Here is a 72,089-nt window from a genome sequence, read left to right as displayed (position 1 = left end):
CCCCCGCCCCAGACAGGATTAACACTAAAAGATGTAATCAGTTAAACTAACAGACTTTAATATCATTAAACATGGATCTCTCCACTAACCTTAGCAGTTACGTCACTTCGAAGAAGGAAGTAATAAAAACAAAATTCTTGCAAATAAAATAAAATTATGGAAGCTGTCCCTTTGAGGTCCGGATGCAGAAGAAAGTGTTTGGTCTTTTTAAAAAGAGCTCTTATTGATAAACAATTATTAATATTAAATAAAATTTATAAAGCCAGCCCTATCAGGTTGTCTGCACATAGTAGGTACTCAATGAGTATTTAATCTCCCTTTCTTCTTCCCATCCTTGGAATTTTGGCAGGAGATAGACTTCCCAGTGGCTAAGAAAATTATGCTCAAACTTCGCTTCTGGTTCATGTAATCTCCACTCACTCAGACAAAAACACACACACACACACAAAAAACAACCAAACAAATAAAACGCACACACAAAACCCCCCAAAAAACCCTCACAAAATTTATCCAGGGAACTTTATAGCTTATTAAAACTTAATGGAAATAGCTAGACAAAATAAAAAGTATGGTGATTACATACATATAAATCCGAAACACATTAAATTGTTTCGAACTTTTCAGTGGCTGTAATAGGTAACCATTGCCATTTGATTTCGTTTACCAATTTCTACAGTAAAAACGAAAATTGTGGGCTCCCGCTCACTTCTCGAGTTTCTGCTAGAGCAGCCTTCACCCACGCACTGATCTATCTCGACCTCATGTTTTTCATAGCGCAAATTTTATCAGACGCTATTCAGCTATCCACTTTTAAGACTTGTGCGCGCGCTCTCTCTGTCTTTTTAATTTTAAAAAATAAAATGAGAAAATAGAGAAGGAGGTTGTAGCACTCAGGGGTGGAGGAAACCCACCTGCCCACTTCCCTCTCCCCGGTCTCGGACTCGCTGGAGGAGAGAGTCGCCGGGAGCGGCTTTGCGGATCTCGCCGGGTCACCTGGTCCAAGCATATTTTCTTTGCGGCCCATTCGCAGGAGTAAACAGTCACGTCGTAGTGAGTTTCTTGGCAGCTTTGCACTGCTCTTCAAACAGCAGAGAATTATCGCACGTTCGTCTCCGCTTACAAGGCTCCTGCCTCAAACTGTCAAGTATTAAAAAAGAGTTTCGAGCAGCCCTTTTGCCCTTTCTCCTTCTAAATGACGAGGCCGGTCACGGCGGGTGACTTTGGCGTCTGCCGCAGGTCTCAGCCCCTTGGAGCCGGGCTGCCCCGTCTGCTGAGCGGGAGAACAGGGGCACCTAATTAGTCCGTGGCTCCCGCTAAGGTGAGCGCGTGGGCGCAATGCGCGCTTCGCGCTGCCCCCAAGTTCAACCCAACGCGCCTGAGGAAAACTTGGGGCTCCAAAGTCCCCTCTTTAGACAAGCGCCCGGAGGGGATCTTTGGAGAGACCTAGGGGCGCGGTCGTGGCTTCGGGACCAGGACTTTACTGTTTTGAGATCTATTTATCTCGTTCTAGAAAAATACCCCATACGTGAACCCATACGAATACCTCCCCGCTCTCCCCTCCAGTGGTCTGCAAGCCCCGGGTGCGACCGTGAATCCTGAGTCCCGCACCGGGTTCCCGCTCGCGCAGAGCCCAAGGCGGGCCGCTGAGGTCACAATAAGTTCAGAGCCACGGATCCGGGTCAGATTTGGAAAAAAAAAAAAAAAGTATATTCCAAGTCCGGCCCGGAGCTGCTGTCTGGGGCTCAGCCCGGCTCCCCCTCAAAATCCTTCGCAGAGTGCAGAAGTTGGTGATTACTTCGTGCAAACTGGACGTCGCGCCTGAAGGGCCGGCGGAGCCACCGGCTTGCCTTCGGGGGCTTCCTGGCATCAGTGGGACTAGGACGTGTCATTATTGTTGCAAACGGAGACGTGAATGGAACCCCCATCCTCCACCACCCCCGCGGCCCGGAATAACTCCAGGGCTCTCTGGTTTGGATGTCTAGGGGTCGGAAGGGCCACGGTTCCCAGGACCCCTGGGGTCCCGATCGGGCCTCGCACCGAGGGGCGCGGGGCAGCGGGGACGGCTTCGCGCGCTGAGCCGGGGCCACCGAGCAGCGGCGGCCCAGGGCAGCCCACGCGGGTTCCGGCGCCGCAGCGAAGTCAGAGGCACTTCCAAGCTCGGCCTGGAGCGAGGGGCGCGCAGGGGGAACCGCTTCTCGAGCTTCGTGGCGCAGGCAAGTCTGGCGGGGAGGGGAAGGCGGGGAGGAACTCTCTGTTTCTGAGGGTCTGGTCGGTCATAGGAAGCGCTTGGGGTACGGGTCGCAGGATTCTGAAAGCTCGAAGCGGCCGCGCTGGGCCTGGCCTGAGCGATCCGGCGGCGCTCCCAGCCCAAGCGGCGCGGCGGTCTTCGCCTTCTGCGTGCGGGCCGCAGTCGGGCCACAGGTCGTCCAGTTGGGGCCGGCCTAGCCCTCAGGGAGGCCTCTGCCGATGGCCGGACGGCAGGGAACCCCCAGGCCCCGGCCTAGACGCGGAGAATTCACAAGGGTATTTCTAGGCCCCAGCGGCCTCTGGTCAGGGGTTAGCTCAGAGTCAGGTTTCTGCTTCCACCAAAAAAGAATTACACAAGTTTTCCAGATCTGCAGTGATCTAAAGGCCGACTGCTTTCTTAGGAGCCTATAGGTATTTTTGCCTGTAGAAGTGAATTTGAGCCATTCCTCTTTCCCTCTTGTGAGCTGGTCACAGGCCTGGTAAAGATTTATACCAGGCACATTCAGGTCTGTGCCTCCTTCTTGGGACGTGGTGTGTCCCACACACTGCTAGGCCTGCTGGGTGGGTGGGGGGAGGAGGTCCTGCCCTGTGATGGGGAGGTGAGCTTCCCTGCAGGACTAGTCTGATGGGGGTGAGAGGCCTACCTGGAGGACGGCAGGGGAGGCACGGAAAGGAGGAGGAGACAGGCCCTGAGCTGTGTGTGGAGGGCTGGAGGTGGTGAGGGTAGCCCCCTCCCTAAGAAAAAGAGGCCTGTGGAGTTTTGCTGCCTGGACTAAGAAGACAGGGTGGGTACGCCCAGTCTAAAGGTGGATGGCACAAGACTCCCTCCTCCCAGAGACCAAACTAGGATGGCATATCTATATTTTCCTGGCTGTTCCTTCTATTTTAATTCTTTCCCATTTGTTTTCTGTTTACTCTCTAGTAAAGTATTTCTGAAACTCTTGCCAAAAGGAGGTCATTCAGTTAACATATTTATTGAGAGCCCATTGCATGCCAGGAATAGGAATGGGATAATTAATAGGACATTTCCTGACCTCACAGGGTTCACAATCCAATTTTCTCTATAGAGAAAAAACAAGGCAATTAAAATATGCTGTGAAAAGGGACATATGGGCTTATATATGGTGAAGTGAGCATGGCTGCTTAGGGCTACTTACAAGAAATTCAATATTTCTGGAACATAGAGGGGAGAGCACTGGGTGGGGGTGTAGAGAGACAGCCTTGGGTGATTAACCTGGACCCAAAAGAGGGGTTTAAAGTGTGAGCAGTGCATCATGGGGCCTTCATGGTGGTGGCAGGAAATGATGCTAAGGGGGGCATGGTGCTGCACTAGATCAGATGCCCTCTAGATTTCCCTTCTGGTGTTAAGATTTGAAGATTCACTTTTATTTTATTAAAGGATCTGGTATTCTGTGCCAGCATCTGCTGAGGCACGTATAGATTAAAAAATATATATATATATGCTTATTCTACCTACATGGTTAATATTTCACACCTTGAAAAGAAAAAAAGAAACCTAAAAACGAATTTAAAATATTTAAAAAAGAATTTTTGGCTGTGCTGTGAGGCTTGTGGGATCTTAGTTCCCCGACCAGGGATCAAACCCGGGCCCTCGAGTCCTAACCACTGGACCACCAGGGAATTCCCCTTAAAAATTAATTTTAAGAGAACTCATCTAGCAGAAAATTTTGTGAAGATACTGCAGTTAGAAAATTGACATTTGAAATGAAACCTAAAATAGTGAAGAAGACACTGCCCTGACCTCATGGAGTTTACAATCCAATGGAAGATACAGAGAAATAAATACAAGTTGCTCAGCATCCCTGGAATATAAAGGGCACCAGACAGGGCAGGCTTTAAACTCTCAGAAAGTCAGATCATGGGGGTGGGGCATTTAGCTCAAGGTAGCTCAAAGAAGTCCAAAGGAGAAATCTGGAGAGCATTCATAGGAAAGAGAAAGCTTTCATGGGTTGACACAGCCCTTATCCTCTCTGGAAATGCCGGTGCCTTCATGACATTTGTGTCTCAGGACTGCTATAAGCTAATGACTCTTCTCTAGAGGGACAAAGGAAAAGTCTTGCAGCTAACTAGACTTTAAAAAATGTTAGTTTGATGTCTTAATGATTAATTATGAAAATACCTAGATGTTGTACTTTTAACTGGAACCACTGAATCCGTTTGTAGCATTTTGGTAGGGGCAGGAGGGACAATAAATTGTGTCCCTGCTGTGTTTCATAGGCACTTCACGTACATTGCCTTTCCTAACCCTCATAACAACTACATGAAGTAGGTGTTTATATTTCTATTATATTTCCATTTTATAGATGAGGAAACTGAGGCCTAGTGAGTTTATTATGCAAGGTCACTTGGCAAGTCAAAGTGGCAGAGCTATCTGACTCCAAGTCTGTTCACTCTTCTCATGAGGGCTTTTTGCAACCCAGAGGGTGATGATCCTTGAAAAGAAAATCATATTAAGAGTATTCACATTTGAGGACTTTCAATCCTTGTGGAAAAAATAGGGTTGAGTGAACTTATAGTATCCCTATAAGTTATTTTAGGGTTGCCAATATAAAAATTAAGGAGATCACAATAAGTAGGAATGTTTTATACAGATTGAATTCACACATGTGATTAATTTGTCTTTACCATCCTTGCTTGCTAGAAAATTTCAGAATAAAGAGATGCTGATGTATTCGTTTTGTTTTATTATACAGAGAAACATATGTATAGTCTTATATTTAAATGGAAACTCCCTCTTTATTTCACAGTTTGTAGTCTCTAAGTCACTCTCCTTCGGTTGTGACTGAATATAGCTTGTCATTAGTATGTAGACCATCTGGGGTTTGTGATTGGGGGAGGGATTATGGTAATATTATAATTTTATAGATTGATAACATTTGATAGGTAAAAGGAAAAGACGTTTGTGGGTTTTTTTTTAATCCTAGGATTACGTTAATCAATCAATTCAATAAATATTTGTTGAGCACATACTACTGCCAGGCGAAGACAAACCGAGTCCTTGCTGTGGAGAGTGTGTCAGGAAGGAAGGAATACAATGTGTGCTCAGCTCCTGCTATGTGCCAAACACTCTCCTAGACACATTTAATGCTTCAGACAAATCTGCTGTCTGCCCCTGTGTATAGAGTACATGCACAAAAAAAGGGAGGCTCAGAAAATTTAAATAACTTGTTCAAGATCACACAGCTTGTAAATGGCAGGGCTCCAATTCAAGCGCGGCAATAAAGAGTATGCTTTTTCACTACAACACACTGCATTCTTGCCTGTGCAAATACTAAAAACTGTGAGTACTTGCTAGTCATTTTATCCTTCCTTGGCCTGTGTCCTCAGCTAAAACAGCTGAATAACTGTTCTTATCCTGTTTACCTCATGGAGCACTCTTAAAACTCAAACTGTAAGAATTTATTTTTTAAAAAGCTGTCCCTAATTGTTTAGCTGAATTGGATCTCACAGGAGAAAAAAACATATGAACTCTAATAACAGGTTTATTAATAGTAGTGTATTGATGGAAAAAATACTTTAGTCCAGTAGGATCAGAATTTGATGAATTACTGCTGTTCTTTGTTTTATTAATTAATTTAATGCCAAACATTTATTGGACATAGTAGAATTGCACTGAGCCAGTGGATACAGCGACTATGGCAAGTCACTTTTCCAAAAGGGGCTTCAAATCTAGTGGGTGAAATAGAATATATAAACAGGTAAATAATGAAAATGTGCTATAACAGATGCCCAAGGTTTCTTGAGATCTAACAACATTCTGAGCCTCCCTCACCAAGGCTAGAATCTTTGTCTCCAAAAGTTTTTATCAAGCTAGGAGACACCTGGGCAGCTCGTTAAAAACATAGAATCCCACTTCACTCTCATATAATCAGATTTTCTGGAGGTGGGGCCTGACTGTCCATTTTAAACAAATTCTCCAATAGTTCTTATTCTAGTTCTAGACCAGAATTTGGGAAAAAGAGCTAGACCACTTGATTATAGTCAAGTGGCCTAAAGAAAAACAGTCCCCTGGTCCCTAACTGGGATGTGGTTATACTCTACCAGCAAAGGTTAAGAATTCAAACCCACTTAGGGAATTTGGTGTGCTAAAGCGTGGGAAAGGTTGATGGGAAATTTTCAAAGCAGATGATGATAACATACAATTATAACACATCATATTGGGGGGAGAAACATTTGGGCTAATAGTCTTACCCATGAGTTAATTTAAAATTGTGAGTGGTTGCCACTCAACTCCAGAGCATCTAGTTGATTAAATAAGAGTAGAGGGCTTCCCTGGTGGCACAGTGGTTGAGAGTCTGCCTGCCGATGCAGGGGACACGGGTTCGTGCTCCAGTCAGGGAGGATCCCACATGCTGCGGAGCGGCTGCGCCCGTGAGCCATGGCCGCTGAGCCTGCGCATCTGGAGCCTGTGCTCCACAGCGGGAGAGGCCACAGCAGTGAGAGGCCTATGTACCGCAAAAAATAAATAAATAAATAAATAAAATAATAGTAGAGCAGAGAGTTCCAAATGTTCTTTTATTTTTTTAAACCAAGGAATCTTTTATTCCAGTGAAACTTTAATGGAAGGCTGACACATAAAGAACTGCCATGGCTGAAGAAAAGGATGGGTGAGGAAGAGGTGGGTGCCCTGAAAACCACAAGTGCAGCTGGGAGTTCAGCAGCCTGTGAGGGATTTGAGCCAAGGACCAGGCTTGTGTTCCAAGCCTGGCACCATGTGGGTACATAAGAAGTGCATAGTGTTTGATGGCTTCTATGGACTGAATGTGTCCCACCCCTGCCAAATTCCTATGTTGAAACCTAATCTCCAATGTGATGGTATTTTGAAGATGGGGTCTTTAGGAGATGATAGCTTATGAGGGTAGAATCCTCATGAATGAGATTACTGCCCTTGTAAAATAGACCCCAGAGAGCTCCCTTGCTCCTTCCACCAGGTGAGGCTACAGTGAAAGGACTTCTGTCTATAGACCAGGAAGCAGACCCACACCGGACACTGACTCTGCTGGCACCAAGATCTTGGACTTCCCCGCCTCCAAAACAGTGAGAAATAAATTTCTCTTGTTTCTAAGTTACCCAATTTATGGTATTCTGTTATATTAGCCCAAATGGACTACAGTGACTGAATGAATAAATGAGTAAAATGGCATCATTTCTGCTTCAAAATGTAATTGAAGAATGCAAAGCTTGCTAATATTTTTTATCAGTAAAGACTAAAGTAAATAATCCATTTAGTGGCTTATTTTCATCACCAAATTCTTTTGGCCACTTATGGTCTTACTTGCCTTCTTTGAACATGAATTTATGAAGCATTTGGTCTTTACAGTCTAATTTCCTCCAGGACTGTTTCCACTTGACTTAAACAGGAAGAGAACCCAGGTGAAGTCAGGAAAACTGGTGAAAGTCAGGCTGTTTGTTTTTGGGGGGTGGAGGTGTAGGATAGGACAAAAAGGAAGAAAGGAAACCATTTCTCTGTAAGAATGACATGTGATTAATTTTAAAAATAAAATTTATTTTTTACCTGATGATGAAAATAATATATTTTCACCGTAGAAAGTATGGAAAATACAGTAAAACACAAAGAAGGAAATAAAATTTACTTTTCCTATCATTACCCAGAGATAATGCTGTTATTGATGTCTATCATTCCAGTCATATCTTTATACAGTAGTCTTTTTTTTCAAATTAGGATTACATCCTAATGTGTTTTTTTTTTTTTTTTTGCGGTACGCGGGCCTCTCACTGTTGTGGCCTCTCCCGTTGCGGAGCACAGGCTCTGGACGTGCAGGCTCAGCAGCCATGGCTCACGGGCACAGCCGCTTCGCAGCATGTGGGATCTTCCCGGACCGGGGCACGAACCCGTGTCCCCTGCATCGGCAGGCGGACTCTCAACCACTGCGCCACCAGGGAAGCCCCCTAATGTGTTTTAAACTTGCTTTTATCATTAAATAATATACATGAATATTTCCTATGTCATTATTGTTCTATAACATCATATTAAAATTTCTACATCATAATCTATGGAATATATACCACATTTTGTCAAACTAATTTCTTATTGTTGAACATTTGGGTTATTTTCCATTTTTTCACTAGTATGAAGTGTGTGACACTTTGTGTGTGTGTGTCTGTGTCTCAGTATTTATGGTACGTTTATTTTTTAAGGCTTTTGACCCTCCAGAATGGTTGGACTCCTGCTGAAAATGGATGCAAGTTCTTTGTCCTCACACTGCAATGACCATCTGGCTATTTATGATCTGTACTGGTTATTCGACAGGGAGCACACCATTTTCCTAGATTTGGGAAGGAAGGGAGGGTATTAAAGCCCTGGGTGTAATGTAGGTATTTCCCAGATATTTGCAGTTAAAAAGCTATCTCAATATTTTGTTTTTTCTTAAAAAGCAGCATAGTCTGAGGAAGGAAGGCTGATTAGCTGGCTCCATGGCTGCTGCCTCATGCCTGTAGGGCGTTCTGAGTGTTTTCTTCTCCAGAGCCTCATGGTTGTGCCTAAATGAGACATTACCCCAGAAGAACCTCTGCCACCATGACCACCACTGCTTCTGAACTGAGTCTGTCTTTGGCTATAAATTTGCTTTGGAGACTTCTCTAGAAGTTAAATTTGTTTGTGTGGAGGCTGAAACTAGTCACTTGCCCACATGTGTAACATGAGTCACATTAGAATAAAGATCTAGGATGGTGGTAAATTGTTCTCCCTAAACTGAATCAATAATGGCAGTGGATATTAGCACTTATAACTTACAAATGATATCTTTCCCAGTCCCTCTCAGTTCAGTCTGGGTTTGACTTTTTTTTTTCATGACCTATACACGAAGGGTGTGTGTGCGTGCGCGTGCGTGTGAGTTATTTTGGAAATTTTGAACAAGATTTCCATATGTCATTGTGGTATACTGCTATAACCAAGTGTTAATTCAATACACACACATACAGACACACACACACACATTACTCGTTTAGGGAAATACACTGACTTCTCTTGCTCACAAAACTGAAAAATTGGCAAAATCTTTAACTTGTAACTTGGCAGTATTGCAATTTACAGGCAAGGAAGGCAAGCTAAATTGGGTGAAAATTGTTTGAAAAAAATTTTTGAGTCTTAGACAGTGAAAATCATGTGGCTGAGTGTGCACATTCGGATGTTTTCTGCTTGATTTTTAACCACATCCATTGGCACTGCCAGAGGCAGTTAAAGCTTCCCAGTGAAGACGTGTGATGTCCAGGGGAAGATGTGGGGATTTATGGCTGTCCTGTCCATGCTGTTAATGTTAAAATGACTGTTGGTTTACTTGTTTTGAAATATTGATTAGGGAAATATGAAATGTGATTTTATCGAGCTTCATAAATCCACCTTAATCATGAATTATATAAACACAGACTTGGGGGTTGGGAGGTCAAAATCAGACGTGTTTGCAGGCCTGAGCTTTTTCTGTGGGTTCCTGGAACACTCGTGGTGACTGAGACGCAGCAGGAACCTGACAACGCTAAGAACAGGCTTTCTCTTCTGAATGCTGGGGGCTGTGAAATTGTCTTCATAATGAGGGAGGATTCATAAAGTAATGAAAAGCTGTTTCCTTTTTAAAACGTTCAGACAGCAACACAAACATCTGGGAATTTATTTAAGTACTCTGGTTCCCTGAATTACCCATTTCCTTAACATATACTTTACTTATTTTTCCGAGAGGGGGTTAATTTCCACTTTGTGTTTTTCCCAGTTCAACCGTGTTAGGCTCCTCATTTTAGCATTTAGTTCGCTTGATATTTAAGAGTACAAAGTAAGGCCCTATCACTCGAGCTATGATTTGGGGGGCAAGGGGGAGTGGGATGTTATCAGGTGTGTGGGGCAAAGTGATTTTTGTGTGGTCAAGTTTCATTACATTATAGTTTCACTTCTTATAAATCAAATAAAGGAATAGATGGCTAAAAAGATCTAGTGTATCTTTTAAAAGATCATTAAGCAACAATATCTTGCTCAATACTTGAATTAAGCAAAACTTCCATTCTTTTCTCCTTTTCAGAATTTAATTCCTCTTTCCAATTTCTGAAGTCCTGAGACTTCTCTTTCTTTCTCTTTCTTTCCCTCACCCTGCAATGTCTCAAGTGGTGAAAATGCATGTGTGGTGAAGGGAGGTGGAGAGTAGTGGTCAGAATTCCCAGAAAGCTAGGATGAGAGGACCCAGCTTGATTTCTGCACTTGGAAAATAGTTTATGTCTATTTAGGGATGCGAGATCTGGATGGGTATAAAAGTCGGGACATACTTAAATATTTCAGTATGTAATATCAGATGATGAGACGGTGCAGCATTTATAGCTTCCTGGGTTGTCAGTGTGGTTTGGTCTCTTCTTCTGTTTTACTTGTCATATTTGTAGTAGGTAAAGTCAGTGTGGTTTTAAATGTTCAGGATTGGGCTATTTTTAACTAACTGGACTATATTATCAGATGTGGCTTGCCAGTTTATAATCAATTAAAATATGAGAAAAAATATGAGATCTATTGATTAGCATGACTATACTAAATAGAATTTAATTTAGTTGATTTATTTAGTAGGCGTTTTAGGACATCACAGTTACTACTCTGAACTTCAATGGCTTAGAAGCAACAGTTGTTACTATGCAGCATTGGACATGGAAATGTGAGGACTGGGCTTAATAGATACACATTTAGTGATATAACCTGGCAGTTGCCTAGTTTAATATCCCGTTGCCAGTTGAAATACTATTCATTTACCCTCGTCTCATAAAAGTAAGTTGCAGGACATATTTTTAAAAATTCTAGCTATACGAACTGGTTAGTTTATTTATTAAAAAAAATTTAAACAGTAGTTAATCGTGATTTGTGGGTCATTCCTTTTCCCCCCATTCATTTAATTTCTGCTTCCTTAAATAAATGAACGAGTATTCTGGATGTCTCCTTCTCCACCTCAAATTTAGGAGTATTGTGAAGTGAGACTAATACACTCGACTATGGAAAGGTATATATTTACACCGTATTACCTGGGTTCTCTTCTCAGTGTCTCTTTCTGGTTCAGATGGAATTACAAATTTTATATCTAGGTCTGGTGAAATAAAAACTGAGGGAGAGGGGCCTCCCAGGCCCCCATTTTCTGAAATGTCATGTTGCCTGACATGAATGAATACACAGTCACACTCTGGTACCCTGGGACTGTCAGTGAATATATGCACAGATCCCAACTAGGAGAGGATTCCCTGTGAGGAAAAGATAGGCCTAAGGCCCTCTAAGTATGAGGATGTGTTGCAACAAGTCCCAGAAGTAGTTCATCGTTGAGATCCAGAATTACATGTTTGGTTGTGTGATACATGGAACCAAAGCGAGACTTTCATTAGCAAAGGTGAAAGTGCCTACTTCTGTGATATCAAACTTAGTTGATTAATGAGAGGGCTGACAGTTTCGGATGTTTTTGTTTGTTTTGGTGTGTGTGTATGTGAAGAGGGTGTTTGGTGAGAGCCAGGCGGTGTGAGAAGAGTTCTGGGTGTCTGATTCCTTTGGGAACAACCCCAAGTTTCTCATCCGACCCTGGTAATCTTTGATTATCATTCAGCACGGTACCTGGCTCTTAATAAATGGGTCTGTTTCATAGCTGCAATAGAAATCGATCCCTCTACCGTGTGGTCACCTCTTCCCTGTCTCCACCCGCCTGCCCCCAAATTTGGCCTTTCATCTTGAGATTTGGGTCACAACCTCTGTGGAAGGGTGGAAAAAAGCAGAATTGGCAGTTATCCCAGTGATCTGAATTCTAATACATCAAGGTCTACTTTGTTCTACTCTTTTGGGGGGAATTGTGCCTGTTGGCATTTTGTGGGAAGGATGCATTTCTTAATGACTTAACTCTACCTCAAACTTTTTTTGGACCCAAGAGGGGATATAAAAAATAAATAGTTAAAAGGGGCACAACTGAAAGTATAAGATTTACACTCAAGCCAAGAACTTTATTTGCATATCAAATAAATGACAGAGTCATGCTTGTAGTCTCAGAATCTCTAGCTATCATAATCAGTAAAGAAAGTGAAACCAGATGTTTTCATTTAAGCTTTGAATTGTGTTACTATTAAAATAAAAATCAAGTTTCTTTAAGTATTCTTCTAGGTCCAATCTAACCATTTTTTTCTACATAGAATTCTTGGAAAGGCCAGTGGCATTTTGAGAGTGGAACCTGGAGTTTTGCTGGATTTAACAGTTCTCCATGAAGCTACATACAAATTTTGTTCATTTGCCCTTTTGCTGTATATTTCTTAAAGCGCTATTTTTGTTGTGGTTTCAGTGATTCTCATCCAAAAACATAGCAGCCTCATGTCATGGAAAAACACTGGACTGGGAGAATCAAGTCTCATCTCAGTCCTTCCATTAAATGAAAAGATTTGAGCTTTTGGAAAACCACTTTAACTCTTTGCACCTCAGTTTCGCCAGCTGCGTGTTGGTCTGCCACGTAAGGTCACTCCTTATGTCTACTATTTTTAGTCTTTATTAGAACAAGCACATTTCAATTGAGCTACAAGGATACTCGTCCGTAGAAATTAGACATCTCAAGCTTCAGAATAACACTGCTTAGCGTTTAAAGTGAGTGTCAATGTTGGCAGAGTGTGTAAATCTTAGCATTAGAAAAGCAAATACCATTAACTTATTGAACTGTTTGAAATATTTTAATGTATTAAGAATAACATTTAATGTTTTTTCTGTTATGCTAGTAATTCATGTTTATTGCAGAACATTTACGAAATTCAGAAAAAAAGAAAAAAATTGATCTTAATCTCACCACTCAGAACTAACCAGTAATATTTTGATATATTTTCATTCCTTTTGGCTCTTTATATTTCTCTTACATTCTATGCCATATATGATTTATTTGTACAAAGTTTATAAAATATTTTTACATTGTTTGTGCTATTTTGTATTTTTTTTCACTTGAGAAAACATTGTGAGTTGCTTCCCATGTCCTTATTGTGAAACATGAGTTTTGAAAACTTTTTATTTTTGTTCGTGACTATAAAACATATATTTACCAGATATAAAGATTTAAGCAATAACTAGTTTTATAAAGCAGAAAATTAAACTTTCTCTCTCTTCACACACTGCCAACTCACTTTGTCTCAGTCATATTCCCTGGAGGCAACTCCATTTAAAGCTTGGGGTATATTCTTATGGTCATTAAAAAGTGTAAGTATATAAATATATATGTATGTCTGTGTGTATGAGATTTTTTCTTAAATAAGGTAATTCCACTCAAGCCACTTTACACTTTGTGGTTTTTCAGGCAGCATCACAGGTGCATAGTTTATTTTTTCTTCCAGTTTTATTGAGGTATAATTGACACACAGCACTGTGTAAGTTTAAGGTGTACAGAATAATGCTTTGACTTACATTGTGAAATGATCATCACAATAAGTTTAGTGAACGTCTGTCACCTCATGCAGATGCAAAATTAAAAGAACAGAAAAAAATTTCCTTGTGATGAGAACTCTTAGGATTTAGTCTCTCTTTTTTTTAATAAATTTATTTATTTATTTATTTATTTTTGGCTGTCTTGGGTCTTCGTTGCTGTGCGTGGGCTTTCTCTAGTTGTGGCGAGAAGGGGCTACTCTTCGTTGCAGTGCATGGGCTTCTCATTGTGGTGGCTTCTCTTGTTGCGGAGCACGGGCTCTAGGCGCGTGGGCTTCAGTAGTCGTGGCGCACGGGCTCAGTGGTTGTGGCGCACGGGCTTAGTTGCTCTGCGGCATGTGGGATCTTCGCGGACCAGGGCTCGAGCGTGTGTCCCTTGCATTGGCAGGTGGATTCTTAACCACTGCGCCACCAGAGAAGTCCAGGATTTACTCTCTTAATAACTTCATATATAACATACAGCAGTGTTGATTATCTTTATCATGTTGTATATTACACCCCTAGTATACACTTATAACTAGAAGTTTGTACCCTTGGACTGCTTTCATCAAATTCCTCCTCTCCCCACTCCCGCCTCTGGTAACCACAAATCTGATCTCTTTTTTTCTGTGACTTTGTGTTTGAAGTATAATTGATCTCCAACACTCTGCTAGTTCCTGTATGCAACATAGTGGTTCGATATTTCTATACGTTTCAAAATGATCAGCGGGGTGGATATTTTCTAGTGGGTATGTACAGTTAGCATTGCCCCACAGTGATTCCATTCATGGTTGGCCAATTTTATTTAATCAATCTCCTATTGCTGGACATTGTGGTTGATTTGAAATTATTTTATTTTGCTTTTAAAAGTGTTGCATAAATATCTTGTATGTAAATTTTGGGGTCATCTTTGATTATTTCCCTAGAATGAATTCCTAGATGTAAAATGACTGGGTCAAATGTTATATACATGTGATTTTTGGTACATATTGCCAGTTTTCCTACAGCAATATCTTCCTGGTTTACATTCCTGACAGCCATGTATGAGAAGCTTTTGTCCTGTCCTTTTCCAATTCAGAACTTGTCAAAATTTAAAGTAAAATTTTCATCATCACTGAGTCAATTTTTACCTCAATTTTAGTTCAGGATATTCCTTTCAAAGTATAGGGAAAAAAGTAATTCAAAGTCTCTGGTGCCTTGATCATCTTTGATTCCACTGGTGAGACTTTGTAAAGGACCCTTGGGAATTTTAAGTTCTACTATACTATATTTCTGTTTTTATTTAGTATCATGAACTCACAGATTAATGATTTATATATTTCGTCTTTTAAATTTTGAAACTGGCTGGCTTAGATTTCCTCTCCTATTAAAATATAAAGTCCTTTGGGAATGAAACCTATTAAAGGACATTGTTATTTATAGCCCAGTAACTAGAATCTGGTCTGATTGAGCTTCTAAAAATCTTTGTTAGTGGGAGGTGAAGAGAGCCCAAGATTGGAGGATAGGGTGCCTTATCTAAGGGGAAGGGTCATTGTTGGAAGAGGGAAAGGGGACCAATGGAGATCCAGTGTAATGAATAGCAATTTAAATACATTGGAGTTAAAAATTGCCAAGATCCAAAGCTTTTTCTTAAGCATATAACAGTAAAGGTAACCATATTTTATTTGCATTGAAAAACAGACTTTAACACTTTGGTTTTAGCAAACTGTGACCATTAGTAGCAAACCACAGTTTCATTCAGTCTTTAAAGAAATGTGTGTTACATCTTAGTTGAACGTTTTCCTGGTCTTTAGATTTTGTGACTGGAGATACATTGGAGTTATTACTAGGCTTTTTTCCTAGAAAAGAGAACTCCCAAATGGGCAATGTTTTGAAATATAGCCATTTTAACACAGCACTGTACTGTGGGGTTCAGTTTATGACGATGGAATGCAACAATAACTAGTCACAAAGGAATTGAGGTCATAGTATAATGGGGAGCAGGTTCAAGCCTAAGTCAGGATGCTTGTGTTTGATTCCTGGCCCTGGATTAATTAATAGTCCACATTACTCTGGACAGGTAAGGTAGGTCATGACAGTATAGGCATCTAATAAATAATAGTGTGAGCAAGCAATGCCACTTAGGGTCCTAACACTCCATGATATCTTCATTAAATCAGGTGGTCAAAATACAACTGGAAAAAAGAACACCTAACCACCGAGTTCAGTTTAAGCCATACAGACAGGACTTTTCTTCCTCTTCTCCTGAGTTTGTCCAGCTATAGCAAAATATTGGTACCAGTAAGGTATAATCTAGAATCTGTGACTTTTTTTCTTCATTCGTTTATTCAGCAAAGGTTTATTGACTATGACTATGAGTCAGATCCTGTGCTACTCACTTAAATTTACAGTGTTAGGAGTCAGGGGAGTCAGACTGGAAGGTACACAGAAAAGGAGCCCACCCTACATCTGGCATCCCTCGGTTCTGCATTGAGATGCAGATGCTTGGGCCTGTCGAAAACCTCACCGCTGGCTCCCCTGTGAGAGATAAGAACCCGTCTTTGCAGTTATTGCTGCCCGACCCTTCTTCAGTACGCAGAGGTTGGAAGGGGGAAAAAAGCAAAATTTGAATATTAAAACTATCCCTGTCCTCATGGATCTTGATTCTTGAATTTCGCTGTCATACTAATATCTTGAGTCATTTATTTCATAGATGGTAGCGATTTGTTTTTGATAAGTAGCTCAGTACATTTTCAATCATCAAAAGACCAACTTGTCCACACAACAGGATAGTAAATTAAAGACACATTCTAAATACACTTTCACACACACAATTCACAAATGTATGCAGGAACACGCATACAACTGTTAAAGCACCCTGCCTTGCTGGTTCTTTTTTTAATTAATTTATTTGGTTGCACCGGGTCTTAGCTGTGGCAGGCGGGCTCCTTAGTTGCGGCATGTGAACTCTCAGTTGTGGCATGCATGTGGGATCTAGTTCCCTGACCAGGGATTGAACCTGGGCCCCCTGAATTGGGAGCATGGAGTCTTATTCACTGCACCACCAGGGAAGTTCCCTTGTTGGTTCTTAAGAATAGAATTAGACCGACAGTTGAGAAATACAAACTGAACCACATATATTTGGGGAAAAAATTATACCTTAAGAAAAAAAAAGTTCTGAGGCAGAAATGTACTATTTGAGAAATAAGAACTTGTAAAACACCACATTTTGTCAAAACTGGCTTAATGGAAGCAGCATCTTGCCAAAGTGTATCTAATCAGTATTTCACTGTATCGAGGCCACAAAATAGGGAAGGTTTCATCTTCAGTTTTGCAAAAACCATTTTTCTTTCTGTTTTTTAAAAAGTATCCTGTTGTAATCAAGAGTAAAATATTTAACTTCTGAATACATTTATTGGATTCTTATTTAATAAAAATTGAGAAAAAGACTTGTAAAGAAAACTCTTGGTGTATTCAGTGTGGCACGTTCTCCGAGGCACAGGAACCCAGGGTGCTCTAAGAAACACTTTGACATTTTCAGGACTTTCTGCCATCTGGGATGTAGATCAAACCTGCAAGGCATATCTGCATATCTGACCATCTCAGGACAAGGAATGATCGTCTCAGGCATCGATCATGCTCTATGTTTGATGAAAGATTGGGATAGAGTCGAACCATGCATTTCAGTGTGGGACTTTAACATTTGCATTCGGCATTTATTAGCTGATGAGTTACTGGAGATTGGCATTCTTTTGGACAGCCGATATTATCTAGTTATTTAATTGCGGCCTAGAGGTGTATGGAAGGGTGCCTCGGACAGCATGTTTTCTGAGCGTTGGGCAAGACTGATGTTCACAAAACTTGTAGCTGAACGTAACATTATCCAATTCTAGTCTTGAAAATACATTGACTCTGCAAGAGATTGTGGAAAATTTAGAATAACTAAGACTTACATTTCCAAGACTACCTTGGCTTTATGAATTAAATTCCAGTATCTTTCTCCAGTTTTCTCTCTGTCACCCCATCCGACCATCCCTAGACCCTGTTTAACAATCCTCAAACCCCTTCCCCAGTCCACTTTAATGGACTCAACATCTCAGATTTCACTTTTATTTTTAAATTAATTTTTTAATTGGAGTATAGTTGATTTACAATGTTGTATTACTTTCTGCTGGACAGCAAAGTGAATCAGCCATACATATATGTATATATATCCACTCTCCTCTAGACTCCATTCCCATATAGGTCATTACAGAGCACTGAATAGAGTTCCCTGTGTTATATAGTAGGTTCTTATTAGTTATCTTTTATATATAGTAGTGTGTATATGTCATCGGATTTCACTTTTAGTATTCTAGGAATTTATTATGTAAATCAGAGCAAGAAGCAAATACAGAGGAAAGAAAAGAATTGATCAAAAGTGTGGAAAAATAGGACTATATGAGGGTTAAAGGAGCCAGGATTATTTAGCTTGGAAGAGAGAAACTTGTGGGTGGCTTAATATAACTTTTCAGGTATATGAAGGGTTATTGTATGGAGACTGGTGACCAGCTGTTCGCTTTGCTGCTGAGAAGAGGACAAAAGGAAATGGTCTTTAACTTCAGCAGGGGGTAGCTAGGTTGAACATAAGGAAGAATTCCCCCAAAGTGAGGTTTGCTAAGCATTGGAATGGATTATCGTGGAATCTCTTTCTGGAGATGTTAGGAAATAAGTCAGAAACTGATGTGGGAGGAATGGTTTAGGTAGGTGGAGCCTTGCTTAAGGCACTGGAGAATCAACCAGATGACCTGCCCTTTGCTGGTCCCTTGAGTCTGCACCAAGCCAGCTGGACCTCAGTCTGACAAAGTATGGAGGAGTGCCAGGCTAGTTCATGCCTTTGACTGTTTTAGCAGATGCTGAGCCAGTGTTCACGCTGCCACTGGCTTGATTTTCTTGGTATCTAATTAGTATTTGGTGGGAAGTAGTGATCGGGGCAGGGGTGGAAGGAGGTTAAGAATACTGCCTTGTCATAGGCGAAAATATACATAGGCCCCCTTCAAAGAATTCTGAGTGAGTAAGGGTAAATTCTATGAAGTGTGAGAGGCCCTTGTAATTTTGTTCTTTCTTTTTTTTAGGGCCTCAAATACTTTTTTCCCCTCAGCAATATAGCTTCTATGTGTTCATTAAAACTGCTCCTTCCTTAAAGCTTTTGAGATACAGAAGTATGTGTACGTCTCTGAAGAAGTGTCCTATTTAGTTCTTGTTAATAAACTAATTAGAATAGTAGAATTTTAGGCTTGGTTGGAATCTTGGAGTGACTATCTTGTTTAAAGCAGTGGAAAAGTTTTTCCAACCTTATTAATAATCCCCAAATTGTATTGCCATGACAGTAATAAATAATATAAATATTACCACAAGAATTAAGTAAAATCACATTAACCAAAATAACTCAGTGTTATTTTAAACTAAGCTGTAAGTATAATGCTTTTACTGAATTGAATTTTTCTATTTTTAAAAAATTTAATTCGTCATTTAGACACGACTTAAGAGATTTCACAATATTTACTCAGTTTTAAGTGCTAAAATTTTGAATACTGGCTAATAAAATATTCTTGGTTGCTTCAAACATGATTATTGCAATAGAACCACAGTAAAAGATTGAATCAATCCTAATAGCTGATTATGAACACACACAATCAAATGTAAACCCTTTGTTAGTGAACAGTTCAGATGAAAGATTATACTACTGCAGTTTTTAGCCTAGAGATTTTTCTCTTTCAACTATTTTAAGAAGTTTTGAGATTCAAACTGTTTTAAACTTTACTTCTGACATCGTCCTACAAAAATGTCATTAAAGAAAACGAAAGTAACATTTCACTGTGCAGCATCAGACTAATGAACGTGGTGTATTCTTTCTCTTTTAGTCATTTCCTTTAATGCTCCATTCACAAAGATTCATAAAGAAGCAACTGCATCGAGGATGTGCTTTGGCAGGCAAGGAGAGGACATGCGTTCAATTTCCCACCCTGTTGTCTGGCTTTGAACTATTAATATAAAGCCTAGAAACCTGAACTCTCACCTTTCCTTCCCCAATAGAGGTAAACAGACCTATTCATATTAACCTGGTGAACATCCAAAAAATTAATGGGGCAGTCTGATAGTCTTAGGGCTTCCTAAATTTTCTTCGTTCTTGCAAGATATTCAGGTCTATAAAACCTAATTTATTCTTAGGGACACCAGCAGACTGCCTGAAGTCAGATATTTCATCTAAAGAATATGACAAATGGGGAAGTAAGGGCAAGAAGCCAGAGGGAGCTCGATGCTTCTGGCCCAGGTAACACTTGATAAAGGCAGGTCAGCAAGTCTTTCAGCTATACTAACAATGACAGCCTGAAGCTTGGGTTTGGTCAATAGCCTGTACGTGACTTCTAACTGGAAAGGTCATATGTCAGAATATTTTTTCAGTTTTAAAAAATCTGCTGGCAGTTCATCCTGATTTCTTGACACAGTTTTGGAAAGGAGCAAAGCTAGAATATTTGATGCATCTCATGGGTCTATGGTAGAGTTCGACACATGTGCACGCACACTTGTTCTTAAGACTTCTGTGTGGTCAAGAGAGCTTGCTGTTCAGAACTCAAAGTTGGCCTAAGACACCAGACTACAGTACTTGCTTTCTTTGTTCTGTTTGACTGAACTAAATGTCTTCACGTTTCGTTTTCAATTTTTATTGTAAAAACTGTGAAGGCAAGGTATTTGCTTACTGCTGGGATTTGATTCTATCTTAAAGACCTGGAGCAGAAGTTTTATACAGGTTTCAGAAAGCTGGTGTTTTATGATACATATATAGTACAAGGTATAAAAATGTAAAGTAACCCAGTAAGAGTAAAAACAACATAACAAAAACTAAAAAAAAAAATCCAAAGTTGAATACTTAGTACACCTCTTGCAATAGAAACCCAGACTTTTAAGTGATTGCAGCATGCATTTAATGTGAGGAATCTGTGAATATTGTTCCCTAACAGTTAAAAGATCTGATGGGGTTATAGGTTTCTGTCCTCTTATTCATGTTGGCCAGCTATTCATATATTCAGATGCAGTAGATTCATGGGAGAATTTCTAGCAGGAGTTCTGGTATATTATTCTGTGTTATGCTTTCTCTATCTTTTTTTTTTTTTTTTTTTTGCGGTACACGGGCCTCTCACTGTTGTGGCCTCTCCCGTTGCGGAGCACAGGCTCCGGACGCGCAGGCTCAGCGGCCATGGCTCACGGGCCCAGCCGCCCCGCGGCATGTGGGATCTTCCCGGACTGGGGCACGAACCCGTGTCCCCTGCATCTGCAGGCGGACTCTCAACCACTGCGCCACCAGGGAAGCCCTCTGTATCTATTTTTTATGATGCACATCCTATTGATTCTGCTCATGATGGTAGAAAGGACTTATTTTGGATTATGACTGCACTATTGATACACATTTGATACTTTGTCTAAGATAATCAAAAATCAGGTAAAGGCAAGAGTATTTTAGCTTTTTAATTAAGATATGCATTTCCCACCTGCTCAGCCTAAAAACTGTCTTGTAGGATTAAAGGGAAGGGGAGTGTTCATGGGAAATCATTTTTAAAGGAAAAAAGAATGATACATAGAGTTAAAAAGCAACAATATAAACTGTTAAAGGACCAATGTTTCAACACAAACAATATCCAAGTTATATAAAAGCCATGAGTATGATACGTTTATTGTTATTAGTTTTTAGGCTTTGTAGTCTTTGGGGACTTTGCTGGCCTGGATATCTAGTTTAGTAGAGTACATTCAGCTGCATTGTGCATTTTGAGTTCTATGGAACTGTTGTGCTTCATCCCTATTTACCTCATCCTTGTGGGCAAGCATCTGCTTTTTCATCTTACTGCTTAGAACTGCAGCTGGATTTCTGGAATTTTGTGGCTGTCTGGTATTTTCTTCTGCATATTAATATGATTAAATTGTACCAATGGTTCTCTTTTGATCCCTTCAAAATGAATATACTCCTAATATTTTTAGATTATAAAAATAAGATAGCTTTGTTGGAAAATATTCAAACAGTATAGGAAAGTACAGAGGTTAACAACAAAAAAGACCCCAGGATAACACTGGTAGTATGATAACACATTGGTGATCATCCTTACAGATGTCTCTCAATGTACATATATTCACATATAAAAATGTATAAGTAAATACACATGCACTTTTACATAAATGAGAATACTAAGCAAACTGTCTTGTAACCTTTTCCCATACTAATAACTACAGATATACGTCACTATTTTACTGGATGCATTATGTATAATGTGTATGGAATGCTACCTGGCATTCAGTAGGCCCTCAACTAATAGTTGTTGAATGAATAAGCAATAATTTAGTTAACCAATCTCCTATTAATGGACATGATTTATTTCCAAGTTTTCAGTATTGTAAATTACGTTGCAATGAATATCCTTTTGCATCTTCTTGGGTCACGTGTGCAATGATCTATTTAAGGAAACTTCCTAGAAGTGGAATTGCTGGGTCAAAAGGTAGAAATATTTAACAGTTTGACAGTGACAAACTTGCAGAGTTGCTAAATTTATGCTAAAGTTGTTCAAAATTATACCATCAGCAAAAGTACACGAAAGCATCTGTTTCCACACTTTCTTCCCTACACTCTGATAGTTATCAGTGTTTTAGAATTTGCCATCCTGATAGAAAAATGGCTGTACTGGTTTTATTTGCATTGTTCACATTACAAGCAAAGCTAAATATCTCTTTACATATTTACTGGCTGTTATTCATTATGTGTTCTTTGTCCAATGGTTTTCTCTTGAAACACCAGAGACCTGTTTTATTCTGCTGAAGGCATCTAATTTTATAGTCCCCAAATATACCCCAAACAGGTAATAAAATACTTCCTTTAGTTGGGTATACTGGGAAGTGAACATGTGGAACCATAGTCCTCCCTTGTCAGAGATAGCAAAGAAGAGAATTTGGAGATTTTACCTCTTAGTGTAGTGTCTCTTTGTCTGAGGACCACTACCAAAGTTTTAAGAGATTTGTTAAAGAGGCAATAGTCATCTGGAACAAAGATTATGTTGTTCAATATCTGGATTCCCAAAAGTGGGGAAAAGTCAGTTTATTATTTATGTATATTAAAATGACACACTATTTCCAACTGCTAGATACAACGTTCACCTTTCTTCTGTTTTTTTTTTTTTTAGCTTCATCAACAGGCTTCCGAAATGTGTGTGTGTGTGTGTGTGTGTGTGTGTGTGTGTGTATTTAATTAGAGAGAAACTCATTCCTAACTTCATATGTAGTGTTGGGACCAAAACTTATTTAGTGAGGCTAATTTTTTTTCAGATCAAAGTTGCTGCTGAATTCCCAATATGAATAAATCACAAGGGTTTTAGTACCCTTCCAGGAAGTGATAATAAAATGCTTGTTTTTAAAAACAGTAGGTATGTTATGTCCAGTGGGGTTAGTTCAATTCTTAATTTTCCAGACCAAAATGCCAGAAAATGAACTTTGGTTTCTTTTTTTTTTTTTTTTTTTTTTTTTTTTTTTTTGAACTTTGGTTTCTTGGTGAACTGACTTCCAGCAGAGAGATTGTGAGGCGTGTGACGTGTCCCCGTGCTTCCCCCTTCTTCAGCCTCCTTTTTCCACTTGGCACACCTTGCTCAGCCCTCTGGCCTTACTTGGAAAAACATCCTCATCAGTGAGTACTTCTGGGGTTAGGGTGATAAGGATTCTAGAGGAAAGAGTGCCTTGTTTCAATTCAAATAGCTTGATTAGTCACAGGGATACTTAATCCACTACAAATAGTAAAATCCTCCAGCAAGCTTCTTTGTGTCCATCAGAGTATTTTGTACTTGTTTAAGGGAAAAAAAATGAACAAATGAATGCAAACTATGCAGGAACTGTCCAGTTAACAGAGCTCTAATTTTCCTGATTCTAAATTGTGTAAGCATTTGGGTATTTTTAAAATTTTAACATATTTAAAAATTGTCTTTAAAATGTACCTAACATACAATTTACCATTTTAACTATTTTAAGTGTATAGGTCAGTGGCATTAAATACATTCATGTTGTTGTGTGGTCGTCACCACCATCCATCTCCAGGACTCTTTTCGTCTTGTCAAATTGAAACCCAGTACCCATTAAACAATAACTGCCCATTCTCCCCTTCCCCCAACCCCTGGCAACCACCATTCTATTTCTGGAGACTTTTTTGAGGGATATTATATTATATCTCTTTCTTTTAAAAATAGGATAGAAATCCATCTATCAGGAATGGTTTTAGTTGCATGTCTGCCTGGACACACAGTTGGACAGTCCTATAATTTAATGCATCTTCCTGAAATGCGTTTCGGGTGATTTCTACACATAACTTTAAAAATTACTTCATATGAGTACTAGAGGTTCTTGCATCTCTTATCCCACTAACTTTTTGCAGCCATAAGAATATCTTATAAGGATTATGCAAAATAACCTCCTACAAATCCTGATATTATTACACTGCCCAAAAAACTTCAAAGCATCAGGAAAGTTTTTTTTTTTTTTAACTAAACCAGATTCAGCTGGCTACCCCAATTGGCTACAGAGTACTAAAGAAGAGACTGGACTTGATCCTGCTGCCCTTGCATACACAACACTCCCATTGACTCTAGAGAAGACTTAAGTGCATGAAAGGATTCCAAGATCAAAAGGTTAGCTCTACGGGGAGCTGTGTCTGGCTCAAGCAATCCATTTTTTTTTTTCTATTGACAGTGAAAACGTTTTATAGTTCTTTTTCAAGGTTTTTCAAACTTTTACAAAAACAGCCTACTTGTGAAAAAGTGAGAAGGCATCTAATTGAACTATATCCAGAGGAGATCATGGCAGAGACCAACCGGGAGGAAAACATTTCTAAATCAGAGTGATATTGGCCAATCATTTGTATTAAAAAAAAAAAAGTTTTTGAGGCACCAGCTGAGGGAAATTTTCATTATGAGACCTGGTTGGGCTGTGAAGCAGAATGTGAGATAAATTAAAACACAAAGTTTGGGAGTTTTTATCCTTGTCTGTTAATGACAACACTTTCAAGGTTATATAACCTTTACATTTTATGAAATCTGCGAAATAGGAAAAAATACGTGCTATGGGCAGATGATCAACCAATATTTAATTCATTTCTGGGAAGATAAATGCCTTAAAACATTTCAAAAAGAGAAATATCCTTTAGGAGAGTAATTAAGAAGCAGGAGTAGTAATAGCATTTTTGAGGCAAGTGAGATACGGTTCTACATGTGAATTTTCTACATCTATTGCAGCTCCTTAGTATATCTAAGAATTTATTCATTTATCAAACATGTTTTTGGGTGCACTTACTATGTGCCAAACGTTAATCTAATAGTTTTCCAAAACTTCAACTGAACAAGTATACAAGGAAGTGGATTACATTTAGTAAAAGAGGATCAACAAAATACTTGAGACAAGTATTTTGTATCCTCAAATCACTCTTCGTTAGTAAATTTACCTCAAGAATTTTCTCCAGCTTCACCTGGAATGTACAAATTTTTATGGCAAGTGGCTTCTGTGATCTGTCTCCTACGAATAACTGTTCTAATGTTTATCCTAATATAGGTACCAGGACAGAGAACGGTACGTTGAACTGACTTGAAAAGCATGTTTTATAATCAGAAAACCGATTTAATGCCATTAAGTTGTTGTTTTTTGTTTTTGCCATTAAGTTTTGATCTTAAGCATCCTCCGTTGTATGAGCAATGGAAAGGCTTGGTGAGGAGCTTGTCTGAACAGTTCTCTCGCATTTTCACATAATTGGGCTTGACAGTTTTCTGCCATTGCACAGGATAACTGCAGTTGATGGTGTTCATGTTTTTACTTAAGGGCCATTGAATTGTATTAGAAACTTTATACTACTCTCTTGTAATCCTGTAAGTCATTTTTGAGTTGCATGATTGAAAGTGAATAATAATGTACCGCAAAACAAAAATTACTCATGCAGTTAAAGCTTTCTGTGTGTAGTTTTAGAAACAACCAGTCCACAGAGAATAGGGCTCATGAAAGAAATGAAAATACATGTTCATCCCTACCCACTCCTTGTTGTCTAGGCTTAGTCAGATCTGGTGAAAACATTAAGCCACTTACCCTAAGTGGTATTGGATAGCTAATTTATTCAGCTTCTGGAAAGTACTGAGTTGATGCTTACAGAGGCAGGATTTAAAATTTGGGAGGGTGGAGGAAGGTTCTAGCAAACTCTTCCACGTGCCCAAAGGCCCACAGAAATCATGTGCTTTTTTTTTTCAATTACCTTAGGTTTTCTCGGTAATTTTTAGGTGTTTCATGGGTCATGTTCTTGTATAGTGGTTAAGTTGGCTTGCTGAAACGGATCTAAAAGAAAAGACTGAGAGCAGTGACTGATTGAAAAAGAGTTTATGAGTGGGTACTCAGAAAATTGAGGAGGTATAACTCCCAAATTTCTCTTCTACCCAATTAACACTAAGGTCTGAAACTTTCCCCATTAGTGTCAATCAGGCCATTGTTTCCAAGAAGGGGCCTGCTAAAATTCAAATATGTCCCTTTGGAGCCTTAGCACATTAATTTAGGTGATTTTGTCAGGCTAACTAAGCCATTATCTATGGAACTAAGAAAGAAGGGTCCAGGAGGAGTAATTTGATAGATACTCAGGTATTAATAGAGAAGGAAGTTGGAAGAAGAAAGGCCCTGAGAATATAATAACATCTGTTGAAGGCAGGCCAGGTGTAGGCACATAGCATGGAAATTTGGCAGCTTGATGTGGCATAAACATCCTAGAATGATGGCTCTGTTGGGGTTGGGGATATTAGAAACAATGGAGTCACTCTGGTAAAGAGGGTGTAGGTGTCACTGAAGACAAATGCAACCTGTTTCACAACCTGATTTGGAGTTTGGTCTTTACAGTAGCTCTTCATAGGAGATTAGACAGCCTTAGCCTGTATACGGGGAAAGGCTTCATCTCAAGTCTTCACTCTGCTTGATTGAGGCTGCTTGGGTTGGGGTGCTGGGTCAGAGGAGAAGTTCTGAAGCCAAGTCCAGACTCAGGGGAAGGAATTCTATCATTTAATGATTTCTGCCATAGGTCCCAGGGGAACAAGTGGTCGGTTATTGCAGCCTTAGATTCTGCTGCATTTTTGAGAATGAGGTACATCAGCAATGACAGTGACAACTCAGTCCAGTCCTGACAAGTGTGAGAAGAGCTTGGGGACATCCAGCTAATGAATCTACAGGACTTCTGGGCAGCCTTGATGGGCTGAAGTATTCTCCTTGCATATTTGTATAAACCTGGAAAATTGCTTCTTGAAGAGAAAAGGAAGTGATATGTTTAGACTTGGATCAGCATTTCCAGCACATCTATTGATGGGCTAGCTCTTCAGTGTGTACATGGCAACGGGATGAGCTATTATTAGTACTGCTCACATCATGGGGTATCAGAATGTTTTTGCTACACAGATGAGGAGGTTGAGGGCATTGATTTATTGAAATTACTGTTGACATTTTAGCTGTGATTCTTAGTTTTTTCTCTAATGTCAGACTGTAAATTCTCATGTTCTTGAGAGAAGATTTTTGAAGACAATAAAACACAGACTCATCTTTAGTGGAATGAGTTTTTCTTGAATGTTTGCTATGTTTTTGACACTGTGCTGAGTGCTGTGGGGATACAAATGAAGGAGGAAATACCCTCAAGGAAGTTATCATTTATTAAGAGACCCAAGGCATTCCTGGACCACTGAAATAATGACAGTATATGAGATATATATATATATATATATATATATATATATATATATATATACTTATAATCATTTAGTAGTTTAGAAAAAGGAAGGAACAGTGGGATTATTTAAGGAGCTAAAATACCATAGTCTGCTCCTCTCATTTAGTGGTCAGTGACTCTGGAGTTCTGTGAGAGAGGGGCTAAGGAGAATGGAAGAAGGCTTATTCATCTCTCACTTCCTCACTCAGCAGTGTTGCTCTTGTAAACTCAATGTCGACGGAAATTTGGGAATTGATGGGAAAATTATTTTCAGAAATGGAGATGAACGTAGTAATGGTAGAATATATTTTTTAAAAATTAATTAATTGATTTATTTTTGGTTGCGTTGGATCTTCGTTGCTGTGCGCGGGCTTTCTCTAGTTGCGGCGAGTAGGGGCTACTCTTCGTTGCGGTACGTGGGCTTCTCACTGCGGTGGCTTCTGTTGCTGCGGAGCACGGGCTCTAGGGTGCACGGGCTTCAGTAGTTGTGGCTCGCGGGCTTTAGAGCGCAGGCTCAGTAGTTGTGGTGTACGGGCTTTGTTGCTCCGTGGCATGTGGGATCTTCCCGGACCAGGGCTCGAACCGGTGTCCTCTGCATTGGCAGGCAGATTCTTAACCACTGCGCCACCAGGAAAGCCCTGATGGTAGAATATTAACCAATGGTAACTCATCTTCTGTCCACCAACCCAAAGAGCTGAGCGCACATATGTACTCTTCCAGGTACTGCAGCCCATTCCTGGATGGTCACAGGTCTGTCTGAGGTCACAGGGACTCACCTTGATTTCTGGTTTTCCAGTCAAATGGATGTTTCAGGCAGGGAGAGGCAAAGAGCCATATATGGATTTCCTTTCTTCCTCATTGCTTCTTCCCTCCTCTCACCTCCCTGCCCCATTCCTTGTGTTTTTATGGATTTCTTTCTCTCCCTTCCTCCTAGTGGTACATCTACTTTCCCCTAGCATTCCTAGTTTCTTTTTCACAGCTGTTCATGGCTGTCTACATGCCATTGTCTCTGTCTAACTCTGAAGAAGGGAAAAGAGAAAGAAACAAGTGTTGCTAAGCAAGACCCTTCCCTTCCTTGCATGTTTGGAAAACCACCTCATGGAATATAGCTCTTGAAGTACAGGGTTTGAATTATCTTTGTTGTTCTGTACACATCCCAGTGTGCTTAAGTCATTCCATTAAGTTTAAGTGAGAGCAATCACAGTCACCTATCTTATACAAGACATTCTGAGCTTCATCCTAGATACGTGGTGCATTGCTCTATCTCTCTCATTCATTAATTCATTCACTGAATAAAGAGATAAGCAGAAACCAGATCCCGTTAGGCCTTCTAGGTCAAAATGAAGAGTTTAGTTTTGATTCTAAGAACTGTGGAAGACCGGGAGACTGACACAGTCTCATTGGGGTTTTTAAAAGATTTGGCTGCAGTGTGAGAATGGATGAAAGAGGTCAAGGGCAGGATGAGGAGAATGCTCCTCTGAGAGGCTATTGCAGAATTCCAGGCTAGAGTTAATGATATTTTAGACTAGGCTGGAGTAGAAATGGGGGGAAGTGGACCAGGTCTTGCCAAAATGTGTATTTGCAGGCCCAGTCCTATTTCTCACACTGCTGTAGACTTCATTTATGGCTGGGGGCTGGCTTCAGCATTCACATGCTTAGGTTGGTGTCTGAGCAGCTGGGTTAGACCCATGGCAGCCAGGCCTCATTGGATCGGATGTAATCTTGACCCACGAGCCGTTCATGCATATCGTAGGGGCCTGATGCTGCTCAGAATGTTTGTTTGACAACTTGATTACTACATTCCACTGGCTTAAAATATTTTTTAATAAAAAAGAGATGCTGGAACTGGTGGTTTAATAAATTGCAAGATGCTTCTCCCACCCATTTCCTCCTTTATGTGCACTGTCATGTGAGTTATTTCATCCAATCAATCTGCTGAGAAAAGAATTTTAATATTTGGGGCAGAAGGATGCCAGTGTGGCTTTGGAAAACACCAAAAAGCACTGGACACGGCAGGGGTCATTTTCACAGATATTTGCTAAGGGTTGGGTGTGTGCAAGATAAGAAAAATGATGTGGCTTCTGCTTCCAAGAAGCTTGAGAAGAAGAAAAAGTAACAAAGTTACTGAGTATCTTTTAAGTTGCTGGCCTTTTACAACCTCCACCTGTTCAGTGCCTCTGAGGTGGGTGCCATTCTTACCCCTATTTTATGACAAGGAAAGAGGCACTGTCATCTGTCTCGGGCCACACTGGTGTCCTGTGCAGAGCCACAAGCTAAGTCCAGAGCCCATGGTCTCCCCACTCCGTGCTGCAGGTACCACTTCACAAGATGTCACATATCTTCTGTTTGAATACTGGCCCTGCTGCTTTACAGCTACAAGATCTTGGCAAAAATGCCTTACTCTCTCTGAGCCTCAGTTTCCTTATCTAAAAAATATGGATAATGATATTTACTCAAAAGGGTATGTGTGAAGCACGTATGAATGTTCCTGGAACACAGTAGCCAGGAACTAAATTTTGCGTTCCATTTATTTTGTGAACCAGCGTTATGGCAAGAGGAAGTGTGATATGATTCTGTTGTAGAGTACTAAGCAAGCATGGCAAGATTTTTTTTTTTTTCAACCGCACAACTGTCAGAAAATCTTGCATTAGGCATTTGGGTATAGGGGTTAGGAGAAGGATGTAAGACTGTGGGATTTGTGTGCAGAGTATCTGTGGGAAGGGAGACATTCCCAAGCATCCTGGATCATCCTACCCAATTCAGGTAGCAACAGGAGGGGAAAGAGGCATCGTTTATATAAGACATATAAATGAAGCCCTCACATCCTGTGGGGGCAGTTTTGTGTGTCCTTTGGAGCTGAAATTAATGGATATTTCCCTTTGAAAGATCAGCTCTACAGGCAATATCAAAGGGACCTCATACTGTCTTTTTGTGAGGGATCATATTTATGTTTTCAATATGATGAAAACCAGTTTGCCCCCCCTGAAACTAGACATGTAAGCTTTGATAAGCTGACAAGAGGGAAGAGAAGACAACAGCCGCAACCTTCCAATCTATAGCAGGCTCTTAAAAATAATGTGTGAGACAATAGTCCTGCTAAGTTTTCTACAAAGTCACCCATCATATGCATGTGAAGAAGATAAGAAACTACCACTCTGGGAGAAAAAAAGGGCCAAAAGGCCAATCTTAATCATTGAACTGTACCACCGTATTTGTCCGAAGTTTTTTTAGAGTGGCTCATGGAGGCAACATTTGAGGGGGGATTCTCAGTCTCACTGGCTGACTGTGCTTTATTAAAATCATTGAAGCATAGATGATTGCTGGACCTTTACTCTTCTTTCCTTACTTGGCGTCTGCTTTGAACCAAATCTCACTGGATATATAGGAGCACCCAGAACCTTTGTTAGACTCATTGGTGTCCTCTCCACCCTTGGATTGCTTCTCTTCCAATGCTGTTTTCCTACCATGTGGTCTATTCCACACCAGCGGCCAGTCTCCAGCAATCGAATAATGAAAGCTCTGTAAAAGGTGCTACCAGTGTGTCCACAGAATTATGTGTTTCTAAGTCTTGCAAAAGCAAGATGTTTTGGGTACAATCACTCAAGGTCACCTTCTCTTTCACTCTGACTTCCTCCCCATCACCATTTGTCAGCTGCCATCTGAGTGATGGGCATATTTTGGATCCGCCTAAAAGGAAGTTGAATTGGGGATCCAAATAGTTTAGTGGGATAGTTTTAAGTAGTTTGAAGTCCCTTTTGTAACCATCTGGGTGAGGAATGGCTTCTACAAATACTCCTACCACCTTGGATGGCTCACCAGCATGGATGGGGAGCTCAGGTGAGGGCCAAAGGTCCTAAGGATGTGAGCCAGTCCTATGGCATTCATCACAGGAAGTAATGGGGGTAGGTGGAGAAGAAAAAAGTGTTGAAGCAAGGTTTGAGAAGCTCAACTGTGGAAAATACTTCAGCAGACATAAAATTGCGAGCAGAATATTGATGCCTAGCCAAGTATATTCTCTCTTGTCTGGAATATGCTTGATTATGTCAAATATCCAATTATAAACCCACTATATGTATGAATAGTATGGAATAGATTTGATCAGAATTCTTGTGTTTGTAGAGCACAGGCTGTAGGCAGGACAGCAAGAATGTCTGTGTGAGAAGATGCATGTTTTTGGCATCCCATTCTGGATCTCGTCTTATTGTATCTGTTGCATCTTGTCCCAACAAAATTTGGTGGTTTCATGGGGGAAGGATGCACAAAATTGCCACCAAAGCATGAGAAACGCCCTGAGAAACAAGTGTTCTGGTGACAAAATTCTCACACACATTCATCAATAAGCCACAGTATGTGGTATAAGAGGAATTCACTTATCCAATTATGTAACTCAATGCAATGTAGAAACATTAGAATTGTTCTTGTGTATGTCATAATTTCAGATTAGTTTTGTATTTTTTCCAGAATTATTGTTCATACAAAAATTCAGGTGTGACAGGAAGGATGTATCTCTATTGAAAGCCAAAAGTGAAAATTGAAAGAAAATATTTGCAGTACTTGTCATCTTTAAAAAAAAATGTAACTTGTGTAATTTCTTTACTCATTCTCCATCAATATTCATTTTTGTATCGAATTTTGTATTTTATTTTCCTTAAAGAGGGTCGCAACATTTGTATAAGCTTTAGGCCCTATAAAACCTGAATCCTTCATTCCTTGTGTGGGCGTGTTCAGTAGCAGCCGGGCAGCTGGAGGAACGTGTGTAGAGGGGAAGCAGCGTGCTGAAAAGGAAGGAGAAACCTTGATTCTACCACCTACAAGCTGTGCGGCTTCAGCAGGTTCCTAGCCTCTCTAAACTTTAGTTTCCTTAGCTGTAATGGTCCTACTTCACAGGATTGCTGTAAAACCTAAAGGAATACTTAACACAGTGTGGGGCATGCGATCAACACTCCATATATATTTTTATCCTTTTTTTCTTCTTCTCTCTTGCATGGTTCATGGGTTTATCTTAGGTCAGGGACCCAGGGGAGAAAATATTTTGTCTTTTCAAAATGAATTTTTTAAAACATCTTTATTGGAGTATAATTGCTTTACAATGGTGTATTAGTTTCTGCTGTATAACAAAGTGAATCAGTTATACATATACATATGTTCCCATATCTCTTCCCTCTTGCGTCTCCCTTCAAAATGAATTTTGATAAAAGGTTATTAAAAAGAGAGCTGGGGTTCTCCCTGTGATTCTTGTCTTTAACAAGCCCTAGACAAGATGAATCACCATGGTATTTTCTCTGAGTATAAAGCAAAGAATGAAGTGCTTTCATCAGTTATGTAGAGTATTGGGCCAAAAGTTCCAGTTCAGTGTGTCTGCCACCACACACACACACACACACACACACACACACTCTCTCTCTCTCTCTCACAATCATTTGATATGGCTCAAGGATTAAATAATTCTGAATCACTGAAGTTTTTCTTCAGAACTTCATCTGTCAATCAAAAAATATTGATAAGCAAAGCCCCAAGTCATATGCTATATTCTCATGAGAGGTAAGAATCTGGGAACTTGGGTTTGTGACTTGTGGGGTGTCCTTGTGAGCAAATAGCTTTTTGTGGGGTGTACCCTGGAACAAACAGCACAACCTTTCTGATAGGTTTGCTTCAGCCACATGCATGCAGAGATAGTCTCTGTGTGGTGGAGGGTGGGAAGTGGAAACATAAAGTTCGCTAAATACTGACTTGCTGTCAGGGTACAAGTTAGTCTGCAGAGCAGACTAGACTAATGTCTGTGATGCTGGACTATGAACTCTTTTCTTCGAGGGCAAGATACAAGAATACTTTTTTTTTTCATTTCCTACCAGTGCTAGTACATAGTAGGTGTTTGTAGTATGCATCGAATTGAATTATAGTCTATCCACACACAGTAAAAGTAAAAAGAAAGACTTTTAAGGTGCCCAAAGGGTGATTAATAAGCATGATTATTACGTCCCTTGTCATGAAATTTTAGAAGAAGGGGAATGTTCTTCAAATGGGGAATCAGAATTGGTCTACTTCACACACTTTGCTGATAAGTTCTTCCTTCTCTGTGTGAAAGAAACCAAATGTAAGCAAGTCCAGGGACGTCTGAGAAGTTAGCATACTCGTAAAGACCAAACAATCACAAGTAGACTGTCAGCTGAGTGAAGACAGGTGTGGACTCTAACCTGCAGGCAGTTAGAAAGAAAACTTGTTCTGAGACTACCTCTGTCCCCCTGTAAGTGGCACACATGACTGATTTCTAGTGAAGAGGAATTGTTGGTCAAGTAGGAAAGAGTCTATGTAATATGTGTCCTGATGAGTTATACATTTGCCCTCGAATTAAGAAACCTGGGTGCGTATAGCTTATCCATATTTTATTTGAGGCCATCTTGGTTAATTTTCCTGCTTTCTAAACTACTGAGTGAAATAAACTCAGGTGTTGTCAAAGTGAACCCACCAAATCTGGCTGACATTTTGGTGTCTGGGTGAGATCCACGTGGGATGTAGTCTATTTGGCTGCCAACACACACACACACACACACACACACACACACACACACACACACACACATACTTGTATAGAAATATTTATCCATGCCCACTGTGTGACAGGGGTGTGAGCAGGCACGATCCTGTCCCCAATGCAGAACAAATGAGCACACGGCCATATCACTTATTTGGCTATCGCAGGAGACCTGGACCTTATCCTAAGCTTCTAGCAGTGTTTCCAGAGGTGGCCGGGCTTGCTCTCCCAAAGGACAAGACATGCAGGTTACCACTGAGACAAATGCCCCATCCATTGTCTTCTGGGCCACTTAAACCTTGATCTATTAATTAATCATACGAAACAACAGAAAAAGTTTGAGAAAGATAGTCTCAAATAGCCATATTTTAAATTTAGAATATTTAACAGAAGTTAATTGATAATTTTAAGGTCCTTAATAATAACTACCCTTAATTACATCAGTTTGCTTTGGACTGAGATTCCTGGGATAAGTTTTATTTCTAGTTGGAAAAGAGCATTGAAATAGTACTTACCTTATATTGTCAAATTTTTAGTGCTTGGGTATTTGGAGTCACACAGCTGTACTCTTTGTGGGCTCAGGAATGTTAGTTATTTCAGACTGCACCGTGACTGGCTACAGCTAGTTGAATAAAATTCCTGCAGTTCATCCATTCTTCTTCTACCAGCAGGTGTCATTATGGAAATATGAAAATACTGTAAATTCCAAAGTTGTAGGAACTGGCTGTAAGAAAGAGCAGTAGCACTTTGTATATTAAAAAACAAAAAGAAATCATTTGGTGCTAACCAAGAGCAGCATGTTTAATTACTAATTTGGCAATGTTCTACAATATAATGTAACTGGCACAGGATTTCAAGGCACATACGTAATTTATTTTAATTAAATTAAGCAAATATTTATTAAAACCTACTCTAGGCTCATAGGAGTCTCAAAAGAAAACTAAGACAATTTTTATCCTTAAGGAGCTGGCATGATTTCTGGGGAGAAAAGGATACATTCATGAAATTACAGTGAGCAGAATGAATTAGTCCTTTTTTTAACATGCTGGATTGAAGTGCATAGATAATAAAGGTAGCAAAAGTTCCAGTTGGAGCAGCTATGTAGTATTGTTGATTCTGGGCTCTTCAAAGAATATTTTTTACATGTTTAAGTAGAGAGGAGCTTCAAAATTATTTGGAAATTAGATGGCTCATTCTTTCCTTTCTTGCTAACTACTATCACCTATCTTTCTCCATACATCTAAAGTAATAATTACAATAATTACATATGTATTGGTTAACCAAGCATGTAGTAATTGCTTGTAATAGTTTGTTATAATCAACTGATTAATATGATCAAATCTTTCTAAAAACTAAGGTAAACAATACAAGTGGGCATTTTTACAGGGAGACTTACACCAGGAGCCTGGGTAAGAGTATTAGTGTACTAGATCAGGAGCAATGCTTCATCTACTCTATTTCCCCCTCTAAACTCTGAGTTATTCCAAGGCATGGGATATGTGGCATTCCTCTTTGCATTCCCGCTACTCTAATTCTGTATCAGTACATGTTTGTTGAATGGCTAGATGAATGATAATATCACCAAAGAGTAGGGTATTGGCAATTCTTCCTACGTTATGTTGTTAGAATGTGTGTTGATATTAGACTAAGAAATCTCAGGTTGAATAATTCAGAAAACTGGATTGAAAAGTTGAGAGCATAGATCCTAAAGTTTTCTCTTTTGGTTCCATTAGTCCACCCGAGGAAACTTGTCTCAAAAATTATTTCCGCATACTCTATAAAGGACATTATAATTCATCTAAATAGAATGTGCTTAATTTTAGACCAAAGGATGTATGTATTATTCTTTATTTCATAACCTCTTCAATAGCTTGTTTCTGTGGTAGTAATCCATATTTTTCAATGAAGGCAGCATGTTTACTGTACTCATACTAGTTCTTTTTATTTGAAGGTCATCGTTAATTCATCAGCTGCTACATGATGAAAATGATGTTCTCCACCTCCTTTGGTAGATTGAACTAGCTATCATTTTTGCCTCTCTTACTTAAATCTCTAGCTGTTTATTGGACTTTCCCATCTTGCTTTTTTCTCTTGTCACCTCCAGCTTAACATGTGAAGAGGGAAATCGTTTTAGCTTGTAAGCCACTTCCTTCTGTTGGTCATACCTTTTCTCTTAATGGTACCATCAGTTTTCCAGTCGCAGGCTAAAAACTTGGACGTTTTCTTTTTGGTAAATCCGTCCCCATCCAGTCAATCAACAAATCATTTATACTTCCTTTGTGTTGCTTTGTTATAAGTTCTTTTCTTCCTTTCTATTTCCATTACCAGGACTCTGGGTTAGACCATGCATGGATGAAATAGCCTCCTGGATCATCCTGTTGTGTTTCTCCTCTTTTTTTACTCCATCAATGGCTGTGAACATTTTAGTTAGAATAATTCAAACATCAGCACGAAGTCCATACTCTTTATGAGAGTTGCCATGGATCCTCATCATATGCTATCTGGTAACCTAACTCAAATCTTGTATACTTCAAATGCTTTGCTCCAGTCATGTGGAAAAATGCAACCTCCCAATCCATGAATTCTCTCTCCGACTTCTAGATTTTTTTTTTATTTTGGTAAAATATACGTACCATAAAACTGACCATTCTAACAACTTTTAAGGGTGCATCTCTGCAAAGTGCACCCTTTGAGAGGGATGTTTTTGGAACAGAACATTAACTGAGGTAAGAAAGGAGTCAGATTCTGCTTTCTACTTTCCCTTTCTGGCAGTCCTCGTCTGGGTACTTTATTTATTTTATTATTATTACTATTTTGTTAGTTTCTGCTTTATAACAAAGTGAATCATTTATACATACACATATGTTCCCATCTCTCTTCCCTCTTGCGTCTCCCTCCCTCCCACCCTTCCTATCCCACCCCTCCAGGCGGTCACAAAGCACCGAGCTGATCTCCCTGTGCTATGCGGCTGCTTCCCACTAGCTATCTACCTTACATCTGGTAATGTATATATGTCCATGCCTCTCTCTTACTTTGTCACAGCTTACCCTTCCCCCTCCCCATATCCTCAAGTCCATTCTCTAGTAGGTCTGTGTCTTTATTACTGTCTTACCCCATTTTTTTTCTTAAATTCCATATATATGTGTTAGCATATGGTATTTGTCTTTCTCTTTCTGACTTACTTCACTCTGTATGACAGACTCTAGGTCTATCAACCTCATTACAAATAGCTCAATTTGACTTATTTTTATGGCTGAGTAATATTCCATTGTATATATGTGCCACATCTTCTTTATCCATTCATCCGATGATGGACACTTAGGTTGTTTCCATCTCCGGGCTATTGTAAATAGAGCTGCAATGAACATTTTGGTACATGACTCTTTGTGCATTATGGTTTTCTCAGGGTATATGCCCAGTAGTGGGATGGCTGGGTGATATGGTAGTTCTATTTGTAGTTTTTTAAGGAACCTCCATACTGTTCTCCACAGGGCTGTATCAATTTACATTCCCACCAAGAGTACAAGAGGGTTCCTTTTTCTCTACACCCTCTCCAGCATTTATTGTTTCTAGACTTTTTGATGATGGCCATTCTGACTGGTGTGAGATGATATCTCATTGTAGTTTTGATTTGCATTTCTCTAATGATTAATGATGTTGAGCATTCTTTCATGTGTTTGTTGGCACTCTGTATATCTTCTTTGGAGAAATGTCTATTTAGGTCTTCTGCCCATTTTTGGATTGGGTTGTTTGGTTTTTTGTTATTGAGCTACATGAGCTGCTTATAAATTTTGGAGATTAATCCTTTGTCAGTTGCTTCATTTGCAAATATTTTCTCCCATTCTGAGGGTTGTCTTTTGGTCTTGTTTATGGTTTCCTTTGCTGTGCAAAAGCTTTTAAGTTTCATTAGGTCCCATTTGTTTATTTTTGTTTTTATTTCCATTTCTCTAGGAGGTGGGTCAAAAAGGATCTTGTTGTGATTTATGTCATAGTGTTCTGCCTATGTTTTGCTCTAAGAGTTTGATAGTTTCTGGCCTTATATTTAGGTCTTTAAGCCATTTTGAGCTTATTTCTGTGTATGGTGTGAGGGAGTGTTCTAATCTCATACTTTTACATGTACCTGTCCAGTTTTCCCAGCACCACGTACTGAAGAGGCTGTCCTTTCTCCACTGTACATTCCTGCCTCCTTTATCAAAGATAAGGTGACCATATGTGCGTGGGTTTATCTCTGGGCTTTCTATCCTGTTCCATTGATCTATCTTTCTGTTTTTGTGCCAGTACCATACTGTCTTGATTACTGTAGCTTTGTAGCATAGTCTGAAGGCAGGGAGCCTGATTCCTCTAGCTCCGTTTTTTGTTCTCAAGATTGCTTTGGCTATTCGGGGTCTTTTGTGTTTCCATACAAATTGTGAAATTTTTTGTTCTAGCTCTGTGAAAAATACCAGTGGTAGTTTGATAGGGATTGCACTGAATCTGTAGATTGCTTTGGGTAGCAGAGTCATTTTCATAATGTTGATTCTTCCAATCCAAGAACATGGTATATCTCTCCAACTATTTGTATCATCTTTAATTTCTTTCATCAGTGTTTTTTAATTTTCGGCATACAGGTCTTTTGTCTCCTTAGGTAGGTTTATTCCTAGATATTTTATTCTTTTTGTTGCAATGGTAAATGGGAGTGGTTTCTTGATTTCACTTTCAGATTTTTCATCATTAGTGTATAGGAATGCAAGAGATTTCTGTGCATTAATTTGGTATCCTGCTACTTTACCAAATTCATTGATTAGCTCTAGTAGTCTTCTGGTAGCATCTTTAGGAGTCTCTATGTATAGTATCATGTCATCTGCAAAACAGTGACAGCTTTACTTCTTCTTTTCCGATTTGGATTCCTTTTATTTCCTTTTCTTCTCTGATTGCTGTGGCTAAAACTTCCAAAACTATGTTGAATAATAGTGGTGAGAGTGGGCAACCTTGTCTTGTTCCTGATCTTAGTGGAAATGCTTTCAATTTTTCACCATTGAGGATGATATTGGCTCTGGGTTTGTCATATATAGCCTTTATTATGCTGAGGAAAGTTCCCTCTATGCCTACTTTCTGCAGGGTTTTTATCATAAATGGGTGTTGAATTTTGTCAAAAGCTTTCTCTGCATCTATTGAGATGATCATATGGTTTTTCTCTTTCAATTTGTTAATATGGTTTATCACAGATTGATTTGCATATATTAAAGAATCCTTGCATTCCTGGAATAAACCCCACTTGATCATGGTGTATGATCCTTTTAACGTGCTGTTGGATTCTGTTTGCTAGTATTTTGTTGAGGATTTTTGCATCTCTGTTCATCAGTGATACTGGCCTATAGTTTTCTTTCTTTGTGACATCCTTGGCTGGTTTTGGTATCAAGGTGATGGTGGCCTCGTAGAATGAGTTTGGGAGTGTTCCTCCCTCTGCTATATTTTGGAAGAATTTGAGAAGGATAGGTTTTAGCTCTTCTCTAAATGTTTGATAGAATTCGCCTGTAAAGCCATCTGGTCCTGGGCTTTTGTTTGTTGGAAGACTTTTAATCACAGTTTCAATTTCAGTGCTTGTGATTGGTCTGTTCATATTTTCTATTTCTTCCTGATTCAGTATTGGCAGGTTGTACATTTCTAAGAATTTGTCCATTTCTTCCAGGTTGTCCATTTTATTGGCATAGAGTTGCTTATAGTAATCTCTCATGATCTTTTGTATTTCTGCAGTGTCAGTTGTTACTTCTCCTTTTTCATTTCTAATTCTATTGATTTGAGTCTTCTCCCTTTTTTTCTTGATGAGTCTGGCTAATGGTTTATCTATTTTGTTTATCTTCTCAAAGAACCAGCTTTTAGTTTTATTGATCTTTGCTATCGTTTCCTTCATTTCTTTTTCATTTATTTCTGATCTGATTTTTATGATTTCTTTCCTTCTGCTAGCTTTGGGGTTTTTTTGTTCTTCTCTCTCTAATTGCTTTAGGTGCAAGGTTAGGTTGTTTATTTGAGATGTTTCCTGTTTCTTAAGGTAGAATTGTATTGCTATAAACTTCCCTCTTAGAACTGCTTTTGCTGCATCCCATAGATTTTGGGTCGTCGTGTCTCCATTGTCATTTGTTTCTAGGTATTTTTTTATTTCCTCTTTGATTTCTTCAGTGATCACTTTGTTATTAAGCAGTGTATTGTTTAGCCTCCATGTGTTTGTATTTTTTACAGATCTTTTCCTGTAATTGATATCTAGTCTCATAGCATTGTGGTTGGAAAAGATACTTGATACAACTTCAATTTTCTTAAATTTACCAAGGCTTGATTTGTGACCCAAGATATGATCTATCCTGGAGAATGTTCCATGAGCACTTGAGAAAAATGTGTATTCTGTTGTTTTTGGATGGAATGTCCTATAAATATCAATTAAGTCCATCTTGTTTAATGTATCATTTAAAGCTTGTGTTTCCTTATTTATTTTCATTTTGGGTGATCTGTCCATTGGTGAAAGTAGGGTGTTAAAGTCCCCTATACTATGAATGTATTACTGTCGATTTCCTCTTTTATGGCTGTTAGCATTTGCCTTATGTATTGAGGTGCTCCTATGTTGGGTGCATAAATATTTACAATTGTTATATCTTCTTCTTGGATCGATCCCTTGATCATTATGTAGTGTCCTTGTCTCCTGTAATATTCTTTATTTTAAAGTCTATTTTGTCTGATATGAGAATTGCTACTCCAGCTTTCTTTTGGTTTCCATTTGCATGAAATACCTTTTTCCATCCCCTTACTTTCAGTCTGTATGTGTCTCTAGGTCTGAAGTGGGTCTCTTGTAGACAGCAAATATATGGGTCTTGTTTTTGTATCCATTCAGCTAATCTGTGTCTTTTGGTGGGAGCATTTAGTCCATTTACATTTAAGGTAATTATTGATATGTATGTTCCCATTCCCATTTTCTTAATTGTTTTGGGTTTGTTATTGTAGGTCTTTTCCTTCTCTTGTGTTTCTTGCCTAGAGAAGTTCCTTTAGCAGTTGTTGTAAAGATGGTTTGGTGGTGCTGAAGTCTCTAAGCTTTTGCTTGTCTGTAAAGGTTTTAATTTCTCCATCAAATGTGAATGAGATCCTTGCTGGGTAGAGTAATCTTGGTTGCAGGTTTTTCTCCTTCATCACTTTAAATGTGTCCTGCCACTCCCTTCTGGCTTGCAGAGTTTCTGCTGAAAGAACAGCTGTTAACCTTATGGGGATTCCCTTGTGTGTTATTTTTCCCTTGCTACTTTTAATATGTTTTCTTTGTATTTAATTTTTGACAGTTTGATTAATATGTGTCTTGGTGTATTTCTTCTTGGATTTATCCTATATGGGACTCTCTGTGCTTCTTGGACTTGATTAACTATTTCCTTTCCCATATTAGGGAAGTTTTCAACTATAATCTCTTCAAATATTTTCTCAGTCCCTTTCTTTTTCTCTTCTTCTTCTGGAACACCTATAATTCGAATGTTGGTGCGTTTAATGTTGTCCCAGAGGTCTCTGAGACTGTCCTCAGTTCTTGTCATTCTTTTTTCTTTATTCTGCTCTGCAGTAGTTATTTCCACTATTTTATCTTCCGGGTCACTTATCCGTTCTTCTGCCTCAGTTATTCTGCTATTGATCCCATCTAGAGTATTTTTAATTTCATTTATTGTGTTCTTCATCATTGTTTGTTTCATCTTTAGTTCTTCTAGGTCCTTGTTAAATGTTTCTTGCATTTTGTCTATTCTATTTCCAAGATTTTGGATCATGTTTACTATCATTATTCTGAATTCTTTTTCAGGTAGACTGCCTATTTCCTCTTCATTTGTTAGGTCTGGTGGGTTTTTATCTTGCTCCTTCATCTGCTGCGTGTTTTTCTGTCTTCTCATTTTGCTTATGTTACTGTGTTTGGGGTCTCCTTTTTGCAGGCTGCAGGTTCGTAGTTCCCGTTGTTTTCGGTGTCTGTCCCCAGTGGCTAAGGTTAGTTCAGTGGGTTGTGTAGGCTTCCTGGTGGAGGGGACTAGTGCCTGTGTTCTGGTGGATGGGGCTGGATCTTGTCTTTCTGGTGGGCAGGTCCACGTTTGGTGGTGTGTTTTGGGGTGTCTGTGGACTTATTATGATTTTAGGCAGCCTCTCTGCTAATGGGTGGGGTTGTGTTCCTGTCTTGCTAGTTGTTTGGCATAGGATGTCCAGCACTGTAGCTTGCTGGTCGTTGAGTGAAGCTGGGTGCTGGTGTTGAGATGGAGATCTCTGGGAGATTTTCACCGTTTGATATTATGTGGAGCTGAGAGGTCTCTTGTGGACCAGTGTCCTGAAGTTGGCTCTCCCACCTCAGAGGCACAGCACTGACTCCTGGCTGCAGCACCAAGAGCCTTTCATCCACATGGCTTAGAATAAAAGGGAGAAAAATTAGAAAGAAAGAATTAGTAGAAGTAGAAAGAAAGAAAGAAAGGAGGGAGGGAGGGAGGGAGGAAGGGAGGAAGGAAGGAGGGAAGGAAGGAAAAAAGAAAGAAAGAAGATAAAGTAAAATAAAATAAGATAAAATGTAATAAAGTTATTAAAATAAAAAAATAATTATTAAAAAAAATTTTTTTTAAAAAAGGACGGATGGAACCCTCAGACAAATGGTGGAAGCAAAGCTATACAGACAAAATCTCACACAGAAGCATACACATACACACTCACAAAAAAAGGAAAAGGGGGAAAAATCATAAATCTTGCTCTCAAAGTCCACCTCCTCAATTTGGGATGATTGGTTGTCTATTCATGTATTCTACAGATGCAGGGTACATCAAGTTGATTGTGGAGGTTTAACCCGCTGCTTCTGAGGCTGCTGGGAGAGATTTCCCTTTCTCTTCTTTGTTCTCACAGCTCCCAGGGGCTCAGCTTTGGATTTGGCCCCGCCTCTGCGTGTAGGTCTCCGGAGGGCGTCTGTTCTTCGCTCAGACAGGACGGGGATAAAGGAGCCGCTGATTCGTGGGCTCTGGCTCACTCAGGCTGGGGGGAGGGAGGGGCACGGAGTGCGGGGCAGGCCTGCGGCGGCAGGGGCCGGCGTGACGTTGCACCAGCCTGAGGCGCGCCGAGCGTTCTCCTGCGGAAGTTGTCCTTGAATCCCGGGACCCTGGCAGTGGCGGGCTGCACAGGCTCCCCGGCAGGGGGGTGTGGATAGTGACCTGTGCTCGCACACAGGCTTTTTGGTGGCGGCAGCAGCAGCCTTAGCGTCTCATGCCTGTCTCTGGGGTCCGCGCTTTTAGCCGCGGCTGGCTCCCGTCTCTGGAGCTCCTTTAAGCAGCGCTGTTAATCCCCTCTCCTTGCGCACCAGGAAGCAAAGAGGGAAGAAAAAGTCTCTTGTCTCGTCGGCAGGTCCAGACTTTTCCCCGGACTCCCTCCCGGCTAGCCGTGGCGCACTAACCCCCTACAGGCTGTGTTCACGCCGCCAACCCCAGTCCTCTCCCGGCGCTCCGGCCAAAGCCCGAGCCTCAACTCCCAAACCCGCCCGCCCCGGCGGGTGAGCAGACAAGCCTCTCGAGCTGGTGAGTGCTGGTCGGCACCGATCCTCTGTGCAGGAATCTCTCCACTTTGCCCTCCGCACCCCTGTTGCTGTGCTCTCCTCCGTGGCTCGGAAGCTTCCCCTCCGCCACCCGCAGCCTCTGCCCGCGAAGGGGCTTCCTAGTGTGTGGACACTTTTCCTCCTTCACAGCTCCCTCCCACTGGTGCCGGTCCCGTCCCTATCCTTTTGTCTGTGTTTATTCTTTTTTGTTTTGCCCTGCCCAGGTTGTGGGGGGTTTCTTGCCTTTTGGGAGGTCTGAGGCCTTCTGCCAGCGTTCAGTAGGTATTCTCTAGGAGTTGTTCCACGTGTAGGTGTATTTCTGGTGTATCTGTGAGGAGGAAGGTGATCTCCGTGTCTTACTCCTCCGCCATCTTCCTCTTCCTCTTCCGCCATCTTCCTGTAATTCTTTATTTTTGGCTGTGTTGGGTCTTTGTTGCTGCGTGCGGGCTTTCTCTAGTTGTGGCAAGTGGGGGCTACTCCTCATTGCAGTGCGGAGGCCTCTTACTGCAGTGGCTTCTCTTGTTGCGGAGCGCGGGCTCTAGGCACATGGGCTTCGGCAGTCACAGCATGCGGAATCAGCAGTTGTGGCTCATGGGCTCTAGAGCGCAGTCTCAGTAGTTGCGGTGCATGGGATTAGTTGCTCCATGCCATGTGGGATCTTCCTGGACCAGGGCTCGAACCCGTGCCCCCTGCATTGGCAGGCTGATTCTTAACCACTGAGCCACCAGGGAAGCCCTAGGTACTTTTAAATCATCTGGTATCAGCTTTGTCTCACACAAGTACAGGTACATCAGGATATTAGCTTATCAATGCTCACTGTTATTTTATTTTTCTTTTAATAAATATAGTTTTTGATAGAACAGAAAGATCAATAAACAATGTCAAGGAGAGCAAAGATCTTGGTCTCAGTCTTGAGGATAGCTTGCAGAAAACAGTGGCTGGGATTTCCTTGTCTTTGATCTTGTTTTCTAACTGCCCAAATCTGCATTGTCACAGATGGGCATACTTTTGCAGATCAAGGAAAAGATGAATCCTGTGGCTTAGGAACAACGATTTCTTCAATTCCTTAACTGCAGGCAGGATATAGTCTTTTTGAGAAATGGCAACTGGACTGCAGGCATCTTTCTTCCCTCAGAAGAAGAAATGGATCCTCAGTCGGCCTTACCATATACAACCCTTGCTTTATGTTAACCTGTGTTGAAATCTTATAGATTCTGTCCTCGATTTCTGAACTCGAAAATCTCTTGAAATACTCTACATTACCCTTACTGGCTTCCCTTTTTGAGCTCTAGGGAATAATCCAAGTGTTCTCAAATTTCTGATATAAATATGTTTCTCCAGGGATCTGCAGTGAAAATGAAGCGTTGTTTTACCACTGAATACTGTGTGAACCCAGTCCCTGCTTTGATTTTGAAACTGACCATATTTGAGGCAATTCGCTTACAGCTATGGCTGAATTCTCCTCTTCCTTTCATTGCCTCCGGGGCTGGGAGCCTCTGATTGCATGAAGGTGGGGTGAGAACTGTGACCTGCCATAAGAAAAGGAAAAGTCGGTGCTTACTCACCCAGTGAACCAGGAACCCTCAAGAAAAAGGGCACTGGAAACAATCCCCCCTTAAGACAATCAAACATAAGGAATGCACAGCAGAGTGCTGTGCACATAATAGATGCTCAATCTGTATTTGTTGAATAATAGATGGATGCAGCAGAGGGCAGCAGTCATGCTACTCCCAGCTCGGTCTCTCTGGTGGCAGCCTTCATCTCTGTTTATCCTCTCAGACCTTAATTCTTCATCCCTTGCCCTCTCATCGCTGCTGTCCCATTGTTGCTCTGGCTTATCTTCTCTAACCCAGGGGAAAAGACAAGGACTAGTTTGGGAATCGCATTTCTTAGGCAGGACTGGACTGATGGCAATTAGAGGACATAAAATAAGGATGCTTCAGAATCAGATCCCTATGCAGCTTCTTTCAAATGCAGACATAGACACCTGCCTCTACCTTGGGCTTTCCTGTCCTGATGCTTCAGTAGGTGGGATGGTCATTGGTGGCCAAAGGGCTTTCGTGGAAGAGTGACTATTCAATGTCCAAGTTGGGCTTCTAATGCTTTGTAAGCCAAGGGGTTTAAAATCATCTGTGTTCACAGCACATCTTATTCCAGCAAGCTTTGGATGAATTGCATGCTGTTGACTCTGGAACTGGGACATGTTCTCCTCTAGCTTCTCACCTTTTTAGAACATGGTTTGTGTCTGTAGTGTTGCGTCACTTCTGGCTTTCATAGGGCCACAGCTATCTGTTAAGCAGTGGAAACCGAGTGTGGCTTTTCTTAAACTCTTCTGGGGCAGTTTCTACTCTGGAGGAGGTTTCTCTTTTCTCCACTTTTAGGATAATTCTGAGAATTCAAGGAAATTTTGGTATCTTTTGGACTTTCAACAAAGTGTATTTGCTGGTAAGACTAAATATTCATGCAGATTTACTGTGAGTGACACTGGGTCTTCAGTTGTAGAGTCAAGTTCAACACTTCGATTAGGGTCAAGTTCACTTCGATGTGTCTTCTTTCCCACTGTGTTTTTTCTTCTGACTAGATTGGAATCTTATCAACTGTATGTTTAGCTTAAACAAATACAATCATACTTAGATAATTTTGCTCCCTATTCCAACCAGTGAGTGCTTGCTTTGGGGCACACAGGAGATGATAGAAAAGAGCCTGCCGTTCCCTGTGTTGTCTTAGTTTCCATGTGCTGCTCATGGTGTGAACTTTTCCTTGTGTTGAGAGTGATTTTAATGTTGATTGGTACAACATATTGTTGTTACCACATAGTCTCTAAACAGAAGCTAGGTCTCTGGTTTTAACCAAAACCATCTGTTCTACCTTTGGAGGAAAATATGGATGTGTTGGCCTGAACTGAGGGACTGTGTGTCTCCAACATGGTGCCCTCCTTAGGGATTTTCAAGGGTCTTTTTTTTTTAAAATATCTTTATTGGAGTATAGTTGCTTTACAATGGTGTGTTAGTTTCTGCTTTATAATAAAGTGAATTAGCTATACATATATCCCCATATCCCTTCCCTCTTGCATCTCCCTCCCTCCCACTCTCCCTATCCCACCCCTCTAGGTAGTCACAAAGCACCGAGCTGATCTACCTGTGCTATGTGGCTGCTTCCCACTAGCTATCTATTTTATATTTGGTAGTGTATATATGTCAATGCTACTCTCTCACTTCGTCCCAGCTTACCCTTCCCCCTCCCTGTGTCCTCAAGTCCATTCTCTACTTCTGTGTCTTTATTCCTGTCCTGCCCCTAGGTTCATCAGAACCGTTTTTTTTTTCTCTCTTTCTGACTTACTTCACTCTGTATGACAGACTCTAGGTCCATCCACCTCACTATAAATAACTCAATTTCGTTTCTTTTTATGGCTGAGTAATATTCCATTGTATATATGTGCCACATTTTCTTTATCCATTTATCTGTTGATGGACACTTAGGTTGCTTCCATGTCCTGGCTATTGTAAATAGAGCTGCAATGAACATTGTGGTACATGATTCTTTTTGAATTATGGTTTTCTCAGGGTATATGCCCAGTAGTGAGATTGCTGGGTCTATTTTTAGTTTTTTAAGGAACCTCCGTACTGTTCTCCATAGTGGCTGTATCAATTTACATTCCCACCAACAGTGCAAGAGGGTTCTCAAGGGTCATTTTGATCATATGTAATTTTAGCCCTAAGCACTGGTTTTAGAATCTGTCCCCTAAGATATTACACTATAATAGTGTCTGATTTCTCTTTATGGTGCCTTTTGTGGCATAATTCAGAGTGGTGACATTTTGTGTTCCTTTTTTTTTTTTGGTACGCGGGCCTCTCACCGTTGTGGCCTCTCCCATTGCGGAGCACAGGCTTGGGACGCGCAGGCTCAGTGGCCATGGCTCAAGGGCCCAGCTGCTCCGTGGCATGTGGGATCTTCCCGGACCGGGGCATGAACCCGTGTCCCCTGCATCAGCAGGCGGACTCTCAACCACTGAGCCACCAGGGAAGCCCTTGTGTTCCTTTTTTATTGTAAAACATTTTCTAGTCTTCCTAGGTGATGAGAATATAATTGGAACTGGTATTTGTTGCCTTCTCTACATGTGCTATATAGGGTCTATATAACCTTACTGTTGATCTGGGATATTATGGAAGAAACTTAGAGCCACGCCTGGAGTCAAAATATTGGACACATCCCAAGTTGCTTTTTTAGAGTTAATTGATGGATGCTTATGCCACAGGATACTAACAGTCATAAAAATAAGCTAAGATTTCACCAAAGCTCAGTCTTTCCACATTCTGCTTATTGTGGATCGTAAGTTTTTATAATAAGAGGAAAGGTCTGCACTGAAAGGGGCTTGGGAAATATGTTGAAATCTGAAGATGGACTTTGCCTGAATGAAACTCACATAAAGCCAGGCTTCCTTGTATAGGTCTAATCTCTTGTAAGTGCAACTTTCAACAACAGTCTAATTAGAGAAACCTTGAAGCATAATGTAAATATTTACCCTAAGGTTTACTTTAAAAATATTGCAGTATAGGGATTTCACGTAGTGAAACCATACAGAAAGCTTCCTAAAAATTCCCTTTGCCCCTCTTTCCTTCTTGCCAGTTTCATACTCAGGACAACTGGGAAAATCTCTCTCTTGTTCTGCGAAGAGTGTACTTCTGGGTGGCTCTCCCATCCTGTGCTCTCCCACACCACACACTGGTCTCCTCTGGAATGTGTACTCTCTAGCTCAGGTGGGTTTTCTTGTGAGCATACGCTCCCCTTGCTCCAGAATTCTGGTGAATGGAAATTTCAAATCAGTATGAAAGTTTTGCTCTTATTTACACTTTGATCTTGGCTGAGACATGCTTGTTGTTACATTGATATAATGTGTTGAGTCAAGTCCTCTAAGACCCTGCAAACCAGATCAACCTGCCTTCATTCTTTCATTAAATCGGTGGGGCCACTAAGAGGGGAGGTGTACAGTTATAGTTACAGTATATACCAGACGGTGGGCCCAAAGCATCACTCCTCCCTTCCCTTCTCGGTCTCTCCTTAGAAATTATGTTGTTTAAAGCAGCCTGCTTCCAGAAGGCTGTATGAAGGTGGTAGATTTAGATGTAAATGGCCCTGACTGAATGTGGCAGCTCTGAATATGGCGGTGCCAGTGGGGACTTATTTCCTTTTAAGTCTGTGTGTGACTTTTACCCTAGTTCATTCTTTGAGTTACTGCCAGAGCAGGTCGTATGGCTGTGGGTCAAGGGGAGAGGCAAACAACTAAGGCTACTTGATATATCTTTATCTTTTACACAAGTTTGCTATAAAATTTATAGAAGCATCTGTATTAGGGTTCTCCAAAGAAACAGGATGTGTGTGTGTGTGTGTGTGTGTGTGTGTGTATAGAATATATATATATATATATTTGGCTTATGTGATTGTGGTGGCTTACAGGTCCCAAGATCTGGAAGATGAGCTTGCAAACTGGGGACCCAGGAGTGCCGGTGGTGTAGTTTTAGTCTGAAGGCTGGCAGGCTTGAGGTGATGTTTCATTTCAAGTCTGGAGAGAGGAGAAAACTGATATCTCAGCTTGAAGGCAGTCAGGCAGAAGGAATTCTCTCTTACTCATCCCTTTTGTTCTATTCTGTCCTTCAACTAGTTGGATGGGGCCTACCCACAGTAGTGAGTGCAATCTGCTTTACTCAGTCTACCCATTCAAATGTTAATCTCATCCAGAAACACCCACGCAGACACACTCAGAATAATGTTTGATCAAATATCTGGGCACTCTGTGGCCCGCCGAGTCAAGTTGACACATAATTTTTTCCATCACAGTATCCACAAGATTGTAGGAATATGTAATTTATAATTCAATTTCCATTCATATGTATGGGTATTACTTGATGGATATGATCATACTTTTAGACTTCAGTAAAAGGAAAGGCATGGGAAAGTTGTAATAAAGTTATTTATTTCACATGTTTTTCTTGAAGTTATATTGATCCATAGATCTTTCCTCCACTTCATTTAACAATTTAGAGTATATACTTTATATTGCTGTCCTGACATCAGGAAATGATAAGAGAGTTCTTTCTCTGTTCTATGAAAAGATGACGCTCTTTTTCTCTATAGAAGATGCTTATATCCACTCCATAAAGTCTCTAAATGGTTTACTCACCTCAAAAGTAACAGTCAGACCAGAGTTTCTGCGTGAATCATAGCTTAAAGAAATCCTGTGGGTTTTTATTTTTCTTTTTCCATTCTCTTCATCTAACTTGGATTGTCTCAGAGAAGCCTGCTTGAGCTGACTCACCTCCATATTATGCCTTCTGGGTTTTGTATTGTCAGCTTTCTTCATCTGAGAATTTGACTGAGAGACAAGTCTGTCAAAAGATTACAGCTTGATCCACTTGGTGGAGTTATTTGGGCCACAGTGCAGGGAAATACCTGTTGGGTGGGATAGGCTTTCTGGGTGAGGGGCTCTTTCTTTCAGAGGTGGCTTATGCCAGAGGGGTGAAAATATAGCTCCTAACTTCTTAATCCAATTAACTGGGAGGTAAAATATGCTGTAGTGGTGTTATTTCTGTGGTAAACCTTCTCAGAGGTCTTTGGACCAGTAACTGGCCCAAAAGAAAGACTAAGGAGAAAGATTGGCTTTACTTGAAGTCTATGGTCTTTCTTACTGCTGTCCTTTGTACCTTCAAACCAGACTCCCTCCTTGGTCACCCAATCCCTCTCCCACCCATGTCATTTCCTTGGTGTGGTTTGCTGCTGGTACAAGGGTGCCCACCTTGTTCCAGACCTTCTCCTGGACTGTTCTTTATGCCCATCCAACTAATATCTCAAACTTGACCTTTGTCTTTTCTTTCCAGCTTTGTGCTTGCCCCTTTGGGTTGATGAGATTTTCAGTTTCTTCCACTCCCGACTCGTTTCTAACTCTCCTTATTTCTAGGCCCTTGAAATAAATACTTTTTCCAACCCCACTCTGGACTCTGGGGCCTCATCCTGTGCTTCCGTACCCAGGCCGTGGTGGGAGGGGTCAAGGAAGAGAAATCCGGCAAATACTCTATAAGTCCAATTTTCAAAAATCCCGCACTTAACCATAGCAACTTTAGAAGTAGCAAGCTCATTTAATGGTGATTTGGATTAACTTTATGTATCAAACAAACAAAAATAAATATATATATAATGATTTCATTCCAAGATTATTTTCTTTCCAGGCTTGTCCTTGCTCAGATCGGAATTTTACTCCTCTAGGACGTTAATAGTAAATCACCAAGGGAAATGTAAACTCTGCCACTAATAAACAGCCTCTAACATGGATGGGATAGAGGGCTAAGCCAAAGGGAGAAAAATAGGAAATTTGAGAAATATCAGTTTTGGAATGGATAATTTTTAGATAAAATATCTATCTAGTAAGTTCCCAGCATTTTATGGGGCAACAGGAGTTTGATGACAAAAGAATTAGGTGATTAAAACATACAGGAAGGCCAATCCTAGTAATTAGCCGTAGTTAGGTATCACAGTGTCACTTTGCTCAGGGGCTCAAGCAAAAAGTCTGTTTTCAAAACATTTCTAAATGATAAAACTTTGTTATAATTGAGTAAAATTTTTCTACTGCAAGAACACTCTTTGTCAGAAGGAATTAAGAATTAATTATCCTCATATAATTGGACTCGGTTTTTCTCATTAACCGTAAAAATTGGTGGCAGCTTGCATTGTTTTTACCCTGGGGCTTACTGGTCATAAAGCACTCTAGAAACAGATTAATTTGTAGAGCTTATTCTGACAAGAAGTAAATACAAAGGTAAAGTATAGTTTGTATAGTACTATTATCATGGCAGTCTTGGGCATAATTTATATATAAAGAAAATAAAAGAGCAAACATACTCTCAAGCTGATTGCCTGTAAAGAACTTAATTGAAAACAGTTTTCTCCTTTTAAAAAGTGATTTATTTTAAATGTGCTTTTAAAAACAAAGGTCTTATTGATAACCATTTTAAGTATATTATCTCAATGTGGGATTTAAGTAAAAGGTCAGGTCTTGTAGAAGTATTTTTGGTATGACTCAGTTCTGATCACAGACAGACTTTATCAAGAAAATGAAATTAGTTAACATTTTCAGGCTTGAGTACTTGTTTAAAGAGGCAGCAACTTTTTTTTTCTTCCCACAGATAAAGAGTTCAAGAAGAGAACTTTGAATAAGAAACATGGGAGGGGCTTCCCTGGTGGCGCAGTGGTTGAGGGTCCGCCTGCTGATGCAGGGGGCACGGTTCCTGCCCCGGTCTGGGAGGATCCCACATGCCGCAGAGCAATGGGAGAGGCAACAACGGTAAGAGGCCCGCATACCGCAAAAAAAAAAAAAAAAAAAAAAGAAACATGGGAAATGAAAAATTCAAAAACCTGTTGTGTGCATGTTCTTTAAACAAGTTAACACTATATAAGAGGGGAAAAGCACTGGCTATGCTACACTAGAAGAAGGAACTTAATTCACACCTGTAATTTTTACAGTGTGGACAGATGAATCTCAGATCTTTTGTGCTTGAAATTATTTATTCAACTTGTTCAACTAAAGGGCCTACATTTCATATCAGAAAAGCTACTGTGGAACTTTTAATTTAAGTCCTGTCTAGGAGTTAGCCTTTCATCCACCTTGGACCCTGTCCTGAGCATCTGTGACTTGCCTTTTTCCTGGATCTAGTATGATTCCTACAGTTGGCCAATGAGAGTCAGGCACCCAGTCACAGTAGGGCAGGCTCCATTTGCTGATGGGCTGTGTGACTCAGTGCCCACAGACGTTTAGTCATTTAGCTCCTTTCCCACGGAATAAGCCCCAACCATTCAAGTAATTAACCTTAGGTAGTCTAGAGGTTCATCAGAAGTAGGGAAAGAAGGACCTTTTCACTTTCCTTCTCAGTCCTGCTTGCTCTCCCCAGCTTTGTGAGTGACACCTGAAGTGTGTACTTAGCAAAGAGCAAGTGGGACTCAGGTCCCTAGAAAGCACTGCTTGGTAAAAGCTCTGAGCATCCTAAAGTATTAAGCAACAAGGATCTATTATTCCCTAATTTTCCCTGATGGGGAAACCTCTTTAACATTGAACTTCATTTTCTTTACCCCCATTTCCTGCTCTTGAAGTGGCGAAAAGGAAAGCTTCCTCTAGGAGTCTGAGGAGACCACTGCTCAGGCGACTAAGCCCTCCAAGCCTCCCTTCTGTTTGCACCCCTAATAACCTCTGATTAAATATGAGAGATACTGCCAGGCTCTTCCTGCATTTCCATCTTAAGCTCTGGCAAACAAATGCCAAATCTTGGCTCTTTTCCGTTTAAAATAATCCTTCCTCTTTGCTGTGTGCATTGGGGTTAGAAATACTGACTTAAGTTGTGCCAGGCTTGCTTCCAGCTTGCCTGTTCTCCATCACCCCCTTCTTCCTTGCTAACAGAACCCGATTTTGTTCATTATTGGCAGCAACATGCCCTATCCCGGGCAGTGGATCTTGACTGGTCTAAGCCAATTGGGATATCTTTCCCAGTCTCCCTTGCAGGTAGGGATGGCTGAGTAACCTAGTTCTGACCAGTAAGACTTAAGCAGCCTAAGTCCACTGGGAGGAAGTGAGTGGGGAGGGGCAAGAGAAGGCAGATTCCTGGGGAAAGTTTTTGTGCTCCTGATAGAAGAGTACAGAAACTGCTGGACTTTTTGCCCCTTTATCTTGGCTTGTCTGCAAATGTATTGCTTGGAGCTGGTGCAGCCATTTTGTGACCATGAAGTATAAGTTTGACTCTGTTATGTGAGAACAATAAACCTACACCCACATAAGCTACTGTCATTCCTTCCACTACTGGGTACAGAATTTTTAATTGACACACACCAAAATGGAGATGTGCAAGGAAAATATAGTTTCTTTAATTTTTTTGTAACTGATTTCATTTTCTTCTCCAGCCTTCACGTTGGAAATGATGGTGGTGGAGGTAGTAGTAGATACTGACATTTATTAATTAATGATAATTTAATTTATTTGGGTAAATGACCCAGTTGTTTGATTTTTCTTCCACTAACCCTATACCTCTCCAAGATGATATTTGGAGAAAATGGGCAGGGTTTCTTAAGCAGTGGCATGCTCTAGCTGGCTTGCACTGGCTTACCAGAACTGATTGTTAAATCCTGGGGAATTTTGTAAGTCAGTTTTTAAATGCAGTCTTTATTAATAACTAAGTTATACAAACTTACAATTAAAGAAATAATACTGACAAGAAAGGTAATACTCAAAACTCATCACTTCCTAATTATTTGACTATATTTTACTGTTATCTATGTTACTGAAGTTATGTCTCTTGTATCTGTAAGTGGAAATACTATAAAATTGTATGCTTCTATGAACCTCATCTCTTCCCAACTCTAAGTTCAATGGTGCAAGGGTGAAATCTTCCTTGGTGGCAGTATTTACACCAAGAAAATCTCTAAATGCTACAAACCAGGGCTTTTCCTCTCTGGAGAGTCTGTTGTTAAACATATATTGGAGCACCACTGGTATTAAGTGACCTCAAGGTCTATGCAGAGACTTAGGCCTTTGTGCTGCCTTCAGTTCTCCACACCAGTGTCACTTCTCTGCAGGTCGCTGACCATCTGCTGGTATCTGCTTCTGATGGACCTGGGCCTCTCTCTTATTCTGGTTGGGCCCTGGTGGTTGGTCTTCCCTAGATGACCTGACCCACCTCATCTCTTGTTGACACTGTACGCACTCCTGTGGTCTGTTGGGATTCTCACTTATTTCCAGACTGGGTGGTTTGTTCTGTGGGCCTCGGCTATAGGATCTTTTCACTTTTGCCCTGGCAACCTCCTTGGAAATCCCCAGGAAGCCCTCCATGGGGCACATGGGAATTTCTGGATCCCTTCCATGTCACAAGGGAGCTGAGGAAGACCTTGGGGTGCTACCTCAGACCTTCCTCTCATCATACCATTTTCCCTCCCGGGAGACACCTCCATACTGGTGAGGAAGTTATTCTGGGATGAGGTTTCTTCTTGGAGTCCCAACAGGAAATGGGGGCAGAAACCCCTCTACTTTTGACTTTCCCCTCAACTTTTACCTAACAACCTCTTACTTTGAGAGTTAGGCCCAAGGCAAAGAAACCATGCCTTACCTGTCTCCCTGCTTATGTCTCTTATTTTGAAGTCACCATTCAGTGGAAAGTTTAATTTCCCCTTCTGGTTGGTAGGAAATATTTCTAAGTTATGTCCTTTCTGCAGAAGGAGTTGCTTTTCCCCTTTCTCTGAGGGCATAATGGTGGAAAGGCTGTAGAAAACCTGATTTATAGGAGAGAATGAATTAAAAATACAACTTAACGTATATAAAAAATGATCCCCATCGTGCTAATCCATATGAGTCGTCTTGCCCAAACTTTCACTCCTCAGAACTCCGTTAACTACTCCAAGGTGCCCCAAATCTGAGAGTAAGGAGGAATAACTGACAGACATTTGTCATTGAAAAAGCACCAAAAAAGAATGAGTAGTTGCATTATCCTTTATGTATCAGTACTTAAAAAGAGATCTTTTGTAATTAATAAAATCTTTGAATCTTTTTGGGTACTAGAAATAAAAGTGGGTGTAAAAATAATAAAATGGGCTTTAAGATGTTAAAATATACTGTTGCAGGGGCAAATTAGGAACAAGGCAAAGACTATTGCCAATGCTTTGCTACTCCCACTTGCAACAATTCTTTCAATGCCCCTGGCATGTCTATGACTTCAATTGAGTCCCAGCCATCTGTCAAGCAATGTCTCCCTTTATTGTTTTTTTTTTTAAATTTATTTATTTTTATTTTTGGCTGTGTTGGATCTTCGTTGCTGCATGCAGGCTTTCTCTAGTTGCGGCGAGCTGGAGCTACTTTTTGTTGCGGTGCGTGGGCTTCTCATCGCGGTGGCTTCTCTTGTTGCGGAGCACGGGCTCTAGGCATGCGGGCTTCAGTGGTTGCAGCACGCAGGCTCAGTATTTGTGGCTCACGGGCTCTAGAGCACAGGCTCAGTAGTTGTGGTGCACGGGCTTAGTTGCTCCGCGGCATGTGGGATCTTCCCGGACCAGGGCTCAAACCCGTGTCCCCTGCATTGGCAGGCGGATTCCTAACCACTGCGCCAACAGGGAAGCCCCCTTTATTGTTAATAGTTTAAGGTGTCACCACCTCCTTAATTGCATTTAAAAGCTTAAATATGCTCTTATTCTTTCTGGTCATAAATAACAATTCATGTTCGTTTTAGAAAATACAGATAAACATAATAAAAGTCATTGTCTAGAGACAACCACCACTAATACCTTGGTGTACATCCTTCATTAATCCTTCTTCTACAAATTACCTTAAATGGCTGCACAGGATAGGTCACGTTCATTTTTATCAGTTATAAATAAGAACTTATTTGTGGTCTAACAATAACTTCAATACCATTAACTGATATTCAGAACCTATTGAAAAGTCATGGGGAAGATATCCTTGTTGGGGAGATCTTCCTGGTGTACCTTAAGTCACTCTATGCCTTTGTCATTTTGCCTCTCAAACTCCGAAGTCTTTTCCCCCTCTTTTACATTGATCAAAATCCTCCCTGTCTTTCAGGGTCCCTTGAAGTTCTACCTGTTTAACCTCCTTCAACTATCCTGCTCACGGTATTCTTCCCTTTCCACGGATCCCTTATTACATGTGTTGTTCATTTCATACTCATTTGTACATTTTCTCAAATTATTGCCAAACTGTTTAATGTCTTGTAGAAGTGTTTAGGGCCAGAAAGCACTTTCATGATCACCCAGTTTATTTAACAGAGATCTTGTTATTACAGAGAAAGATTCTGTAGCTGGGATTAAATCCCTGTTCCCCTGACTCCCAATCTGGCTTTCCATGATCTCACATTGCACCTCTTCATTGACTAAGCTAGCTAATAAGCCTTAAATGCTAGGAGCTACTATTAGCACATTCTCCATTTTAGGGATGAGGAAATTGATGTGCAACTAAGTGAGTAATTCAACTCAAGGTCAAAGAGTTTGTAATAGGGTGGAAACCGACTGCACCCAGACCACTGACTGCAGGATTCCTGCTATTAATCCCACTTGGTATCACCTCCTGGCTGTGCTGTCACTTCAGAAAGGAGAGTTGGATGAGAACTGAAGACTGGGTTTGACAAATAGGAAATTTTTTACCTTTGCCTGGGAAAAAGTTAGATTAGATTAGATTAGATTAGTTAGATTCTAACTCATGGGGGCTCAATTACAAGAAGTTGAGGAATGAATGGGAGGTGAGGTGGCTGAGGGCCTGAGGACCACAGATAGGCTTGGTGGTGAATGCAAGGGCGTACAGGGCGATGGTTTGAGGAGTAGGTGGAATTGAGGGAAGGCTGGCGTTATTGATTGATTGGTTGGATGGAAAAAGCTCAGTAACTGATGAAACATCCTAGAAGAGGAAAACAAGGATGGGGTCAAGATGCAGGAGTGACTGGCCCTGGAAAGGAGTAGGATACTTTTCTTTTTGGACAAGAAAGACGTGGGGAAGATGAGTGGAAATAAAACCTGAAAGGTGGAAGGCATGGAAGTTGTGGATAACTGTTTTGTTTGGAAGTTAGGGGCTGGGGTTGGGGTAGGGGACTCAAAGAACACGGAGCAGCTTTGGAAGTGCTGCTATAGGGAAAAACAATAGAGGAATATTTAGGGCAGAGCTGAAGTTGGAGCTCTTAAATTTGTAATTTAGATAATCAACAGTGCTTTGAGATTCTCTCCTGTAGTACCGGAACACTCAGAACTGGGGAAATCAGAGAGCTGCTGGGGATTGCTGGGGAGAGGTGACAGGTCAGGACAACGGGACAAGAGAGCGGAAATGTTGATGAAGATGTTGATGTGGATGACCAAGTGTTATTGTCTGTATTGTTGATGACCAAGTGTTCAGAACTTGTTATGACTGTGTCTCATATACTTTTACATTTTTGATATGCCTAAGGACAAAGAATACACAGGCATAAATATGCTTTCACATTAAACAACAGAAGTCCACTGAATTCACTTCTCAACTCCCCCTGGAAACTTTGGTGCTGGAGAAGAGGGAAGGGAGGTTTCTATTGAAGAGTACATTTTATCACCCATAGTGGTGAGTATATGTTGATAGATGGTAAGGGGAGTGAGGATTTTTTCCAGCCACCCGTGGGACCCCTAGAGTGCTGAGTCACTGTCTTCGGGATGGAGAGAGACAGCCTGTCTTTTAGTGGATGCCAGGAGTGACATAATGGTGAGAGTGCTCCTGTTAGACCAAGAGCCCCAGGAAGAAGCACAGGGCGTCGTTTTTACGGGGCTAACTGGGAGTAGCCATGGTTCTTATCAGTTGCCACCTGCCGTCAGCTGTTTTCTCTCTACTTGGTCCCAACCAGTCTAACACACTTATTATAAGTTCAAACCAGCACTTACATCACCATCATAACATTGCTTACAATTGTAGGCCTAGAGGATTTTACTAATTTAATCAGTAGTCTGGTGATCAAAGGGAGAGGGTTCATAACGTGGGCATTGGGCCAAAGAAACAGTCTCACAGGGGTTTTCCTGGCCTTTTCTCTGGCCACAGGTATGGAAGGAAGAAGTGTCAGGAAGGGTTGATTAACTGGGAGAAAAGGCAGGGATTGAGGAGTTGGATGTTTGGTGAGGCAGAGGAAGAGGTTTAGTGGGAGAGGTAGCAAGGCAAGAGTACATGGATAGAGGGCAGGATCTTCAGGTTTATGTTTTAGTTGCATTCTGACGCAGGGCTGGAAAGAGAGGAGAGCATGAACTTGGGAGTCTGACCAGCATGGTTTAGAATCCTAGCCCCTGTTATCTCTAAACAGGGGTGCTATAGCCAAGCTTTTGGTTTGTTGTGAGGGTTATAGAAAACGACGTGAAGCCACTGGTATAGTGCCTGTCATTTGCCGAGTACTTGGGAAATTGGATTGGCCAAGTCATCAAGGAGAACACTGAAGTTACCCAGATGCTGGCAGGAGTCCAGGGGCGAAAAAGACCTTGGAGCCAGACGCCAAGGCCTTCAGACGCACTGGGGGGGTGGATGGAAAAGGATGGTATTACAAGATAGATGCACATGCTTCAAAGGAAGAGGCTCTCGAGGAAAGACAGAACAGCAATGGTTTGGAAAAGACAATGAAGAGTGAGGGGACAGCCTTTTTATGGGGTGGGCCTGGAGGAGTATGTCACCTCCGCATCATTCAAGGCTCTTCTACTGTTAAACCCCAAGGCCAATTCAGAGGCTCATCCTGCCTCTTATTTTTTTTCTTCTTCTTCTCTGCTTCAGGCTCCTGGGATAGAATCTACTTTTCTTTCCTTTTAGCAATTGCTAGCACTCCTTCTTTCCCTTAGGTTTCTCATCTCAAAATTAGCTGTGAAGTGGGACACATCCACCTGGTTACCCTTCTTTTTTCTCTATTGACCCTGAAGATTAGCAAATACCATTAATTTAAAAAAATTGTGGTACAACACACGTAACATAAAATTTACCGTCTTAACCATGTTTATGTGTACCGACCCGTAGCCTGAAGTACGTTCACATTGTTGTGCTACCATCACCACCATCCATCTCCAGAGTTCTTCTCATCTTGCGAAACTGAAGCTATATACCCGTTAAACAACAATTTCTTATTGCCCCTTCTCCCAGCCCTTGGCAAACATCATTCTACTTTCTGGCTCTGTGAATCAGCAAATACCCTTTTTGTTTTAAGGACTTCAGAGCTCTTTACTACAAAGGAGCAAACAGAGGGGAGAGAGAACAACCGTAGGAGTCAGCCGTGTAGCTCCTGTGTGGCAGGAGCTGCCCCCTTCTCCTCTCTCCAGGGTGTTCGTTGTCAGTCTGCTGTAGCTAGGGAACGTCAGGACGTGCAGTGTTGTTCCTCTCACTCCTGGGCGTGGGGTGTCTTGGCTGCCGCTGCACTCTAGGTCCCCCCACCTCCCGCCCCTGCAGCTAGTGATACCCAGGTCTCCAGCTCTCCTCCACAGAAGGCCCATGCTTTGCCATGGATGGAAGAGTGTGAATGATGACATGACCATGAATTACCCCTTTTTCTCTAGGACCTCCTTCCTTGCTGGGCTTCCTCAGGCAAAATCCGCCCAGGACCATTACAGATGCGACAGGTTGATTTACCTGCTCGGTATAGAAAAAGGGGCAAAGGTTGTGACTTAATCCAATTTACTCATTAGATTGTTCCCCACAGATGTTTTCTTTGGGAGAACACAACCACTCCTCTTCTCTACAGCAGGCATCCCTCCTTCCTGCCTCCCTTTCTTGTTCCCACTGAATCCTTTTCTCCTGCTCCCCAGCCCCCCTTCAAGCTCCTCATCCTGGTGACCCACACTTTCCCTTAGGAAGTGCTGATCCCATCCTCCCTCTGGAGGAGGAGAGGCTGCTCCCTTGTCCCTCTTTGTATGTTACACACGTCAGCTCATCAGGCTTGTTGACAGCTATTGGAGTACCCTTCCTGGGGGAGGGGTGGGCTCTGGGTCCTTTTGCCTGCAGGAGGCTTATGGGCTCTAGAAGTGGGGAGCTCAGCAGTCCCTTCTCCCTTGGGACTGGGTGGGCTTGGCTGAGCACAACTTTGAGGAGAGCAGCTCTCAGGCTCTCCCTGAAAAGGCTGAGCAGGCCCTCTCCTGGCATTCACTTCACAGTGCATGCTGTGTTTTGTTTCTCATCACTAGGATCACTCAGTAAGAGAAGCATATGCGTGTGTGTGTGTGTGTGTGTGGTGTGTAATTCTTAGAGCGGCCCTGTTGGTTGAGGCGTAAAACTGAAAACCATCACAAGCTTGGATTTGTATTCTGAAGTCAAAGCTAGCCTGATAAAGCCATCTTTTGATTCAGCCACTACTTTGTTACAGTCAGGCACTGATATACTTTACTTCTCCTTTACTGAAGTGAAAAGGTGAAGGCAGATTAAGAATTTATGGAAAAACAAACTATCGGAGGCATTATACTCACTAGAATTCCACACATTTAATTTTGTTGTTTTTACTTTCTTGCATCAGGCCTTTTAAATCTTGGAAGGAGAGCAGATATTTGGGATTTCTTTTTCTTTTTTCTGTTCTGTTTGGAAATAATTCCCTTAGTGTGACAGTTCAGACAAGCTGTTTGGACTGCCACTGTGGAATGCTCCAGAGGTGGGCAGGGAGGAGGCATCTCGATTCCATGATTAAGGCGTGACTGCATTGGGAACTCCACTCAGCCTCCTCCAGTGAAATACCATGAGAAGGTACAGTTGGAATCTGACCCACAAGAAATAGCCTGAGTCCTCAGGCCAAAGTCATGATTTTAGATTTGCTTAGTTGCTTAAACTTGGTTCCAGAGGCAGGCTGTGTATCCTTTGAGCAGGATTTGTGTACCCGGGATCCTCAGGTGTGCCTGGTGGCTCTAGAAGGCTGGCCTGTTAGAGCTACTGATGTCTGCTTGGGGCACCTAAGTGGAAACATTTGCTGTATCTCAAATGAGCTGGCAGAGTTTTAAATTTACTACTGTACGTTTTTGCCGAAATAATAATACCCCACGTCACATATGTGATTTCCCTTCATAGTACAGTGGTTGGGGAAAAAGCCTGTGGGGTTGGCCTCCTGGGTTTGGATACTGGTTTTGCCTTTTGGTGCCTCTGGTTTTCCATTTATGAAAGAGGGATAGTGGTACCCACTTTTTAGGATTGCTGTGAAGATGAAATGAGTTAATGCCTAAAACGTGCTGAGGGTAGTGGTTGAGACATTGAAAATGCTCTGTAAAGCTGCTATTACCATGACATGAAAAGGCACTTTAGGGATATAGCTCTTACGAAGGTTTTTCTTTGTGTGTGGGCAAGATGGTGGGACGGGCTAAGTTTGAGCTCGAGGTCTTTTAGATAGGCTGTCTTTTATCAACCTCTTCTATGTGGCATCTCTCCCCGACGTTCAACCCAGGGTATTGACTCTCGTTCCTCTCAACCCTCAGTGGCTCTCAAGAGAGGTCAACTGCCCTGAGATGTTCGTTTCCCAGGGACCTATGCATTTCAACAAAGCATAAATGGATGAATGTAATTGAGGAAGGAATTTGGGAGACTAGTTAATGACTTAGATCACTGACCAGAAGTCAGACCCTTTGAGAAAGGGGGTTTGGGAGAAGAGTGGGAGAAGTTGCCCAGAGCCATCAAGTAACACCCCAAATGCACCTTCTTGAAGTTATCTGCCCCATGCACTCGGCCAAATAGAGATTCTTTGGTTTACCATCTCCTCAGGCATGTGTACGCCTTATGTACACGCTATGTAAATTGCTTTAGATATTCAAATGGCTTTTTTTCCCTGAAAATCTAGTAGAGATCTGAGGCCTGGGAGTTTTGTTTGTGAAGGAAGATGAATTTTGGGATACAGTTCCTTGGAGGAGGGGTGGTTTGGGTAGGGCCTTGGGTATCTGAGGGCCAAAGAGAGGTAAAAAGGAGATGGGTTAGGGCTCAGAAGAGAGGTGAGAGCCTGCCCAGGAGAACACAGGATGGAATGACTATCTTTGAACAGACCTGGGTCAGACTTCAGATCTTTCACCTAATAGCTCTGAGAGCAAGTTATTTCATTCCCTAATCATGTTTTGTTTTTTTTCTCTTTGGTGCCCTAATCAAATATCTGATGCTACAACTTAATTTCTGTGGTTTAGCATTTTATATTGCCAAAGAAGAGCAGGATTTTGGAAATTGAATCCCTTTATTTTTTGGTGTTTCATACTTTTTTCTTTCCAGTGCTAAACGTGGGTGGAGAGCTTTATTAGTTTGCTAGGGCTGCTGTAACAAAGTGCCACAAACTGGGTGGTTTAGAACAATGGAAATTTATTGTCTCACAGTTATGGAGGCCAGAATTCCTAAGTACAGATGTCAGCAGGGTTGGTTCCTTCTGAGGGCTGTTGAGGGAGAAATTTGTGCCTCTCTCTGAGCTTCTGGTGGCTGTCTTCTCCCTGTGTCTCTTCATGTTGTCTTCCCTCTATGCATGTCTGTCTCTGTGTCCAGATTTCTCACATTGGATTAGGGCCCGATCCTACTCCAGAAGGACCTCATCCTAACTTAACTAATTACATCTGCAATGACACTATTTCCAAATGAAGTCACATTCTGAGGTGCTGGGGGTTAGAACTTCAGTATATGGATTTTGGGTGGGGCACACAATTCAACCCATAATGGGAGGGTTTTTTAAAGTAGTCTCTGTGAATCTGGGCTCATATAGCAAGGACCAGTTTTCTCCAGATTCTGTTCCTTCATTGGAGTGATATCTGCATGTCATATGTTTCCATCCTTCCCTCCAAGGTGTCTGTTTACATATCTGGCCATCATTTGATAATCTTTTCATCTTCATGTATTTTGAGTATGGAATGGCTATGATAATTCTCTGATACTAAGGCCTTATCTGGTGAAGACTGTAAGATTTATTTCTCCATGGGTCATTCCTCTTGGGGGTAGTTGTATAATTTGAAGCAGAAAATGACTTGCCTAACTAATTTACAAAGATACTTTAATATTACTAAGTGTCAGATGACAGGATAAATTCTGGGAGGCCTTTGCCAGCGTCTCCATGGTATGGGCAAATGTAGCCTGTGTCAAGGGAGTCTAACACCAGCCCTGGGCTCCAGAAGCAGCCATTTCTTTCTCACACATTTGACTTTGTCATTCCTGGGCCCATGTGCCTGCATGATTGTACACTTAAAATAAGGACATTAAGCAGACTATGGTGGAGGGAAAGGCTTTTCAGTTTACCCAGATGTTTCCAGTTGTTTGAGCCTATGGACTATTCTCCAGAAGAAGGCATCTTATTGGAGTAAATGTGAGCATGTTCACTACACTTATAATCTGAAAAGGTGGTTGGTGCCCCTAAGCAACCAAAAGAAGCCAAAGAAAATCCAGAACCCCTAGAAAATGTTGGTAAGTTTAAGGAGACATGCTGCAGAAAAGAACATGGAAGAACCATTTGCAAATTTATCTAATTTAATCTTATTATAAACTTGTTTCTAGTAAGAAATTCCTTCTAGTGAGTGGAACACAGCAAAGTTTGCAGCGCTTTTTAAGTTTGACTGAAGAATTGTACTGGGAATTTATCCCAAGGAGATTACTGGACAAGTAAATATGGATTTATGTATAAGAATGTTCATTTCTGTGTTCTTTATAACAACCAAAACTAGAAATCATTTAAACACACAATATTAGGGGACCAACTGAATACATTATAATGGTATGTCCATTTACTGGAATATTATGCAGTTGAATGATCATGTAGAATCTATTGACATTGACACATATTTATAATATATAGTTAAGGTTACAAGATAGTATGTATAAATGAAACAATTTTATAGGAAAAATTGTTTTCATAAGCCTAGAAAAAACTGTAGAAGGATATAGAGCAAAATATTAATAGTGATTATCCTGAGATTGAGTTATTAATCACCTATTAAAATTTTTTGATTGTTTTCAATAAGTATGCATTACTTTTATAATAAAAATAACAATGAATCGATACAAAAATTGCCTTTGGAGTCTCTGGATGACCACTTAATATCTGGAAGTTTTGCTTTTCCCAGCTTCATAGTTCTTGAACAATTGGCCCCATTCAGATTCTGACATTTTATAACCTGCCACACTTTTGATCAAAAGGCTTATATTTTGATCAAAGCTCAAGGACTGTTTATTGCTACCAAAACATTTAAAACCCATTCTACCTAGTGAGCTCTGCTCTTCCCTAGTTTGTTGACCTTGATTAACCTCATGAGTCTGAGCTCATCTGGGTGGGTCCAGAGCAGAGTCTACCCCATTTTCAAAAAGCATCAGCATGTCACCATCTGCTTGTGAGGTTTTTGAAGCATATGGATCAGCTCAGAGCACCAGCAGTCCAGGCCCTGCAAGAGCGTGCCACCTCAAATTGTCTGCTCTTCATCACCTTCATCGAAGCTTGGCTGAGAAAAGTGACGTTTATGGGAGATTGTTTAGAATTCATCTTTTCCTCTAGATGCTACAAGTTCTATGCTTGAATCAAGCCAAACCAATGGAAATTTCCATTCTTGGAATATATTTTCTAAGCTTCTCATGAAATTATATTCATTTAAATATTAGTCTAGAAAAACAGGAAGTTTATTAAAAGGACACAATGCTATTGTCTCACAGAACTCTCTGAAAGAATTCCCCCAGGCCATAGGGAGGACCAGAAAGAAGACCAAAAATCAGAAAGACTCTTACTTGCACCTCTAGTTTCTGCTTCTTATTGTGTCATTTTCATTCTTTTTTTTTTTTTTTCTTTGTGGACCCAGCCTTCTGAGTGTCTCTGATCCAGGAACACACATGTCCATGAACAGAATAAACAAGGTGGCTTGAGCACCCCCTCATCCCCAAGGGTGGAGGAGATTGGCCAGGGTAGGGGAGAGGAGCAGTAGGGGGAATTGGGTAGTTTTCACAGAAAAGGCATCTATTACATTCTGGCATTTTTAAAGAAAAAAGTATTGTCATGTTTTTCTCATTTATAGGGCATAGACTATGACATAAAGCCTTATTTTATTTACTTCTATTTTATCTACTTCTATCTATTCCACCACCTTTGGAGGTGGCATATATTTCTATTACCTGGAATTCCCTTTACTAGAAGTTCTTGCTTTGGGAATAACCATTCTTATGTCCTAGATTTTAAAACTGAAGAACGTGGGAATTCCCTGGTGGCCCAGTGGTTAGGACTTGGCGCTTTCACTGCTGTGGCCCGGGTTCAATCCCTGGTCGGGGAGGAAACTAACATCCTGAAAGCCATGTGGCACGTCCAAAAAATAATAATATAAAAAATGATAAATAAAATTGCAGACTGTTATAAGAAATAGGTATAGAAAATCATTTAATGCATTTTTTTGGTAGGAATGGTTTGAGGTGACTGTCAGGGACATCACTGCAGCATCTCGATAACGTTCACATGACAAAATTGCTTTAGAACATTGTGATAAATATTAGATTCGAAAATTAAATATAACTAATTCTTACTTTTCTCTGTGGCTCAGAGACAAATGTGAAGCTCAGCTGTAGCTATTATCCTAGGCTCCTATGTTGTGTATTTGTGTTTTTCTTTTTGTTGGTCTAAAACCCCTACTTTTGTTTATATTTTCCCTGGTCCTGATGCTCTTCTTCTTATTAGTTTTATCAATTATTGCACGTAGTTTTATTGAAAACACCACAAAATCTTTAGGAGGGAAGCCAGTCATAAATAAAGACCAAATTGTTAATATTCAATAAGAGTTTAATTCCCAACCCACTCCACCATGCACCTTTCCATCTGTCAAAGTTAGTTTTAAAATTGCTGCTTCTTATAATCTAAAGGGGTTAGTAATATAGAAAAGTCATATAGGGATAGACACAAGGAGAGATGTAGGGGAGCTTTTACTGTCACCCTACATAGAACATTATGTACCAGTTCCCTAGACTATCTATCCATAAGGTTGGTGTCCAGGATACTTCTGTGCATACTTTTTGCATGTAAAACTGTGTATCGATAGATAAAAGTTGTCTTCATGTTAACAGGAGTCAGCTTGTGCGTGTGATAAAATAAAATCTATTTGATTTTGTTAATTCATATGATGCCTTTTTAGTCACTATTATTTTAATATAAAACACAAATTATATGTATGTGTATCTGTGGCATATGTACACTTATAATAGCTGTATTATATGTATATATTATATAGATATGAGAGTCAGATATAACACCTGTCCCCATAAGGATATACTTAAATATGAAATCTCATACCCAGTAACACTCATCAAGTGCTTTTTTGGGCCACTTTATAATAAAATTTTCAAACTTTCAGAAAAGTTGAAAAAATTTTGTAATGAACAACCATATGCTCACCATTTAGATTCCGTAATTAACATTTTACTGTACTTACTTTATCACATATAGATATCTACGTACCTATCCCTCTATCCATTCATCAGTACATCTTATTTTTTTGGATACATTTTGAAGCAAATTGAAAACATCGAAACATGTCATCTTGAAACACTTCAGCATGCATATCTTCAGCTAGAGTTAAATATTTTCTATGATTTTTTCCCCCCTTTGAGGTAAAATCCACATACAGTGAAATGCACGTACCACTGGAAAACTTTTGATAAATGCATACAGCTGTGTAAACCACTATTAAAATATAGAACATTACTATCATTCCAGAAAGTTCCTTCCATGCTCCTTCCCAGTCAGTCCCCATGCCCAAACCCCTAAGGCAACAATAGTTCTGATTTTTTCCGATCATAGATTTGTTTTGCTTATTCTAGAACTTACAACTAGAATTATATAACTGCTTTTGAGAATAAAAGGGAATTTTTCTTTTATTGTTAACACTATTTAAATTTCTGCGATACTGATACATGGCCCTCAGGGTCCTAAAGTACATAGAATCATAGATTATTATCAGTGGGATATTATCCAGGGCAGAGCAGTAGTTTACCCTTGGATCTGGTTGACAAGAGATAGCTTGGACTATGTTCTTGGGCAAGTTGCTTCCATGAAACTTTTTCCTTGTGGTCTGAAAAAGTGAAGCGCTTTTGGAAGAGAGTCTAGTGAGCAATCAAATACCCCAAAGTCTGCAGGTGTCTGGCCAAAGATTGTTAGTCAGCTCAGAGCACGGAGACACTCTGTTGGCTGGCTGCCCCCAGGGACGGGGACACATCCTGCCTTGAGGCCCCCAGCTGGGGGGAGGGGCAGAGGAAGAACAGCGAAAGGATGGGCAGCTCACTCTCGACCACTTCACCCCAGACACTTCTTTTTTTTTCTTCTCTTTTTTTCCATTGCCTCTCTGTCCTCTTGACCTTTAATTTCCTTTCTTTTCATTCTCTTCCTTCTCTGCCATTCCCCCGGAGCAGCCCAGCCTTCTGATCCTGTGCTCCAGGTCTTGCTTGTAGCTCCCAGCACCCGCCAGACGCTCTTTGGGGTGTTCCTTCCCAGAGCCCTCCCGAGAGCGTGAGGACGGTTCCTCCACACCCAGCGCTTGCTTCGCTCCGTTGCCCCACTTAGCAGGGCTGGGGAAGTGAGAGCTGCTAACCCGCCGAGGCTATGAGTCAGCAGTTCTCCCCTTGGACGCGGGCCTGGGGAGAGACCCTGGGAGAGGATGTGGAGGAGGCGCGCTTTACTTTCCCAGACTGGAGATCAGACGTCCCCAGGGGCGGGGGTTGGGAGTTGGGGGCTGGAGGGCCCGGAGCACAATTGTTGTAGTGCTGTGTTCACGTGCTTGTACACATCACTAGGTTTGTTTCTGTGAACTAGTGTCACAGTTCTAAAATCTGTTCTTAAAGTCTTCAGCTCTTAAAAAAATTTACTTGAAAATAAATTTTATATAGGTCTCAGAAGTTTGAGAAAATATACCTACTAAGTGTGAGAAGGAAAAAAATACATACAGGCTAGTTAAATTAATCATCATGTCAAAAATGTATAATGTGATTTTCAAAACATGCTGAACAGTAAGACATCTTTTTCTTTATGCTTAAATTTTCAGTTTGATGTTTATAAAAAGCTTTATACAAACTAGGCACATAATAGGTATTCAGTAAGTTTTTGTTGGTCACAGGAAGTGTAATAAATTAGAGATCATAAGAGATTACTCTTATTTAAAGGATTGAGATTTTCTACTATTTTTAGCCAAAGAACAATGTGCACTTTTGAATTCAAAGATTCCTTATTACTGATTGGGAGTTTGGCTATTTTGCAAAAACTGGTTACCACATAATGTTATATGATGGTGTGATATCTTTTTAAGTTTAGGCTTGATATATAGTGAATTATGTGGCTTTTCTCCAATTTTGAGTAAACACACTTTAAAAAAACCCCTCTGGTTTATTTATCTTCATGTAGCTTGCGTCACAAAGTTTATTTCAGTAGTCACTTAAAACTAAATTCTTGAATTCTCACGTTGTATAGAAATATCCCAGGAACCCTTTCTCGGTTGAACAAGACTTGTATATCAGTTCATGAGGCATAGTGTTATATTCTTGTAGTTGGCTGTGGCTATAGCCAGTTTGCATTTCTGAATATGATGACACAATTTTTAATTAGTTACAGCCACTGGTGAGGATAGCTGACTAATTTAAAAAAAGGCTCGGCAAACACTTGGGCATTGTATCCTGCTAACACTCTTCACAGATTATTCCTTTTCTAAACTAGATTCCTCTTGATGAGATTTAGACTCATTTCCTCTTGTTTGGCCTTGAAAGGTGACTAAGGCCAGCTATACTCCAACCTCTGAATACAGCCGGAGCTCCGAAGCCTGGTTTCTGTGTCCTTGTCTTCTCTATGGGGAACGTGGAATTGCTTTCCCTGGGAGTTGATTATAGCTTAAGCCATATTGCTTCTCTCAGTGGTGTGATTCATCAGGCCTCTGGTGAGAAAGGTAGACTTCTTTCAGGAAAGAGTAGCAAACATTTTGGCACCTCTGTTGTCACTAAACACCACAAGGTAATGGAGTACTTCATACACCCTAGAGATCCACATATGCTCTAGATAGAGCCAAACTATTAATCAGTGCCATATGAAGAGGATGTCTGTGGAAACGGCCTCTCTCTTCCATGTCAGGATTTTTTCAGTTTAACATGAGTGTATGTGTTAAGAGGTATATCATAGAAAGTGTCCTGAGACTAGAGGGTCTATTTGAGTAACTAAGTAAGAGAGTTTATATCTAGAATAATGGAATGAACTCTGTCCTAGGCCATAAATCCAGGTATCTTTGTTCTGAAATGAAACAATGCCCAGTTATAAAGAGTTCATTTTCTAGGGCTTCTAGGGAAGCCCTAGAAAATGGAACTCTTGTACATTGATGATGGGAATGTAAATATTGTAGTTGCTTTGGAAAACAGTTTGGTAGTTCCTGAAAAATAAAAACAGGTGCTTCCCTGGTGGCTCAGTGGTTGAGAGTCCCCCTGCCAATGCAGGGGACACGGGTTCGTGTCCCGGTCCGGGAGGATCCCACATGCTGCGGAGTGGCTGGGCCCGTGAACCATGGCCGCTGAGCCTGCGCATCCGGAGCCTGTGTTCCGCAATGGGAGAGGCCACAGCAGTGAGAGGCCCGCGTACCGAAAAAAAAACCCAAAAAACAAAAACAAAACAAACAAACAAAAAAACCCAGCAAGGTTGGGATGAGTTTTATAAATAAATAAATAAATAAATAAAAACAGAGTTACTGTATACAGCCCGGCAATTCCACTCCTAGGTATATACCCAAGAGAATTGGAAGCAGATGTTCACACAAAAATTTATTCATGAATATCAGCGTTATTCACAAGCTAAAAAAGTAGAAACAACCCAAATGTCCATCAACTGATGAACAGATAAGCAAAATGTTGTATATCCATGTGATGAAATATCAGGGGTCTATAAAAAGGAATTAAGTGATGATATATACTACAACCTTCAGGAACTTACACTAAATTAAAGAAGTCAGACACAAAAGGCCATATATTGTATGATTCCATTTATATGAAATGTCCAGAATAGGCAAATCCATAGGGACAGTAGTGGTTGGCTGGGACTGGGGGGAGGGGGGAATGGGAAGTAACAGCTAATGAGTGCTAGATTTTTTTTTAAGGCAATGAAAATGTCCTGGAATTAGATAGTGGTGGTGGTTGTACAACTTTGTGAATGAACTAAAACCACTGAATTGTACTCTTTGAAAGAATGGATTTTATGGTATATGAATTATATCTCAATTTAAGAAAATGCCAATTGAGGGACAGTATACAAAATACCTGTTCAATAATTCTCAAAATTGTCAATGTCACAAAAAACAAGGAAAATATGAGAAACTGTCACACCGATAAGAGTCTAAGGATATCTGACTAGTAAATATAATGTAGTATTCTAGATGGGATCCTGGGTTAGAAAAAGCACATTGCAGAAAAACTGAGGAAATTTGAATGAAGTGTGGACTTTAGCTAATAAAAATGTACCAATGTTGGTTCATTCATTGTGAAAAATATACCATTCTAGTAGAAGATGTTAGTAATAGGGGAAGCTGGGTGTAGGGTGTATGAGAATTCACTGTATTAATGTCACAATAATCTGAAGTATTGTAACATAAAAAGTTATTAAGAAAAAAGTAAGTAACAGGGGAGCAATGTAATTAAGAGCCTATTGGGTTATTAGACATTAACTCCTGGAGATAAATAAAATATTGAGTCCTTCTAACTTTAGAAATGTGATTTCCTGTACAGTTTGGCCAGTTGAATTTTGGGCTGTAAGTTTCACCAGCCAGCTTCTCAGCCAGTCTTGGATTAATCATCTGTTTGTGGACTCCAGGGAGAGAGAAACACTGAGGGAGGAGTGTTCCCATCAGTGGAAAGCCCCCCTCTCAGACCCTCCCCTCAACTGGCCTGCTGTGCAACTTTATTCTTTTGAACTGTTATTATATCACGTAAAGGTGATGCAGTCCCGTTGTGGCAGGTATTTGCTGCGTGCCCATTACATCAGGCATCTGGGAGAGACCAGGGTGAACACAGGCACAACACCACACATGTGAAGCTAATTGCACACGTAATTAAGTACATTGTGATAGTGAACTTGATGAACAGGGTACTCTGAGAGTATATAGTAGGATCTCACCTGGTTGGCAATTGGAAAAGGTGATGGAGGGAGTGCAGTTCAGCTGGGGGGGGGGCAGTAGGAGTACTTGGGGTGAAGAGATAGGAGGGCACTTCTGGCGGAGGGAATGGCATTGGCAAGTGTCTAAAGGGGACAAGGATTCAGGAGGAACTGAAAGAAGACGCCCATAGCCCTGAGGTGTAGGGGCAGGTGCTGGGGTGAAGGGTGGAGCAGGAAGATGGGTGTGTGATTAAGCTGGAGAAGTAGGAAGGGGCCATTAGAAAGTCACTGACAGTTTTTAAGGCTGGAGGTGTCTTGGTCAGACGTGTATTAAAAAAATAATTCTCTTTGCAGTGTATAGAATGGACAGGGGGAGCAGCAGTGGAGTGGGGAGGCCTGTTAGGAGGCTAATACTGAAGGCAACGGTTACAGGGGCCTAAACAGAGTGCTTGTGGTGAAGAGCAGTCAACTGAGTTGAGAAAAAATTAGGAGATGGAATAAAAATAAGATTATGGGGCTTCCCTGGTGGCACAGTGGTTAAGAATCAGCCTGCCAATGCGGGGGATATGGGTTCCAGCCCTGGTCTGGGAAGATCCTACGTGCCGCAGAGCAACTAAGCCCGTGCGCCACAACTACTGAGCTACTGAGCCTGCGCTCTACAGCCCGTGAGCCACAACTACTGAGCCCACTCGCCACAACTACTGAAGCCCGCACGCTTAGAGCCCGAGCTCCCAACAAGAGAAGCCACCGCAATGAGAAGCCCGCGCACCACAATGAAGAGTAGTACCCCGCTCGCTGCAACTAGAGAAAGCCGTGCACAGCAACAAAGACCCAATGCAGCCAAAAAAAAAAAAAAAAAAAGATTATGTAGTGATAAAGAACATTATTTAAACATACAGATAACATAATACAAAGACCATTTTACTAAAAAAAATCAACACAACGTATTTGTTAAAAAGCAAGAGAGAAAGCAACAACCTGACTAACGAACACAAGGAAAAATAAAACCAAAGCTCTGGTAAGAAAAACCAAAAGGC

Source organism: Phocoena phocoena, chromosome 18 (genome assembly GCF_963924675.1).
Source record: "Phocoena phocoena chromosome 18, mPhoPho1.1, whole genome shotgun sequence".
Lineage (NCBI taxonomy): Eukaryota > Metazoa > Chordata > Mammalia > Artiodactyla > Phocoenidae > Phocoena > Phocoena phocoena.
The sequence above is the reverse complement of the archived record's forward strand: the minus strand, read 5'-3'. Positions refer to the sequence as shown.